General features: G+C 46.8%; 8 protein-coding genes across 14 annotated transcripts in view; 3 read left to right on the forward strand and 5 right to left on the reverse strand.

Annotated features, from left to right (window-relative positions):
- Nucleotides 1-6,290: 6,290 nt before the first annotated feature.
- Nucleotides 6,291-19,323, reverse strand: MMP25 (matrix metallopeptidase 25). 3 transcript variants are annotated; one of them, XM_027859749.1, is made up of 12 exons: nucleotides 19,260-19,323; nucleotides 17,746-17,858; nucleotides 16,635-16,822; nucleotides 15,528-15,660; nucleotides 14,458-14,590; nucleotides 11,330-11,622; nucleotides 9,719-9,895; nucleotides 9,242-9,326; nucleotides 8,984-9,066; nucleotides 8,505-8,657; nucleotides 7,879-8,139; nucleotides 6,291-7,712 (listed from the first exon to the last, which is right to left on the reverse strand). In XM_027859749.1, exons 3-12 carry the CDS (start codon nucleotides 16,752-16,754, stop codon nucleotides 7,441-7,443), a joined length of 1,710 nt encoding a protein of 569 aa, XP_027715550.1. In that variant the 5' UTR covers nucleotides 16,755-16,822; nucleotides 17,746-17,858; nucleotides 19,260-19,323; the 3' UTR covers nucleotides 6,291-7,440. The 3 variants fall into 3 exon arrangements, with proteins under 3 accessions (XP_027715550.1, XP_027715549.1, XP_027715551.1); XM_027859748.1 differs by lacking the exon at nucleotides 19,260-19,323 and having other exon boundaries at nucleotides 17,746-18,006; XM_027859750.1 differs by lacking the exons at nucleotides 17,746-17,858; nucleotides 19,260-19,323 and adding an exon at nucleotides 16,923-17,024.
- A 1,829-nt stretch (nucleotides 19,324-21,152) lies between these two features.
- Nucleotides 21,153-32,783, forward strand: BICDL2 (BICD family like cargo adaptor 2). Of its 2 annotated transcripts, XM_027859618.1 has the most exons (11): nucleotides 21,153-21,259; nucleotides 22,540-22,797; nucleotides 24,505-24,815; nucleotides 26,907-27,122; nucleotides 27,384-27,500; nucleotides 27,587-27,733; nucleotides 30,339-30,524; nucleotides 31,392-31,541; nucleotides 31,689-31,819; nucleotides 32,050-32,170; nucleotides 32,264-32,783. In XM_027859618.1, the coding sequence occupies exons 3-11, from the start codon at nucleotides 24,519-24,521 to the stop codon at nucleotides 32,420-32,422; spliced, it is 1,524 nt and encodes a 507-aa protein (XP_027715419.1). In that variant the 5' UTR covers nucleotides 21,153-21,259; nucleotides 22,540-22,797; nucleotides 24,505-24,518; the 3' UTR covers nucleotides 32,423-32,783. The 2 variants fall into 2 exon arrangements, with proteins under 2 accessions (XP_027715419.1, XP_027715420.1); XM_027859619.1 differs by lacking the exons at nucleotides 21,153-21,259; nucleotides 22,540-22,797 and adding an exon at nucleotides 23,540-23,649.
- Nucleotides 32,784-32,833: 50 nt separating this feature from the next.
- On the reverse strand, nucleotides 32,834-36,468 carry THOC6 (THO complex 6). 3 transcript variants are annotated; one of them, XM_027859621.1, is made up of 13 exons: nucleotides 36,428-36,468; nucleotides 35,615-35,730; nucleotides 35,354-35,418; nucleotides 35,103-35,206; nucleotides 34,948-34,985; nucleotides 34,820-34,895; nucleotides 34,595-34,666; nucleotides 34,194-34,296; nucleotides 33,992-34,041; nucleotides 33,551-33,613; nucleotides 33,327-33,437; nucleotides 33,091-33,225; nucleotides 32,834-32,995 (listed from the first exon to the last, which is right to left on the reverse strand). In XM_027859621.1, exons 2-13 carry the CDS (start codon nucleotides 35,728-35,730, stop codon nucleotides 32,912-32,914), a joined length of 1,017 nt encoding a protein of 338 aa, XP_027715422.1. In that variant the 5' UTR covers nucleotides 36,428-36,468; the 3' UTR covers nucleotides 32,834-32,911. The 3 variants fall into 3 exon arrangements, with proteins under 3 accessions (XP_027715422.1, XP_027715423.1, XP_027715421.1); XM_027859622.1 differs by lacking the exon at nucleotides 36,428-36,468 and adding an exon at nucleotides 36,299-36,317; XM_027859620.1 differs by lacking the exon at nucleotides 36,428-36,468 and having other exon boundaries at nucleotides 34,820-34,868.
- An 89-nt stretch (nucleotides 36,469-36,557) lies between these two features.
- HCFC1R1 (host cell factor C1 regulator 1) lies at nucleotides 36,558-39,884 on the forward strand. The gene is made up of 5 exons (XM_027859623.1): nucleotides 36,558-36,789; nucleotides 37,909-37,965; nucleotides 38,335-38,472; nucleotides 39,250-39,318; nucleotides 39,402-39,884. The coding sequence occupies exons 1-5, from the start codon at nucleotides 36,695-36,697 to the stop codon at nucleotides 39,529-39,531; spliced, it is 489 nt and encodes a 162-aa protein (XP_027715424.1). The 5' UTR covers nucleotides 36,558-36,694; the 3' UTR covers nucleotides 39,532-39,884.
- A 358-nt stretch (nucleotides 39,885-40,242) lies between these two features.
- Nucleotides 40,243-42,630, reverse strand: TNFRSF12A (TNF receptor superfamily member 12A). The gene is made up of 5 exons (XM_027859624.1): nucleotides 42,527-42,630; nucleotides 41,643-41,747; nucleotides 41,276-41,410; nucleotides 41,130-41,187; nucleotides 40,243-40,778 (listed from the first exon to the last, which is right to left on the reverse strand). Exons 1-4 carry the CDS (start codon nucleotides 42,597-42,599, stop codon nucleotides 41,132-41,134), a joined length of 369 nt encoding a protein of 122 aa, XP_027715425.1. The 5' UTR covers nucleotides 42,600-42,630; the 3' UTR covers nucleotides 40,243-40,778; nucleotides 41,130-41,131.
- Nucleotides 42,631-43,149: 519 nt separating this feature from the next.
- Nucleotides 43,150-48,622, forward strand: CLDN6 (claudin 6). Of its 2 annotated transcripts, none has more exons than XM_027859727.1 (2): nucleotides 43,150-43,194; nucleotides 47,281-48,622. In XM_027859727.1, the coding sequence occupies exon 2, from the start codon at nucleotides 47,302-47,304 to the stop codon at nucleotides 47,965-47,967; it is 666 nt and encodes a 221-aa protein (XP_027715528.1). In that variant the 5' UTR covers nucleotides 43,150-43,194; nucleotides 47,281-47,301; the 3' UTR covers nucleotides 47,968-48,622. The 2 variants fall into 2 exon arrangements, with proteins under 2 accessions (XP_027715528.1, XP_027715529.1); XM_027859728.1 differs by lacking the exon at nucleotides 43,150-43,194 and adding an exon at nucleotides 44,907-44,957.
- A 1,121-nt stretch (nucleotides 48,623-49,743) lies between these two features.
- On the reverse strand, nucleotides 49,744-51,841 carry CLDN9 (claudin 9). Its single transcript, XM_027859740.1, has 2 exons — nucleotides 51,763-51,841; nucleotides 49,744-50,983 (listed from the first exon to the last, which is right to left on the reverse strand). Exon 2 carries the CDS (start codon nucleotides 50,658-50,660, stop codon nucleotides 50,007-50,009), a length of 654 nt encoding a protein of 217 aa, XP_027715541.1. The 5' UTR covers nucleotides 50,661-50,983; nucleotides 51,763-51,841; the 3' UTR covers nucleotides 49,744-50,006.
- Nucleotides 51,842-64,988: 13,147 nt separating this feature from the next.
- LOC114041292 (fibroin heavy chain-like) overlaps nucleotides 64,989-66,442 on the reverse strand; it is a 17,145-nt gene continuing 15,691 nt past the window's right edge. The window contains exons 27-28 of the mRNA XM_027859671.1: nucleotides 65,437-65,490; nucleotides 64,989-65,224 (exon numbers count right to left, since the gene is read on the reverse strand). Coding sequence (XP_027715472.1) covers nucleotides 65,199-65,224; nucleotides 65,437-65,490 — 80 coding nt within the window. The 3' untranslated portion in view covers nucleotides 64,989-65,198. The remainder of the gene's footprint in view (nucleotides 65,225-65,436; nucleotides 65,491-66,442) is intronic.

Genomic DNA, 66,442 nt, shown 5'->3' on the forward strand with positions numbered 1-66,442 from the left:
AGAAGTTAAGAACCTAAATGGAATTTTATAAAAGTTAGAGATGATAGGTCTCTGGCCATTACTGAATGGGAACAAAAAGGAGTTTACATACTTTACAGCCCTGTATGACATCTTTACAACAATTGGCAAAGTACTGAGACATAAAATCCTCAATAAAAAATGCATAAAATCCTCAATAAAAAATGCATGTACAATTATCAATTGTGAATGACTTAGTTATTCTCAGCAATACAAAGATCCAAGACAATTCTGAAGGACGTATGATGAAAAATGCTATCCACCTCCAGAGAAAGAACTGATAGAATCTGGATGCAGACTAAAGTATACTGTGTTTTTTTTTTTTAGCTTTTTTCTTTTTCTTTCTTTTTTTCTTATCTTTTCTTTTCTTTTTTTTTTTTGGTCTGTGTTTTCTTTAACAATATAACTAATCTGGAAATATGTTTTGCATGACTGCACATGTGTAAACTTTATCAAATTGATTGTCTTATCAATGAAGGGGGAAGTGAGGGAGGGCAGAATAGAATTTGAAACTCAAATTATAAAAAATGAAAGTTAAATATAATTGGAAAAAACAATATTTTTTAAAATTTTTAATTAAAAAAAGCAGAAATAGTAAACACATCATTGATCACAATGCAATAAACATTATATTCAATAAAGGACCTTTGAAGAAGAGATTTAAAAATAAATTAGACACTAAATTACAACCCTAAAGAATTGGTAGATTAATAAACACATCATAAAAATAATAGAAAATTTCATCAAAGAAATTATGTGGCATTGAGTGTTTTGTCTCATTATTGAAATATCAAATCAAAATTAATGCAATCTAGCTTAAGTAGTCTTTTTTTGTGTTTTCTTGTTTGTTTTTTCTTTTTTTTTTTTTTTGCGAGGCTATTGGGATTAAAGTGACTTGCCTAGGGTCACACAGCTAGTGAGTATCATGTGCCTGAAGCCGGATTTGAACTCAGGTCCTCCTGACTCCAAGGCCGGTACTCTATCCACCGCACCATCTAGCTGCCCCTTATCTGCTTTTGGAATTTTTTTTTCTTTTTTTTTTTTTGGTGAGGCAATTATGGGTTAAGTAACTTGCCCAGGGTCACACAGCTAGTAAGTATCAAGTGTCTAGTCTGAGGCAGGATTTGAACTCTGGTCCTCCTGACTCCAGGGTCTATGCTCTATCCCCTGCACCACCTAGCTGCCCCTTAAGTAGTCTTTAGAGAAAAAATGTATATCTCTAATCATGTTCATTAACAAAAGAAGAAACAAATCAATGAATTGAACACACTACTAAAATAAAAACTAAAACAACAATAAATAAAACTCTAATTAAACAACAAAGTACAAATTCTCAAAATCAAAGATTAACAAAGTTGAAAGAAAAAAATTGAATTGATAAATAACAGTATAACTGTTTTTAAACTAAGAAAATAAAGTTACCTAATCTGATTTAAAAAAAAAATACAGAGGAAAATCAAATTGTTTATATAAAAAATTTAAAAAAGGAAAATTCATGGTAAATGAGGAGGAAATAAAGAAAACCATTAGACACTATTTTGCCCAATTATGTGCCAACAAAACTGATAATTTAGAAGAAAATAAACATTTACAAAAATTTAAAATACCTAAATTAACAGAAGAAATAGATTACTTAAGTAATTCAATATTCAATATTTTTAAATTTTTCAAAATTCAATATTTTAAAAAAATAAAATGAACAAGCCATAAATGAACCCTTAAAAAAGATACTCTAGTACCAGATGGACTCAGAAGTGAATTCTATGAAACATTCAGAGAACAATTAATTCTAATATTAAATGAATTGTTTGGAAAAACATAAAATGAATGGACTTTTCCAATCTCTTTTTTATTTTGTGAATACAACTTTGATACTTAAGCCAGGGAGAGACAAAGAGAAAAAAGAAAACTACCGATCAATATTCCTAATGAACAATAATATAAAAAAAATTAAATAAGATTTAGGCAAATAGGCTACACCTATATATTAAAAAAAGATTATGCACTATGACCAGATTGGATTTATTCCGAGAACGCATTATTGATTCCATATAAGGAAGACTCTGAACATAACAAACCACAAGTAATAAAAAAAATATGATTATATCAATATATGCTGAAAGGCTTTTGACAAAATCTAATACTTGTTTCTGCTAAAAAAAAAAACAGTAGAAAGAATAGGAATAAATGAATCTTTCTTTAATATACTAAATAGTATCTATCTAAAACTAAGAATGAATATTATATAATGGAGCAAAGTTAGAGATTTTTTTCCAACAAGACCGGGGGTAAAACAAGGAAGTCCATCATCACCATTCCCATTTAACACAGTGCTAAAAATACTAGATACAGCAGTAAGTCAAGAAAAATAAATCAAGGGAATGAACACAAGCAAAGAGAAAACAAAACTATCATTTTCATGATATGGTGGTCTATTTAGATAACCCTAAAGAAGCAATTAAAGATTAATTGAAACAATAAAGTCATCGAGTTACAGGATTTAAACAAATCCACTTAAATCATTAGCATTCCAGTATATTACCAACAAAGTACAGCAGGATGAGATAGAAAGAGAAATGACATGCAAAATGTATAAACTATTTAGGAGTCTATCTACCCAGATAAACACAAGAACTAGATGAATAAAACTACAAAACACTTATAGAAATAAAGACACACCTAAATAATTGGAGAAATATTAATTGCTCATGAGCAGGTCATAGCAATATAATAAAATGGCAACATTACCTAAATTAATTTACTTATTTATTGCCAAACCAATAAAACTACCAAAGATTATTTTACAGAGTTAGAAAAAAAATTACAACAAATTTCATTGAGAAAGAAAAGATCAAGAATCTCAAGGGAAATTTAAAAAAATGGGGTAAGAAGGGAACTTAGCAGTAGGGAACCTACAGATCTCAAATTATATTACAATGCAATAATCATCAAAACTATTTGGTACTGGTTAAGAAACAGGGAAGTCAATCAGTGAAACAGATTATGTACAGAAGCAAATGAACAGAACAGCAAAGCATTGGGAAAGCTAGGTGGCACAGTGGCTAGAGCACCAGCTCTGGAGTCAGGAGGATCTGAGTTCAAATCCGGATTCACACATTTGACACTTAATAGCTGTGTGACCCTGAGCAAGTCACAACAATGGGGTTACTATTGCCTAGCAAAAAGAAAAAAAAAACACAAGAAATAGCAGAGCGTTTGATGAACCTAAAGTCCCCAGTTACTGGGGTAAAGATTCACTATTTGACAAAGATATTTGGGAAAACTGGAAAGCAATCTGACAGAAATTAGGTATAGATCAATATCTCATACTTTATACCAGGATAAACTCCAAATGGATATTGTTGCCAGCAACTAAGAATCACACCTGACGGGAGAGCGTGAACTAAAGAAACATGGGCCAGGCGGGTCAGCCAAGACTGAACCGTTTATTCATCTGAGGGTCACAGCATATATAGGAAAAAGTTTAGAGCTACAAAAGATCCCTTGTGTGGGAAAATTATGCATATTCTGTAACTGTTACTGATAACTTTCAAGGTTCAGAGCTCGGTAAAAAAATGCTTTCAGGACATACATCAAAGGAGCACACAATAAAAGTGTCAAGAAAAAAGGATTACATTATTTTAAACAAATGGTTACAAGATAGAGATTAACAGTCAATTAACAGGCCTTGACAATCATTCTCAGGGCTGTCTCAGGTTCTTATCTCAAAGTATGTGACTAGTCCTCCCTAGTTTGTCACATGTTATCCCTCATGCCAGACTGTTCTTGTGTCACAGTCAGGCAGTTCCAGGAGCCCTTAATGAATAGGAGAGTGGTAAGCCAACATGCTGACTAAGTGAGCCCTTGAAAGTAAGAACAGGCAGGAGTTAAATTCCAACTTGAATTCTTTAACCTTTTGCTGGACTGATCAGAGCTGGCCCTCAACAGGATATGTGACAGGTTTTTTGAAAAATGACATCATAAACAATTTGGAGAAGTGAGGAAAAATTACCTTTTGAATCCATGAATAAGTTCATAACCAAACAAAGGAATTGAGATGATCACAGACGATAAAATGGACAGTTTTGATTACATGAATTTTTAAAATTTTTACATAAACCAATGTAGTTAAAATGAGAAGGGAAATGTATAACTGCGGGAAAAAAATCTTTGCAGCAAGTTCAAGTTTTCACATCATATGTATGTGTGTGTATAATAAAAGGAACTGTTTCAAATCTATAAAAACAAGAGCCATTCCCCAACAGATAAATGGTCAAAGATATAAACAGATAGTTTTCAAAGTAAAAAATATATAAGATATTAACAAACTTATTAAAAATGCTCCGAATCACTAATAATTAGATAAATGCAAATTAAAGCAACTCTGTGGTTCTACTTCCCATCTATCAGATTAGCAAAGATGTCAACAAAGGAAAATGACAAAAGTCAGAGGAGCTGTGGGGAAAATAGACACAATAATGCACTCTTGGTGGAGTGCAAATTGGTCTAACCATTGTGGAAAGCATTTTGGAGCTGTACACAAAAGAACTCATTAAACTGGGCATACTGTTTTACTCAGTGATATCACTACTGGACCTATGCCATAAAGAGATCAAAGAAAGAGGGGAAAGGACCCATGTGTACAAAAATATTTATAGCAGCTCTTTTGTTGTAGGAGGAAACAACCAAAAACTAAGAAGGCACCAATCTACTGTGGAACAGTTAAGCAAATTATGGCATATGAATGTAATGGAATATTATAAAGTCATAAGAAATGATGAAATGGATCATTTCAGAAAAGATCTGTAAGAATCACTGTAATTACAGTGATATAAGCAGAACAATTTACATAATAAAACATAAAGAAAAACAAAGATTTGAGAATTCTTATCAGTGCAAATCAAAATTCCAGAAAAATCAAAGATGAAGCATAACTGTGTATCCCCTGATAGAGATAATGGACTCAAAATGCAGAATGAAACATATATTTTTTGGACATGGCAAAGGAGAGAATTTGCTTTGCTTAACTATGCTCACTTGTTAGGAGGGTTTTCTTTTCTTTTTCTTTTGTTCGTGCAGGTTGAGTAGCAAGAGGAAGGAAGGGATAATTGTTAATTGAAAAAATTTTTTAAAAATAAAAATTCATAGAAAACAAAAAGTGTAGAAGTAACCAATGGAACAATTTTGTTACTATCTTCTTATGCTATATATATGTATAAAGTTTATATGTATATAGTTCAATACATATATGCTTTTTTAAACTATTTAAAAAGTTAAATGGGAGCATTTTTTTCTTTTTCTTGCTTTTTTTCAGAACATGACTAATGCGAGAATTTGTTTTGCATGATTTCATATTTATAATGGGTTTTGTATTCCTTGCCTTCTGAATGGATGAGAGAAGGGGTCAAGGAGAGAAAGAATTTGGAACTGAAAATAAAATAAAATTGAATGAAAAAAAGGTAAATGGGAGGAAGAATGTGGAGACCCTTGAATGACATGCTAATGAGTATGAATTTAATCTTGTAGGTCATGGGGAGCTAGATAGTGAAGTTGATTTGATCTGATCAGAGCTGTGCATTAGGAAGAGTACTCAGAGAAGAAGAGATTGGAGATGGAAAAGAATGGAGGCTTGATGTCTGATAAAAAGGCTATTACAAGATGATGAGGGCAGATATGAGGGATATTAGGAAGGCAGGACCACTACCGTTTGTCAAATGACTGGGCATGTGGGAGAGGAGAGAGGGAGGAGTCAAAGACCACATCACACCCTTACTCTATCCTGCCATGACCGCTTACACCAGAGGCTGACACTCTGTGAGCTGAGGAGCACAGAGGGTACAGAGGATGAAGGCTGAAGCCATCCACGGGGACTGATAGGCCCCTGGATTGATGGGTTCCTCCTGAGCTGGGCCCAGGGATGGGCCTTGAACTGCTGAGCCTTCAGATTTCAGAGCAGTAAGGCCTTTGATGTCATCATCAGATCCAGTCCTCTCACTTTCCAGATGATGAAACGTTCCCAGAGAGTGTAAGGAATTTTTCCAAGGTCACACAATAAGTTATGGGCAGAACTATGACCAAACTGCTTGTCTTCTACCTCAGAATTCAGGGCTTTTTTCCATCTTGATAATCTTTATGATCTCAGTTTTGCTTTTCTGCTTAGGCCAGGGATTCTTAACCACTTTCATGGACCCCTTTGGCAGTCTGGTAAACCCTCTTCTTGGAATCATGTTTTTAAGTGTATAAAATACGTAGGATCACAAAGGAAACCAAAGGTTAGTAAAAATAAAGATGTATTTTTTTCCATTCAACTTCATAGAACCCCTAAAATCCATCTGCAGACCCCTTTGGGGGCCCCCTGAGGATCTGTGGGCCCCAGGTTAAGAACCCATGGTTTAGGGAGAGAGGGGGAACCTAGAGAAGGAAAGAAGGAGGCAAAGGAAGCTGGAGGACAATCAGCAATGCTGAGGTGGGGTTCAAAGTCTGAGGGGAGTATTCCTAGCTCCTCCTTGCTCCCTGAGCGCTTCAAGAAACCAGACGGAGACCAGGGCATCTTGATGGATTGACTACTGGGACTTAGAAGATTTTTCAAGCACTGCTGAGGGGCAGGGTGTTTCAGAGGAGCTGAGAGAAAACTCTCCCCTTGGGCTTTAAAGATCTGCATCCCAGCCCAACTCCTTCATGGAGGAGGTCCAGATCAACTGCTCTTGACAGTCCTGCCTTCCTTTCCTTTCAGTCTTGTAGCTGGGGGCTCGGCAAAGCCCAGGCCTCTCTCTGAGTCAAGAATTACAGGGACCAAAGACTGGGAGAGGGGTACAATTACCTGTACAGCCTCTCTCAATATCTCCCTAATCCTTGGGACCCCACCCAGCCACAGGGCCCCCCCTTTTGGCAGCCTGCAGGAGGGAAGATCAGACAGATAGGGAGTCTGCTTGCTCTTCCTGGGAATGGCAGCCTCTAAGACCCTCTGAGATCCCCACAGGCTACGGAGAGAGGACCTTCTGGATTCTCAATCTGATCCCCTATGCCCAGAATCATAGACTGTGCAAGCCAGGGCTAAGGGAAAGCAGGGGCCAGGGAACGGACAACTAAACTCATGAACTAGGCACTAGTGAGTCATGCTTTGGGAAAACCTAGATTCTTATTAATTCTTGAGAGCCAGAGGACACCAGAGCTCATCTATTCATGGGATCCTAGATTTAGAATTAGAAGGGACTTTAGAGGCCATTAAATCCAAGTCCCTCATTTTTTCAAATGGAGAAACTGAGATCCAGAAAGGGGAAGTGACTTGCCTACCTGCCTTGCAGAGCCCACGGTGTACTGGGGAATGGCGGTAAAAGAGAGGGACAGACACAGGACTCATCTCTATGGGAAGAGAGAGGAGGAGGGGAAAGTTGGGGGGGGTACAGCTACTGGCCCAAGTTCTTAGGGCCAGGTGGTTGTGCCCAAGAAGAGGGAGAGAATCACAGAGAAGATGAAGAGGAAACCAGGAAGTCTTGGTCCTGAACTCCCTGCCTGGTTGATCTCACACTGACAGTTGGGGGGAGACTTGGAAGGTCTTGGGGCTGGAGGACCTGGGGCAGAAGGAGGGCAGTCCAACCACTTGGGCCCCATGGGGTGGGGGGAGCCAGGCTCTGCCACCACACTGCCTGGAGCAAATCGCCAATACTCAGTACCCTTGAAGAAGTAGGTGTCACCTGTACAAAGAGAATGAGGGGAAAGCTCAGGGTACTTCTTAGAAGACCCTTCTACTCTCAGTTCACTTCTCCCCAAACCCAGGCATCTTGATGCTCAGTTCCACTTTCTCCACCAAGTCAACCCACATCCTACCCCCAACACACACACACACACACACACACACACCTTTGTTGTCAATAGTCACATCATCAGGTGCTGAAGGTGCTCCCTCCCACAGGATCAGTCTCTTAGGGTAGCCTGGGTCAACACTGTGGACCGTCTCATCAAAACGCCAGTATTGTTCACCTCGAATCAGGTATGTCTTCCCATTCTGGGGCCAAGAGAAAACAGCATCCACAACTTCCCCAGGGGGAAGCCCCAGTTCAGTCAGCAACTTTGGAGAACCAGCCTCCAGCTGCCGGTCCTGAAACACCCAGAACTGGTGTCCTGAGGATCAGGAAGAATAAAGTCAGTCAAATACGAAGCCCCATCAGTGTCGTCCCTTTCCTTCACAGCAGCGAGGTCCTAATCTTGTTCTTGTCCACGCTTCTCTGACTCCCCCTTTGAAGCTCTCCCAGTCCATTTCTCCAACTGTCTCTTCTTCCTCACCCCCCACCCAGTTCTCCGTGTCTCTCTCTTTCCATCTCTGTCTCTCCCTCTCAGCAGGGTTTCTTCCTCTGTTCTCCTTGCCCCCTTGCAATTCTCTTCTTTCCACATCTCTTCCCAGTCTCCCCGTGGCTCTCTTCTCTTCTTCCTACTCATCTCTCTTCCCCCACCCCAAATCTCTTCACTCCATCCTCCATTCCACTCACCACTAAAAAGCAGGATACGTCCGTCTGAGGGCCGAGAATAGGCTGCATCCACGGCCACCACGTGCTCAGGCAGCCCCTCCCAGAATCGGTGCAGGTTCGCAGGTCGAGGGGACACCAACTGGCCTGAGGGCTGAAGGCGCCAGAACCAGGGTCCTGGAGTACAGGAGGGGTCACCAGCCTATGGCCCCTAAAGTCACCCACCCCCAGGTCCCAGGGTAAAGTGGACCAAGCTGTAGGTATTGGAGTACTAGTTTTCTACCCCTCTTTGGCCAAATTCCATCTGGCACACATGATATGACTAGGCTCTTGGCATTGAGCTGGACATCAATATAAGGGATTAAAAGAGTCACAAGTCATTACTATGGGTGGGTCAGAGGCAAAGGAAAATAGAGACTTGAGGTCCCAGTGGATAAGAGAAGGGATATGGTAAAGGGATCAACATTTCAGGGCAAGGCTCACAAGAGTCAAAGGTCACTCACCTTTAAAGAAGAAGACCTCACCACGGATGTTGGCGATAGCATCAAAGTTACCAGAACATCGGTCGGGAACTGGGGCTGAAGGACTGGGAGGAGATGTAGGAGTGGGAAGTCAAAAAGAGATGAGAGTGAGGCAGAGAACTGGAGGGGTCATTAGAGATGGAGGGGAATGGGGGAAGGGGAGAGAGGGGCTAAAGAGAGGAGGATGAAGGGGACTAGGGAGGAACTGGGGATCAATCAGGAGAGGAAGGGGATACTCACCTGTCTGGGGGCTGCCCAGGGGGTTGGGGTGGAGGTGCCAGAGGTTTCCGAGTTGACTCTGGGTGGGGACTATTTGGACCCTTTCCTGGAGGGAGGTAGAGTTAGAAGTGGGGTGAAATAGAGAAGCTGAAAGGCAGCTACGTCTAGGGAAGGTTCTTTTCCCCATTATCAAGATGGAGAATGATAGAAAAGACAAATGCGCTGGGAGTTAGAAGTCCTGGGTTCCAGTCCTGGTTTTGCTGCTTATTAGCTGTGTGACCTTAGGTAAAACATCTCATTTCTAAGCTTCAGTTTTATCATCAGTAAAATGGCGATAATAATACCTGCTCTTCTAGGATTAAATGTTAAGAACCAACAAGGGAGATGAGGGGAGAGGGGGAAGGGAGAGAACAGAGAAGGAATTTTGATTTTTTTTTTGTTCTCATAACCCTTAGTCCAGCTCGGGGAAAAAGAAAAATAGAGGATCCCAGGGCTCACCATAAAGCTGCTGGATCCCTTCTCGGTCATCAGGTGGAAGCCGGTACTTCAAAGGGTCCCCAGCTGGGCCTTGGTAGAAAGGCCGCATGATGGAGTCAGGGGCAGAGGAATGGGCCAGGCCCAAGGCATGGCCAAACTCATGGACAGCCACAGCAAACAGGTCTGTCCCACCGTGGTCTATGGGTTGGGAGGAGATAGAAAGCAAATGGTGAGAAAAGGAACCTTAGTCCAATCTGTCCTCTGCACTGCTGCCAACACTGACCACGTCACTCCCCTACTCTATAAAGTTCAGCGACTCCCTATGGTCACTAGGATAAAATACAAACTCTTCTCTTTGGCTTTTAAAGCCCTTTACAATTTGTCACCAACCTACCTTCCCAACTTTGTTGTACATTATTCCCCTTCCCAGTTTAGCCAAGTTCCTTACCTTCCATCTTCTGTCTCTGTGCCCAGAACTGGCTGTCTACCTCCCATGCCTAGAATGTTTTTCTTGACCTCTTTCCCCACTAAACTGTCTTGTATTTATTCTATATATATTTATATGGTATCTCTTACAAAATGTAATCTACTTGAGACTAGTGATAATAACTTCTTTTGTATTTCACATCCCCATAGCCTAAGTCAGTACCTGGCAATAGTAGGCACTTAATAAATGCTTGATGATCAATTGACTGGTCCATCCCTCTCCCTACCTCATGATGATCCTAAACTACAGTCCTCTAGGCAAAGGCAGACTGATGTGATCACCTGGCTGGCTCTAGAAGGGAGAAGCCCAGGGTCAGCTAGGTGGTGCAGTGGATAGAGCACCGGCCCTGGAGTCAGGAAGACCTGAGTTCAAATCTGGCCGCAGACACTGACACTTACTAGCTGTATGACCTTGGGCAAGTCACTTAACCCTATTGCCTACCCCCCCCCCCAAAAAAAAGAAAGAAAGGAGAAGCCCAGCAAAGAAAAAACATAATTTGCAGAAAAGAGTATCCTTGGCCAAGATGAATCTTTTTGGCTTCTTTTGTTCCAAAACTTAAAATAGTTCTTTGTTTCTGATTTCAAATCTAAACTCCTCAGACTGGCATTTAAGACCCTCCCCAGTATCTGCCCTACTCAACTGCTACAGTGATAGCCAACCTGGCCCCCTTATCTTTCCCTTGCCTAGAACACCTCCCTCCTTCCTTTCATCTTCTCCATATCCTCCTTATCCTTCAAGATCCAACTCAGGTCCTACCTCTTCTGGAAAGCCTTTCTGATCATCCCAGCCTAGGGAGGTGCATCAGAGGAACAATCGTTAGAATTTAACCCAGTCACACACACAGTCTTTTGCTGTTCTCTCATTGTTTCTTGTGCATGCTATATCTCCCCAACCCAGCTGAACTCCTCTGAAACCAGAGGCCTTGTCTTCTGCTTCTTATAAATTAGCCACCTCTCTTTCCTTCTCAGTTTCCACCCTGGGGGCCCATGCAGAATTGTATGAGGAGCAGGAACTCAGCAAACTCTTGTTTAATGTAATAGAGAATGAGGTCCTCAGGGAAGGGAAACGTCTCTCCAGAGGGGATTGATCTCTATGGAACAGGGGTTGTCTGAGGAATAAAGAGGGAGAGTCCAGGGAGATCATACCGCTTTCCCCGAAGGTCCAGACTTCCTCATCATCAAAGTGGGTATCCCCAGAGATTGGGTGGTCCCCAGGGAAGAAGGCATGGGCTAACGTGCCCCCAGGCCCATCAAAGGGGTAGCTGTCCTTGTGATAGGCCCGAGCGAAGTTGATGAGGAGTTCCGGCTCTGTTCCTACCCTGGGCTCAGCCTCCTGGAATGTCATCCCCATCTCAGTTCCCCAGGCAGTCAGGGCATAGTGCATCAGGTCTCGAATAGTCTCTTGGCTGAGGGCAGAGCCCCGTGGGAAGGATTGAACCCTGGTGTCCAGAGAAGAGAGTCCAGTGTTAAGAGGAGGAGTGTATGGCAGCCAATTAAAACAGTGACGTGCAGGTGACTCGGAGGAGCGATAGATAAGTCCAGTCAGTCAGCCCCTCAATAAACATTTATTAAGCACCTACTATGTGCTAGGCACTTTACTAATCACAGGAGAGACATAGAAAGATAAAAGACAGTCCTTGACCTTAAGGATTTCAGAGTCTAATAGAGGAGATAACTTACAAATAAGCTATATATAGGATAAATAGGAAATAATCTACAGTGGGAAGGCACTAGAATTAAGAGGGTTTGGGAAAAGTTTCCTGAAGAAGGTGGGAGTTTAGCTGGGACTTGAAGGAAGCCAGGCAATCTAAGAAGCAGATATGAGGAAAGAGAAAATTCCATGCATGGGGGACAGCCAGTGAAAATGCTCAGAGTTGGGAGATAGAAGGTATTGTTTTAGGAACAAAGATGTTGAATTGAAGAGTATGTGGTTGGATAAAAGGTGTAAGAAGATGGGTGGGAGGAGGAAGGTAATGAAGGTCTTTGAACCAACCAGAGAGGGGGCAGGCACCCACTGAAGTTTATCGCAGAGGAGAGGGCCGCGATCAAACCTAAGCTTTAGCAAGATCACGCTGAGAACAAAACGGATGATGAACTGGAGTAGGGAAAGACTTATACCCTCAACAGTGATAGGGAAGTTTGGAAGGGGAGAGGGTTTGAGGTGAAAGATAATGAGTTGGGGGCAGCTAGGTGGCGCAGTGGATAGGGCACTGGCCCTGAAGTCAGGAGGACCTGAGTTCAAATCCAGCCTCAGACCAAACACTTGACATGTACTAGCTGTGTGACCTTGGGCAAGTCACTTAACCCCAATTGCCTTAAAAAAAAAAGAAAAGAAAATGAGTTCAACTTTGGATATATTGAATTTAAAATGTCTACAGGACTTCCAGTTCAAAATGTCTAATAGGCAGTAACAAACAAGTTAGGGCTAGGTAAATAAATCTGAGAATCATCAGCATAGAGATGATATTTGAATTCATGGGAGCTGATGAGATCACCAAGTGAAATAGCAGAAAGGAAAAAGAGAAGAGGGCCCAGGAAGGAGTCCTCTGAGACACCCAAAGTTAGCAGGCATGACCTGGATGATGCTCCAGCAAAGGAATCTGCGGAATGGTCAGAAAGTTAGGAGGAGAAACAGGAGAGTGTAGTGTCCTGAAAACCTAGAGAGAAGGGAATATCAAAGAGAAGAGGGTGATCAACAGTGTCAAAGGTGTCAAGAGGTCAAGAAGGATGAGAACTGATAAAAGGCCATTAGACTTGGCAATTGAAAGATCATAAGTAACTTTGGAAAGAGTGGTTTCAGTTGAATGATGAGGTTGGAGCCAGACCAAAGAGAGTCAAAAAGAGAGTAAGAAGAGAAGTGGAGATGTTCATTATAGACAACCTTCACAAGGAGTTAAGCCACAGGAGTCAGGAGGGATATGGAACAAGAGTTTGCAGGGACAGATGGATCAAATGAGGGGTTTTTTGAAGATGGTGGAGACATAAGTAGACAAGGAGAAATTGAAGATAAGAGAGAAAGTGAGGGTGATAGATGAGGCAATCATCTTGGAGATGACAGGATAGAAGGGAATCACTTGTGCACAAAGGGGGGTTAGCCTTGGCTAGCAAAAAGGCCAACTCTTCATATGAGACAGGGGTGAAGGAGGAGGAGAAGATAGTGGTAGAAGGCATCTGGGTGCTATGAGATGAGGAGGAAGGAAGGAAAGAGATATCTCTGGCAAATAAGTTCTCAGCTGAATAGGAAGGGGAAGAAGGAGCCATGGGAGTTTTGAAAAGGAATGAAAAAGTTTGGTAAAGATGTGGTAAATGGGATAATGAGTTAATTAGGGAAGCATAAAAGGATTGCCCTGCAGCAGTGATGACCCAGCTGAGGTTATCTAACACAAACAGGTAGTGGATTCAGCAAAGTTTTGTGATTCTTTTAAATGTAATTTAATTAATTTATTTTTTTGGTGAGGCAGCTGGGGTTAAGTGACTTGCCCAGGGTCACACAGCTAGTGAGTGTCAAGTGTCTGGTCTGAGGCCGAATTTGAACTCAGGTCCTCCTGACTTCAGGGCCGGTGCTCTATCTGCTGCGACACCTAGCTGCCCTTGTTTTGTGATTTTCTTGACCTTAGCTCAGCACCACCGTGCTTGTTTGTCGGGGCAAGACCAACAATACAATGAAGGCAAGGGACCGAAGTGGAGATGACAGTGTAGTGTTGAACTAGGTCACCAAGAGGGAAAGATGGGGAAAGGATGAGAGTGTAGCTGGTGCAGGGTGGTGGTGACTGGTGTCTGAGAAAGGACTGAGGGATCAGGGAGTTGAAGGTCATGATACTGACAAACAGGGTTTGGTTTTGGAAGGCACAGGGATAGGCAGAATACCAAAGACTTTGATCAGATAAGGCAGTTCCAGTGTTCATGGACATGGAAGCGATGCATGTGTGACTGATGGCAAAATCAAGGATACGACTATTTTTGTGTGTGACTCAGGGTAGAGAAGTAGTTCATGGGAAATAAATCAGATGAGGCACGGATAGGGAATTTGAGGGAATATCAATATGTATGCTGAAGTGCCCCAGTATGAGGACAGGAACTGGGGAGGACAGGAATTGGGAAGGAAGGAAAGATTTTGAGCCAGGCACTGAACTCATTGAATCTAATAGTAAGGCTTTGGGGAAGAAGAAAGGTAAATTAAATGCCAACTCACAGGCACTATAGAGCCCTTCAGGGGGTACATGATGGCTAAAACAGACTAGTTAGCTGATGAGAAATCAAGGAATAGAACCCACCTCCAGAACAGCTGCTTCTTCTTCCAGAAGCTGCCTGTAAGGGCATACCTCCTCCTTCTTACCAACCCAGCCACTCCCAGAACATCAGGCAGAGAACATCGTGGCTTCTTCATGGTGGCCAACGTGGCCTCATCTGGAAAGGAGATGGGACATGAAAGGTCAAAGGGATGGACAGGTGCTTAGCTCTTCCCCTAGGAGCTTGTAATGAGAGAGCATAGAGAGGGAAAGCAGCCCCTGGAATTGGGACCTCTAATATCAGTACTGACAACTGTCTGGGAGCAAAAGGGTAGACAGTAGGAGGGAGTGGCAGGTGGTATTGGAACAAGACTGGCCAGATCAGTGTTATCCTTCCCTTCCTGCCCCCCAACTCCTAGTCTGTTCTGAAGGCTGCCCTTCCACCCCATTCTGCGGACCTCTCAACCAGGAATAACACCAGTCACCTAGAAAGAGCTCCCTCTGTTTTGGATTCTCCAGTCCTATCCCTGCCCCCTGAGTCCCTGAGGGCCTTGGAACTTTGCAGTAGCCCTGAGATTTGGGGCCCAGAAAGAACAAAGGAACTTGGAGCATGATAGACCTTCTGCTCCTTCTGTTTTCCCTTATAACCAGGCACCAGATTTGAAGATGGCTGGAAGCTACAAGGAAAACCTGAAAAGAGCAGGAGGGCTAGACTCAGAGGGAGGTAAGAGGTGACAGCCTGCTTTGAGATGGGAGAATAGGATCTGTTGAATATAACTTGAACAAGACCTCTAGCTTTAGGGTAGGGATATCCTGGGACATTTACTAGCTGTGTGACCAAAATCAAATCACTTAACCTCTCCTTGCCTGCCTCAGTTTCCTCAAATGTAAAACAGAGATAATAATAGTACCCACCTCACAGAGTTGTTGTGAGGATTAAATAAGACATTATTTAGAAAACATTTAGCCCAGCAGGGCCTGGTACACAGTAGACACTTAATAAATGCGTGTTCCCTTTCCCCTTGGATAGTCTCTATTTCCTTCCCATGGGAGAGTGGGCTGGGGAAGGAGTGGAGCAAGGAGTGTTTGAGGGTAAGGGGATGACCATTCATTACCCATGAGGCCGGTCTCCTTCAACCCAGCAAACCTCTGCATGATTTTGATTGCGTCCCGGAGCTGCTCTGGGCTCTGCAGCTGAGCCTGAGCAGGGTCGGGTGGAGGCAGGTAGCCATAGCGAGTGAGCCAGTCCTGGACCACGAAAAAGAAAGGGTTAATGAGGAAGGGAGGGTCGGGGTGGGGCAAGGAGAGGCGGTGCTTAGAGAACCTTGGGCCTCTTAGAGTCTTGCAATACCAAGCCAGTAATTGGGAGACTCTCGATCTCGGGTCTCGACAATCAGCAAGGATAGAATTGAGGATAACCCCCACATCTCCCTCACCCTCACCTAACTCCAAGCAAGGATGAGAGCCCCCGAGGATCCTGATATGCCATCCTAAGCTTCCTGCTTTCTCAACGCTTGTCTGCTGATTCCAGCCCTCACTTCCCCGACCGTGGTCCCCATATCCTTTCTTACCCCTCTTATCTCCTGGAATACTGTGCCAACCTCAGATACCTCCAGACTCAAGGAATTCCAGTCCACCTCTCTCCACCTGGCTCCCCAAACTTCACTCTTTCCCTTCCGTGACTCCAGAGTCGAGGGCTCCAGCTTCCCTCTTCTTCTTCCTGGATCGAGACGTCCCGGGGCCCCCAACTTCCCTCTCTCCCCTCCAGGTCCTAGCTTTTATCTCTCTGCTCCCCGAGGTCCTAGATTTCAGCTCACTTCTAATATCCCCCTGAACACTGGGCCCCAGGCCTGTCTCTTCCATCCCTGACCCTGGCGTCCAGAATCTCAGCTTCTCTCTCTCCCCTCCTCACTGACCCAGATGTCCCGAGCCCTGGCTCATCTCTGCCCTTCCACACCCCAAGGTCCTAGCTTCCAACTCACTTCTGTACACTTCAGGACCTCGGCCACCCTCCGGGACTCTTTTCCTCTATGATTTGTAGAAAGCACCTGTGCTTTCCTCTGCGCATTCCACACGACCACCACCATCCCGCCGTCTCCCAGCGCCTCACGTCTAAGGACCTCAGTTTCCATTTGCCCTCAGCCCAGACCCCGGTGAACTGGGCTCAGTTTCCCTCTCCCCAGCCCCCGAATCTGGTGCCCTGTCCTCCGGTTGGCACTCACCACGCTCAGTCTGACATCCTGGGCGGAGGGCTCCGGCGCTCGGGCTGGGGCTTGGGATGGGAACCGCAGCAGTAGTAGGAGCAGGAGCAGGGTAAGGACAGGGCGCTCGCGCAGCCACATGACCCTGGCTCAGGCCAGGCTCTTGGAGTTAGAGGAAGGGAAAGAGTGATGGAGGAGAGGAGGGCAGCCTAGAAGCAGAAGAGGGGTTGTCAGAGAGGGAGCCACCCAGCCCAGCCAAGCCCTGCCCTGACCTTCTGGGGAGGCAGCTGAGATTGACTCGAGTACCACCTTGATGATGTCTCTGGGACACCAAAGGATCAAGGCTGAGGGGTCCGAAAAGCCTTCGACACCTAGGGGGTCCACGGACTGGCAATGCACTGGAGGACGGGGCGGGGTGAGGCAAGGAGGGTTACAGCATCGCCCAGGGGTGGAGTGAGGGGGAAATGACCCAATTTCCCTCGCTGGTGGTAAGCGGTGATTTGGGAACTTCAAAGGTGAGGCTGAGGCTGAACCTGGTTGGGGATTGGGGGGAGAGATTAGGAGTGAAGGAGACAATAAATGGGCGACAGCCTGAGTCCTTGGAGGAAGAGGCATAGCTGAAGAGGGTACAGGGCTGGGGGCCAGGGCTGGGAAAGAAAACTGGAGGAATAGGGGCTGCAATACCTGAGAAAGAGCAAATAAGGTGAAGTTGGGAAAGGCACTAGGAATCAGGAGGGCTCGGTCACAGAATCTTGGATTTGGAAGGGATCTTGGGGTGCTGGTAAGCGCTTGGAGAGAAGGGGGAGGAGATGAAGGAATCAGGGGCTGGAAAAGCTAGGCTCCTGGAGGGGGGGAGGGAGGGGCGACCATTAGCCTGGGAGAATGTCAGAAGATGTCAGGTACTGGAAGACAGAGAGCCCAGGGAGGGTGAGGTAGAGACAGAGCCTAGGGAATGGATACTAAGAGAGGAGGTGGTCCTAAGAGGGGAGCAGCATTCCCTAGTACCAGCATTGCCCCTCATACACCCCACCCACCCACTCCCGGAAATGGAGCATCCAGAAAAAAGTGGAAGAGAACCATTCATCTCTTTTCCCCCTTTGGTTTCCCTATCTTAGAGCTCCCATAAAGGTACCTCCTTCAGAGTGTTCATTCTCCAGGACACATCTTGAGCTTCTCTTAGCCCTGCTGCCCCTTCATTTTCTACATCTGCTTCTCTGGCTGTGGTCTGGCAGCATCCATCTGAAACTGTCCATACAGTTCAAATGAGACATGCAGAGTGACAGTGGAGCACTTAAAGAAAGAAAGAGAAAATGTACTTTCCACTCTGATCCAGCTACTGAAATCCTTTCCTTGCTTCCTTCAAGACCTCCCCCAAGTGCTGCCCCCACCAGGAAACCTTCTCTGCCATTCCCTCCAGCCTCTAGCCTCAAACTCATCTGAAAGTACTCACTTCCTTTTCAAATATCTCACAGCTCTTTTAGCTCTTTGCCTGGACCTTGTTACATTCTACCTCATATCATAATTAGTCAGGTCAAGATGCCTCTTGAGTTTGTTGGGTGGAATTGAGGAAGGGGTGAGGGGGAAACAACAGTTAGAGAAACTGAAATTGAATACAGAGACAATGAGAAGGCTTAGAGAGAAGTAGGGCAGAGACAGAGGGACAGGGAGACAAAAAGAAGCTGAATGAAGGGACCACAGAAATAAAGTCACGGTTATGGATATGACAGGCATATATACAAGAGCCAGGGAAGGCCCAGGGCTGGGCTGAGGGGAGAATTCTGTTCTCTCTTACTGAGGCAGATCCCACCCACAGTTTCTCCCCAAGACATACTCAATAAACAAATTAAGAGGAATTCTCTCTACCAAGCCTCTGATAGTATCTCTGCCCCCCTGCTGAGGGGTAATTGTTATTTGAGGCTGCCTCTCCTACTTGAGTGTCCTATGTTGCCCTACTTGCAACCCCTATCCCAAGGTACAGAGAGAGGCCTGTATCAATGGGGGCTGGGACAGGGATGGCATAGTTACACAAGTATATGTTCCAACCCCTCCCCTCAGCCTGGCTGTGAGCTTTCTTAAGAGGCCAAGTCCTACTGAGCTCTGACTGCCTCTCAGCACCCACCACAGGACCTCATGTGCACAAACACACATGCAGTCCCACTTACGGAATTGTGAAAGCTAGATGGCCTCTTAAAAATCATATGATCCATGCCCCACCTCCCCATTTTACAGAAGAAAACAGATACAGAACTCGTGGCAGAGACAGGACTAATAATTCGGGTTTTCAAACTGAGCAGAATTGAATCTGCCCATCTGGATGACTGTCTATTAGTACTATTAGTACCCACCATATGTAAATCATAAGAGTCTTGCAGCTTTTGTCTCATAGATGTCCTATGAGGCAGGTAGGCAGGACAAAGCTTATCCTCATTTTTACAAAGATGGAAACTGAGGCCCAGAAAGGGAAAGTGACTTGCCCAGGGCTGATCACACAAGTCCAGTAGCTGCCTAGCCTGGACTGCAAATATATTTTCTGACCACCAGACAGACACTAGGCTGCTACCCATCCCCCAACCAGTAGGAAGTCTGGCTCTTCTGTTACCAAGAGACTCAGCAGGCTAAGTAAGTGTTTTTCTGAGAGCTAGTTACCTCAGTTAGGACACTGGGTGTGGCTCTGCTCTTCCTTCAGGGGACATCTCTACCCTCAATCTCTTCTCTGCCCTGGGTGCCCTCAATAGCTATACCCCTCCCTAAACCACCAATCTCTCCCTACCCCTGATTGGCCCAGATTTCTTGAGTCCTCTCAGTTTCCCTTCCTCAGCTTTCCTGCCCACTCTCAGTGGGAATCCCCAACCCAGGGCTTAGTTCTGCTTTACAAGAACAGGGAGTAGAGGGGGAAAAGGAGAGGGGAGAGGAGTGGAGAGGAAGAAAGGGGAAGAGAGAAAGAGAAGAGGGGAGAGAGATTTTTATCCTCAACATCACCCCTCTCTCCCAGATAGCCTGTCCACCAACTCCCAATTTCCTCCAGGTATCGCATTCCCTAAGCTCTCCTCAAGAAGTGGGTCCCCAGCTCCTCCTGCCAGTTGACCACTCCAGATCAATATTGACAAGCTGAGTGTTTCTGGGAAAGAGGTGGGGGGAAGGGCCAAACCATGACTATTAATGGGGATGGAGTTGGTCAGGGAAGAAGTTAAAAGGAGTGAAAGAGGGAAGGGCAGAAAGGATGAGACTGACTGACTCCGTTCAGCTACCATCTTTCTCATTCTCTCTTCTCCTTTACTGATAAAATTCCAAGTATGGTCTTCCCTCGGTACCTGCACTTTACCTTAGACCTCAGCTCCTTAATAAATTAAATACTCAGATCCTTTAAAAAAAAAAGGAATTTAAATAGCTTTCCATTCATTGTAATTAGTGCAGACACTAGGATTGAATTTTTTTCCCCACTGAAAATTATTACATACACAGGTCAGGAGTCAGGGACTCACAAACTGACCATATTTGCCATCTTTCAAAGTTCTAGAGCATCTCTTCCTGCTAATCTTCCAAAGTATATTTACTAAGGCAGTTGGATGCATTGGGCAGTGCTGGAAGGGAAATGGGGGACCTGGGTTGGAGTCTAGCTCTGCCACAATATGCCCATGGCCAAATCACTGCCTCTCTAAAAGGTCTCAGTTAACTCCTCTATAATAACCTCTGCCCTATTCCCATGAATTAATTAGGGATAATTAATCCTAGAATGTTAGACCTGGAAGGGGCCTTTAAAATATCAGAGGTGCCTTAGATATAATCTAATCCAACCCATTGTTTTGCCGAGGAGGAAGCAGACTCAGAAAAGAAGTGATCTGTCCAAGGCTGGTTATACTCTGACTTAGTGGCTGTGTTAAAATCAGAACCAGTCTCCTTTTCCCCAACAGAAAGGCTACCTCCCAGACAAAGGGAATTATGTAATTGTGAGGTGCCTTTCCCCCTCACAACTCAGGCAGTATGGGGTCTGGTCAATTTTGCTTGTTTAGCTGATTTCCCAGGCACAAAACACACCTCACATTTAAATTGTTTGATTCTAAAATTTCTTCTCTTGATGGTGAGAAGATTCTAAGATGCCCAAACAAGAGGCTACAAAAAGCAAGACTGAGACAAAGAACAAAACGAGAGAGAGAAAAATAGCGTGGAGAGGAAAAGGAAAGAGAGATGGGAAAAATAGGAAAGAAAAAGAGAGGAGAAAAAGAGACAGGGAGGGAGAGACAGAGACAGACAGAAAGACAGAGAGAGAAAAAGGAGGGAGAGATGAAGAGAGAAGGAAAGAGAGACAGAGTCATTAAGGGCCACAGGGGTTCAGAAGAGAAAGAGGTCAGTGTAAGTGTCAGAAAGGCCTTTCTAGAGAAGATTAGGACTTGAACCAGGCATGAAATGACGGTCAAAATTGGACTGGCTGAGAAGAGGAAACAAGGACTTTCAGGAAGGGAGTGGGGGTGGGGTTAGGTTTAGAGTGGCAGGAAGTGAATGATGGTGCTCAGGTTGGAAAAAAAGAGCTGTCTGCTTTGGCAGAGCTGGGCTCCCAGAGGCAGCCCGAAATGAGGATAGAAAGGGAGATTGGAGCTAGACTCTGAAGAACCCTGAATGTCAGGGTGGAAGAGTTTGGAATTTATTTGGTAAGCAATGGGGAACGATCTTGAAGTATTTGAGCAGGGAAGTGGCCTGTTTAGATCTTTGTATAAGGAAGGTGACTGACACGTAACAGCAGAAAAGAGATTGAAGAGGTCAAAGACTAGAGGCAGAGACACCAGTTAGGAAACTATCACTGTAGTCCAGTAGACTGGTGATGAGGACTTGACCTCAGATAATGGAATAAGCATTATTGTGGCAGAATCATAGATGAACTGGCAGGGACCTCCAGAGATACTCAGTACAACCACCTTGTTTTATAGACAAGGAAATTGAGGAAAAAAAAAAAAGAAATTGAGGCCCAGGTGTGACTTGGCCTAGATCACTGAGGTGGGATTTGAACTCACGTCCTCTCACTCCAGAGTCTGCACTCTTTCAACTGTAACTACCTTTAGTGGTGTTGAGGTGTTTTGTTTTGGTTTGGTTTGGTTTTTTGGAGGGGGGAGAGGAGAAAAGAGGTAGAGTGAAAAACAAAGATGAAATTTCAAGCTTGGATGACTAGGAGGATGGTGATACCATTGGATAGAAATAGGAGAATCAAACTTTGATAGACTTAGCCCTTCTCAGCAATGCAAGGATCTCAGACATCTCCAAAAGTCTCATGATGGAAAATGCTATCCACATCCAGAGAAAGTACTATGGAGTCTGAATACAGCTTGAAGCATACTGTTTGCTTTTTTTTTCTTCTGTTTTGTTTTGTTTCCTCTTTCTTGTGGTTCCTTCTCATGACTAAGGTGAAAATATGTTTAACAGGAATATATATGTATAGCCTATATCAGATTGCACACTATCTTGGGAAGGAAGGTGAGGAGGGGGTGGGAATTTAAAACTCAAAAGCTTATGGAAATGATTGTTGAGAAATCAAAAGAAATTAATAAAAAAAAAAGAAATAGAGTCAGAGGAAAGGACAGGTTTGGGGGTAAGGTTAAGATGATTAGTCCAATTTTGGAGATATTAAATTTGAGGTGCTGATGTGAATTCCAGGTATAGATATCCAGTAAACATATAGGGCTGCATCTAGGGAAAGATAAGGGTTAGAGATTTAAATTTGGGAATTATCTGCAGAGACTGCCCAAACTAGCTAGACTTTTGAAAGCATTTTTATAGTCATTTGGTGTTTAATGATTGACCCCTGTTGGTATTTAACTATTTGAAAGAAGATGGGCACCTTCTCCCCAAGGGCAGGGATGAGCTTCTCTGTCTTCTGGCTTGCTTCAGGGATGAGCACTTGGGGCATTAATGATTAAATGTGAATTGTCTACCAAAGCCTCCCACAGCCTGAGACCATGGCTTTGTCCAGCTGCATTGGTGTCTATGGGACGGACTCTGAGTCTGGAGATGTCTGCGTTGGACTGAACCACAAGAGGGCCACCCAACTCCTCCCAAGGCCACCACCCCTCTCACCTGTGCTCCAGCTTACCTGGCCCCACCCCCCGGAAGAGAAGTTGACGAAGCTCAGGAGAGAGAGATCTGAGAATGGGAAGCTGGGTCCAATAGGGGGCCTCATATCCCCCCAGCAATACAGGTGGGGCTATGGAACTGGGACTATGGAACTGATTTCATGGGTCATGTCTGTAAAGGGAGGCTGAGGCTAGGGACCCAGACACCAGTGTTTATGGAAGAGAATTAGCTCTGGGAGAAAGAGGTTGAAAGGGCCAGGTATCCTGGTTCCAGGGAGGTAGCCTAAGCCTGACAGCCAAGGTTTCAAGGTCTGGGAATGGAGAACAAGGTCAAGGAGAATGGAGCCTTGAATTCAGCGGAAAAGATTGATCCTAAGGGCCTAGACACCCATGTTTTGGGAGGGTAGGGGTGCCTGCTGGAAGGGATGCTTCATGAGAACCTGGTTAGTGGTAGCAGGAGCAGGGTCTGAAACTAGAATACCTGGGTTGGGGAAGCTCTGGGGCAGGGTGAGCACTTTGGAAGCAGGATTTATAGTTCCAGGACCTGTGAGGTAGGAAAGGCAGAAGAAACTGGGCTGACAGGTTCAAGATTAAGGAAGAAGAGAGGTCAAGAGATATCTTGAGAGGGAGGGAGCAGCATAGCTGGTGCTAGCCCTCCCTATCCCCTCTACTCCTTACCAAAGGTAAACAAGGAGCAAGGGCTTAAAGAATAAGGGAAGAAGGTAAAGGGTGGGGGAGGCAGGATCTGGGAACTGGAAGCCAGGAACAGGTTTAAGATATGGTCCCCAGGGGCGGGGCCCAGGAAGTAAACAGAAACCAAGAGCCATAGTCCAACACAACCAGTTAGCCTGCTTAGGACCTGAGTAAAGGGAGGAAACAGGGCTAGGAGTCCAGATGCCTAGATCCTGGGAGACCGAAGAGGGAAGGAAGACAAAGGGCGAAGACAGTTGGATGCTGGAATGGGAAAGCAGCCTAAGGTGGCTAGGATCCCTGGATACTGGGAGAGGGCTAAGGAGCAGAATGCTTGGTTCCTGAGAGGGAAAGGGATTGGGGGGGTGGGGAGTGCACAGCACTTGAGTCTTGGTATGAAGCAGGACTGGAGGGATCAGGATATGTAGGTCCTAAGAGGTAAGAGAGAGCTAGGGGATGTACAGGGCCTCAAACAAAGCAGGGCTGCAGCAATGAGGACATTTAAGTCCAAAGAAGTAAGAAGGGGATGTATGTCTGGGTCCTAAAAACTGGGATTAAAGACCCAATGCTTGGGCTCTAGGAAGTTCTGACAGTGATAGATGTTAATTGGTTCCCTCCGTGCCTCAGTTATCCTTTGGGTCAGTAACGGGAACTAGGCAAACATACATATCATTAACCTTTTATAGCATGAGGATTATTTGACTCCAGGGTTAGAAAGAAAGGAAGGAAGCAAGGGAAGTCAAGTCTGGAATGGAAAGTTTCCACTCTGTTGAGGGTGGTTCTGGGGTTTGGCCTTGGGATAACTTGAGAGTTCAGAAAAAGGAGTGAGGGAAGGGATGCTGAGTCAGGAAGCTGGTGGGTCTGGAACTGTGGAGCCAGAATGCCTAAATGGGAAGAGAGTTAGGGACCAGGCTATCTGTGACCAAGGAGAGGGAAGAGTTGAAAATTGGGAGCTAGGACACTGGTTCTAGAGTTGAGCTAGACATAGCTGGGGTGGGGAAAATAGGGATCAGGATGACCACATCTTAAGTAGGAGAGTAGTCTGGGGACCAGGATACCTAGGTTCTGAGGTAGTCAGCTAGAGGCTGGGAGGGCTCCCATCAGCCTCTTTCTCTAGCTGGCCTCTCTCTTCCTCCCTGTAGATGCTTGGGGAAGCATGAACTCCCCCAGTAGTCCCCAGTTCACTTCAGGGCTGCTCTCAGGAAGCACCTCCCCGAGTGGGGATGATGGTTTCTTCCCCTTTGTGCTGGAGAGGCGAGATTCCTTCCTGGGGGCCCCAGGGCCTGGGGACGAGAAGCCAGAAGATGAGCCTGAGGACCTGGCTGTGCTGCTTCAGCGAAAGGAGAAGGACTTACTACTGGCAGCTGAACTGGGCAAGATGCTTTTAGAACGGAATGAGGAGCTGAGCCGAAGCCTGGAAGTTCTTAAGGCCCAACACGCTGAACGGGAGGAGGTAAGTCTGTCTGATGCCCAAGCCCCAGAAAGACCGCATCTGGGTAGGGAAGGATCCTTAGCTAGGAAGAGGATGACTTAGTCCCTAGGCCTGGCCCTGACACATATGACTCTGGTAAAGTCACTGTCCTTCACTGTCTTACCTTCTAGTAGAATTTTTTTTTTTTGGTGAGGTAATTGGGGTTAAGTGACTTGCCCAGAGTCACACAGCTTGTGAGTGTTATGTGTCTGAGGTTGGATTTGAAGTCAGGTCCTCCTGACTCCAGGGCTGGTGTTCCATCAACTGTGCCACCTAGCTGCCCCTAAAATCTTACCTTCTACAGGAAACTTTTCCCAATTCCCCTTAATTCCTTCTGTTGCACCTGTCCTCTGTTGAGCATTTCCAATTTCTCCTGTATACAGCTTGTTTGCATGTAATTGTATGTTGTTTCTCCTTTTAGACTATAAGCTCCTTGAGGGCAGGAACTGTTTTACCTTTCTTTGTATCTCTAGCACTTAACATAGTGCCTGGCCCATAGGAGTCACTTCATAAACACTTATTCACTGACTTACCCTGTCCCTTAACCCCTCCCAAAACAGAATGGAGTAGTAGAACATTGAACTGTTAGTCAGAAGACCCACATTCTAAGAACCAGGTCTGCCCTTAACTGGCTGTGTGACCTTGAGCAAGCTGTTTTCCTTCTGTGTGCCTAAAGGCCTGCATCTATAAAATGAAGGCTGCATGACAGGACCATATGGTCCTTAAGGCCTCTTCTAACCAGGGGTGTGCTCCTAAGGACTCAGAGGACCTCATTGTTAAATTTTCATTATGAGCATTTATACCTTGGATATTGACAAAAGCTACAAATCAGGGTTTAGTTTATTTTGTTGATTGTCTAGATTTAAGTAATGGAGAAAATGTTAATAATGCAGACTAAGCCGAAAAGTGTGTTGTGCATACATATTAATTTTCCCCAGAGAACTGGTTGTTAAATATTTATCAGTACACTCCTATTTCTAATTCTAAGATTTGGACGACATAAATCCCATAGGAAGGGATCATTTCTCACCCCCTTTACAATTCATACCTGAGCTCTGCCCACACAGAATTTATTTAGTTAGACAAGATTTTGAGCCTAGCCCTGTGCTGGTCTCTAACTTGAGGGGTAAAGGGGAAGGGGTGGTTAGGTCAGTATTTTTCAAGAAACAGGCTAGGTTTCAAGAAACAAGATTGCTTGCCATCTGGGGGGGAGGGGGAAGGAACAGAAAGAATTTAGAACTCAAAACTTTAAAAAAAACCTCAAATGTTACAAAAAATTATTTTAACATGTAATTGAGGGAAAAAATAAAATATATAGTAAGAAAAAAAAAAGAAACAAGATTTACCAGCCTGGTGTGGTGGGAACTGATCAAGTCTGGGAGGGCAAGAGATCTGGTTCTAGCTCTATTTTGCTACTAACTTGCTGTTACTGTGGGTGAATCATTTCCTCTCTAAGCCTCAGTTTCTCCCCTCTGTAAAATGGGGAGTTGGACTTGGTCTTCAAGGTCCTGTCCACTTTTGATGATTTATGATTCATACCCTTGAAAAGATCAGACTATTAGTGCCTGGGAGTTCACAAGCAGATGGGAGCAGACCAAGCAGCCCCAGGCTCCCCCTTCCTCCTCCAAACAGCACAGCACAGGGGCATACAGGTTCCCTTCTTCCTTTCCCAGGTCAGCCCACAGGAGTCTGGGTGGGGCAGACAGCGTCCCCCCACCAGTCAGACAGGTTTGGAGGAGAGACTGAGGCGTGGGGTACAGGGTGGGGCGGGGGCAAAGGAGTAATTAGAGGGAGCCAAAGAAGCTGGGAGAGGGGAACCAAAGACCAAGGGAGACTAGAAGAAAGGCAGACAGGGGTGCAGTGGACAGGGGTATGAGCTCAGGGGGACTGAGACGGCGCAGGAGGCGGCTTCGGACCAAAAGCAAGAGGCCCAAGCAGAAGCAGCAGGTGAACCCCCTGGAGTGTCCTGAAGCTTCCTGCCTTGTTCCCCCTTCCCAGCCCCCTACAAAGTTCCCATCTGTCTCTACCTGTCTCCCCATTTTCATCTTTTCTCCCTCTGCCGTGACGTCTCAGCGGCTGCAGCAGAAGAACCATGAGCTTCGACAGGGGCTGGCTGCCCGTGGAGCCGAGTGGGAGGCTCGGGCCGGGGAGCTGGAGGTCGATGTGGCTGCCCTTCGAGCTGAACTTGGGGAGCGCCGTTCAGAGCAGCAGAACAGTGGGCGCCAACGAGCCCAAGCACTTACAGAACTCAGTGAGCAGAACCTCAGGCTCAGCGAGCAGCTTGCACAGGTCAATCTAAGAGGATGGGGGTAGCTGGTTGGACATTTGGATCCTGGGAGGGGAACAGGACCCAGAACTATAATCCTCAGGGTCATGGGGGGCCAGATTCCTGGGTCATCAGAGAAGAGGCTGGGGACCTAGATGCTTGGGTCCCTGAAGGAGAGGTGAGGCTAGATGACTGGGTCCTGGGAAGAATGCATGAAGAATTGAACAAATTCATCTCCTTCCTCTCCCTGCCTTCTCCCCCAATCCTATCCACACATATATCAGGCCTCCCAGACAGAACAAGAACTGCAAAAAGAACTGAGCACCCTTCGAGGAGAGTACCAGGCTCAGCTGCTGGTGGGAACCGAAACGAGGGCCAGACTAGAAAGTCTTCAGGGAGAGGTACCGGGCCAGGCCTGCCCCTGGAGCTGGGGGAGAGGGAGTCCTGAAGCCCTCCATCTCTACACTGGCTCTCTGACTCTTCCCAGAACCAGATGCTCCAGAGCCGGAGGCAGGACCTGGAAGGGCAGATCAAGAGCCTGCAGGAGGAGGCGGAACAGGGTCAGAGCCGAGTACAAGCCCTGCACGAAGAGCTGCTGCTTCTCAGAAGGGAGAGAAGGGAACACAGCCTAGAGGTGATGGGTCAGAGCTTCCATGGGGAGGGGTGAGGTGGGGGCAGGGCAGGGAAGGGCACTCAGGGCCTGGGACATGAACAAAGTCTGCAGTAATGGAGGGAGTAGGTGAGTGGAATGCCATCCCCACTCTGTGCACTGCCAGCTCCTGATGTTGTTTACCATTGCCAATGAGAAGACAAGGCATAGGGTCACTGAGGGATATTACATAGGAGAAAACTGAGGCCCAGAGATTTCCCAAGGGACACCCAGCCTAAGAACTAGAGCAGGAAACCTAATTTCACAACCCATGCTCCTTCCTTTGTACTTGCCCTCCTCCGAGGGAAGAGGGTCTTGGTGAAAACAGGAATCTGAGACAGAACAGAATCCCAATGCATCTCAGCATCAGCCTCCAACACGAGTCCAGGATCTTGCAACCATTCACTTTCTTTGGGGATTTGCCCACAGTGCTTTTGGTGCCACCTGCTGGACTAACATCACCAATTCTGGGCACAACCAGAAGGAAAAGATGGGAAGGGGCTGGATGTATTTATTTCATCATTCAACGATCTATTATGTATAGTCAACAAGGATTCATTAAAGGCTGCTATGTGCCAGGCATTATGCTAAGTGCTGCAGGGGTTGCAAAGAAAGGCAAAAACATTTTCTGCCCTCAAGGAGCTAATGGTCTAATGGGAGAAACAACATGTAAATAACTACGTACAAACAAGAAACATACAGGATTAGAGATAACCCAGGGAAGGTACTAGTGTTAAGGGGTTTTGGGAAAGGCTTCTTGTAGAATGGGGGGTTTAAACTGAAGGAAGTCAGGAAAGCCGAGAGGCAAAGACTAAAAGAATTCCAGGCAAAGAGAACACCCAGTGAACATGCATAGACTGTCCTGTGAAGAACAGCAAGGAGGCCACCGTCACCAGATCAGAGAGCACACAAAGTGTAATGAGGTAAAAGAATACTGGAAATGTAGGAAAGGGCCAGGTTACAAAGGGTTTGAAAAGCTAAAGAGAGAATTCATATTTGATCCTGCAGGTGATAAGGAGCCACTGGAGTTTATTAGTGATAAGGTGTATCATGACCTGCATGGTCAGACCTAAGCTTTAGAAAGATCACTTTGGGGGGCAGCTAGGTGGCGTAGTGGATACAGCTGCTGGATTCAGGAGGACCTGAGTTCAAATCCGGCCTCAGACACATAACACTTACTAGCTATGTGACCCTGGGCAAGTCACTTAACCCCCACTGCCCAACAAAAAACAAAAAACAAATTAAAAAAAGATCACTTTGATACCAAAGTGGAGAATGAATTGGAGTAGGGAAGAGACTTGAGGAAGACCAATCAGCATGCTGTTGCAATCATCCAAGAATCATAAGTGGGTATATGAGAGATGTTTTGATTTGGCAACAGATTGAATATGGGGTGTGAGAAAGGTGGAAAGACGACACCGACATTGTGAGCTTGCCTGACTGGGAAGATGACGGTGCCCTCGGCAGTAACAGAGATGTTCAGAAGCATGGAGAATCGGGAAGGAGAGAAGATGAGTTCAGTTTTAGATGATTTTGAGTCTAGTATGGCTACGGGATATCCAATAGAGTTGGAGACGCAAGACTGGTGCTCAGGAGACAAGTTAGGGATGGATGGATAGCTAGATCTGAGAATCATCTGAGTAGAGACAATAATTGAATCCATGGAAGCCAAGATCACCAAGCAAAATAGTATAGAAGGAGAAGAAAAGAGGACCTAGGACAGAGCCTTGGGGAATGCCCATAGTTAGTAGGCAACTGTATGAAGATCCAGCAAAAGAGACAAAGAAGGAACAAACAGGTAGGAGGAGGACCAGGAGAATAGTGTCACCTAGAGAGCAGAGAATATCAAAAAGATAGTGGTCAAGAATGTCGAAGGCTGCAGAGGTCAAGGATGTAGATTGAAAAAAGGGCCATGAGATACAGCAACTTTGATCACTTGTAACTTTTTTTTTTTTTTAGTGAGGTCATTGGGGTTAAATGACTTGCCCAGAGTCACACAGCTATGAAGTATTATGTATCTGAGGCCAGATTTGAACTCAGGTCCTCCTGACTCCAGGGCCAGTGCTCTATCCACTGAGCCACCTAGGCTGCCCCTGATCAGTTGAAGATGAGGCTGAAAGCTAGACTGCAGAGTTAAGAGAGTGAAGAAAAGAAAGTAGAGGCACTGAATGTAGATAGCCTTTTAAAAGAGTTTTGCCATAAAACTGAAGAGAAACACTGGACAACAGCTAGTGGGGATGGACGGATCAAATGAGGGTTTTTTGAGGACGAAGGAGACATAGTCTTGTTTGTAGGCAGCAGGGAAGCTGCCAGTAGACAAGAAGAGATTACAAATGACGAAACTGAGGCAAACAGAGGTTAAGTGATTTGCCCAGGGTTACACAGTTACTAAGTGTCTAAGGCAAGAACCACACAGTAAGGTTCTCAGCTGGAGGCAGTTGTCTGAAAAGGTTGGGAAGAGCTATTAGAATGAGTGAGCTAGTGAATCAATTAGGCAAGTATAAAATCTATGCTAAATTTTGGGAAAGATGCTAAGACAATTAAGACTTGGTTGCTGAAGGACTGAATTGTCTCTTTGCTCTGTCCTCAGCTAGAACGGGCCCGCTCGGAAGCCAGGGAAGCACTTGTGTCTCTCAGACGTCTCCAACACCAGGTCTCTGAGCTTGAAGAGGAATCCCGGCTCCAGGATTCAGAAGTCTCTGGGGCTTCCCTGCAATCTGAGATTGCCCACAGCCTAGATGAAGAAGGAGACCCCCAACTTCCAATGGCACCCCAGGTAAGCTCTGATCAGGACTTATCCCTTTTTATTTTTTCTTGGTGAGGCAATTGGGGTAAGTGACTTACCCAGAGTCACAATGTGTCTGAAGCCACATTTGAACTCAGGTCCTCCTGACTCCAGGGCTGGTGCTCTATCCACTGCGCCACCTAGCTGCCCCAGGACTTACCCCTTCTAACAATTCCTCAGACCACGAGGTAGGAACAGTTAATACTCAACAGAAACCAGTACTGCTAAACTGGTTTCTTACTGAATTAGGTATACTGAGTACTCACTTTATCTATGCCTAGCCTTCTGAAATTGCAGACTACATTCATTGTTCAGTCATTTCAGTTGTGTCTGACTCTTCATGACCCCATTTGGGTTTTTCTTGGCAAAGATAGTGGAATGGTTTGCCATTTCCTAATCCAGCTCATTTTATAGGAAACAAGGCAAACAGGATTAAGTGACTTGCCCTGGGTCACACAGCTAGTGAGTGTCTGAGGTCAGATTTCAACTCAGGAAGATGAGTCTGCCTGACTCCAGGCCTGGCACTCTATCCACAGAACCACTTAGCTGCCCTAGGTGCCCACCTAGCTGCCCCTATTCAGTTAATACTTATATTTCTTCTCTAGAATCATTTGTCTCTTTGAGTAGGGGCATGCTACTAGAGGTGGTTCCATCAAGATTTCTGGCCACAATTCAAATCTCACTTTAGTCAAGGGCCCTACCCTGATAAAGAAAATTAATCTTCTCTTCCTTACTGGAGGTTCTGGTAGACTAATGAAAAATCAACTAGCCTGAAAAAAAGAAAAGGTTATGGGCCTAGAAAGGCTGAGCTAGCTGCCTTTCTTAGGCCCAGGGCTATTCTTTTTCCGCGGTGTTTAGGAAATCCACAACCCCAATCTCTTCCACAATTCATCAGAACCCCAGTCTCCTCCAGAAGAGGGCTTGGAGCCCCCTAGGAAGCGGGCTTCCATGAGTCCTAGAGAAATGCTGGAAGAGAAGGAAGTGGAAATGGAACGGCTACAAAACGAGGTAAGCTAAATTAGGCTTAGGGCTCAAAGTGCGGATGGACATAAGGTAAGAGGACCAAATAATCTTTGAAGATCAGAATGAGAACCACCTAGATCTTAGCACAGAATCAGCTATGGGTTATAAAACACTAAATGTCCTCTCCCCCAGTTATCTTTGCAGGTGGAAGAGTTGCAGTCCCTCCGAGAAGAACTGCAGAGACAAAAGGAACTGAGGGAAGACAAAGACCCCGAGTCAGCACTGAATAAGGCATTCTCTGACCGGGATGATGCTGTGAACAAGTAAGTCCATCTGTCCCTATTCTCATGACAGCTTGGTGCGTTAGAAAGGCCCCCAAAGAAGTCAGACACCCTAGGTTCTAGTCCTAGATGTCAATAAACTGGCTGTAGAATTTTGTTCCCCAAACCTTCACTTTGTTCCCACAGCTGCTACACCTTTTCCTGTCTATTGTTTTTATCCAGAACCAAATGGGGAGAGCTCTAAGTGATTCCCCAATCTATTCCCCACCTAGGTCTTTGGCCCTTTCCCTGGAACTGACCCGGGTCTCCTTAGAACGGGACTCTCTTTCTCGGGAACTGCTCCGAACCATCCACCAGAAGGTAGCAATGTCTCAGGAACTGGAGGCCTGGCAGGTAAGAAGGGCAAAGCCCTGCTGAGGGGCAGGGGTGGTGGTAAAGCTGATAGCTCTCCCCCACCTGACCCATTTTCTGCTCTTCTTCATCCAGGATGATATGCAGGTAGTGATTGGACAGCAACTTCGTTCTCAGCGACTAAAGGAGCTTAATTCCCAGCCAGCAGTCCCGCACCAAGAGGCCACAAAATTTTCCTTGGGAAAAGGGACAGGGGCTGGTAGCTTCTTCACCAACCTTTTCAGAAGGACCTGAGGGGGTGCTTGGACTACATATGGGAATGGTGACTTGGAGGTGACTTTTCTGGAAAGGGTTCAGGGTACTAAGGATAAAGGGGTCCAATGATATGGGGATATGGGTTGGCAAAAGGTAGTTAGACTCCAAATCCTGGAGCACAGCAGAAATGAGGGCAGAGAAAGCTTCCAAATCAAGTCAGGGCTTGGGAGGCGAAACCTTCTTCCCTCCAAAAGAGCTCACAGAGGTGTCTATTTTGCATATTCACAGGCTTATCTTTTCTAAACCACAATAAACTTCCTCTAGGCAGGGCTTGGGGGGAATCCATAGAGAGTATTTATGTAACAAGGTCTAACAGAGTAATATATAAATTGATATGAAATCTTGGGCTTTGGTTTCTGAGAAACTGGGTAGATGGAAAGTTCACCAAACTGGACTAAATGGCTTTTTTTTTTTTTAATTAACAAAGTAGAGCCTAACAAGTGGGGAGGGGAAGATTGGAGAGGAGGGTCAGGAGAAAGATAGGGAGAAAGCTCGGTATCCAAGGTTAGTGAAGACATCAACCCTACAGCTATTTCCTGCAGCTGTCAGGACCTGGGGGAGAGGAAAGTAGATAATGAGGACTAGAAACCTGAAGTTCCCCCATGGCCTCCCAGATCCCTCCTCCTTCAAGACCTATGGGATCTTACCTTGCACTCTGGTGCAGCAGGCTGCTGGTTGAGGCTGAGACTAAGCAGGCTGGAAGAGGAGCCAGGGACCTGGGCCTTCAGCTCCCCACTCAGCTGCCACTGGTTCACACACGGTCCCTGACCTGCAGAGAGGATCTGGGGAAAAGAAATGATGGGAAGCCCAAACTTAGCAGACAAAAGCCTGAACGCAAGGCGACCAAGTGCCAGCTGGGAAAGAACAAAGGAAGAAGGCTCACCAGGTCTTGGTAGAAGGTTACATGCTTCTGTGGGGCCCTAAGTGGAAACACTGTTGTGGGTGTGGCAGATCGAAGGTGCCAAAGAGTAAGAGCAGGGCCCCCTCCACACACCTGGAGAGAATGGGACTCATTGTCTATCTCTAATTATCAATCACTTGCTCACCTCCCACCCTGCAGAGAACTTAAAGCATAAACTCTTTTTCCCAGAGCCCCTGGCTGCTCACCATCCAATCTGAGTCAGTTGCTAAACATCCAATCCACTTTCCATTCTGGGGTCGAGCACACTCCTGGGAAGGAAGAAAAGGGAAAGGGAGGTCGAGAGGAAAGAGGAGGGAATAAGCGTTTATTAAGCACCTACTATGTACCAGGCACTGTTCCAGGCAATTTGCAAATATTATCTCATTTGATCCTTGCAACCACCCTGGGAGGTAGATGCTATTACCTCCATTTCATAGTTGAGGACACTGAGGGAAACAAAGGTTAAGTGACTTGCCCAGGGTTATACAGCTAGTTAAGTGTCAGAGGGCAGATCTGAACTCAGATCTTCCTGACTCCAGCATTCCATCTAGTTCATCACCTAGCTAATCTAGCTAACCCACCTGCCTAAGAAAGGGGGGGAGGAGGAGGGAGAGAAGAGGAGGTATTCAGAACAGTGAAAGCCTCACCTCATGCCTGTAAACTTCAATGGTCTGAACCTCTTCACCTGTACGAAGATCTGAGAAGAGACACAGTGAGAACCTCAGGATATGTCTTATTACTTTTTTACACTTCTTGCTTCTCTTCACCCCAGCTCTCTCCTGCTCCATAGCCCTCCCTGCCAAATTTTTCTATCTGTAGTCACAACCCTCCAGACAACTGTTCCCTTACCCCAAAGCCGCACTGTGCCATCCTCACTCCCAGACAGCACTTCAGGACTTCTTTCTCGAAGGGCCAAACAATGAATGTAATCAGTGTGACCTCGAAGTGCACGCTAGAGGAAGATAGTAAAGACTAGTCAGCTAGGACCCCTGAAAGCTATCTCCTTCCACCTCGGAGACCAGGAACCCCTTAGAAGGCAAGGGTATATGTGTCAAAATGTCTGACAAATATGGGGGACAGTGTAGAAGGGAGAAGTGATAAAAAGATAAGACAGAACTGCATTACAACAGCATGGACTTGGTTTCCTAGGAATTTGCCCAGGCAGATATACAGAAATTATCCACCCATTTGCCATGTTTACAACTTTGTTCCTTCTCCATACCTGACCAGGCACCCTAGCTCCAACTTACCGTGAATGTCCCTGTCTCCAGATCCATAGAATGAAGATGGCAGTCACCCCCTGCCAAGAGGAGGGAATTCTCCTGTGGGAGAATGAAAGCAAGGAAGAAGTCAGAGAGTACAGGGAGATGGAAGGGATTGAGATCAAGTCAGGAGCAGGGTTTGGATAGAAGGACACAGGCATCAGAAACCCACAGACTGGGTTAGATTGAAAGCTGGCTAAAGGAGAATCATACCTTAGGGTTAAGCAGCAAAGCATTGATTTCAGGAACTTCCAGGCTGCTCCTGTTTAGAAGGGCAAATGGGGTCAGCCTGAGAGGAGGAAACAATACTAGCAGGGCCCCAACCCAACAAGCCTGCTCACCTGTATGGGGGATGACGGCTCCATACTTCCTTACAGCCCTTTAGGGAAGAGAGAGCACAAAAAGGATCCAGAGACTCCCTTTCTGGCACAAAGCATTTTGCTCCTCAGCCTTCCCAAGAAGTATTCCTTTCAGCATATACAGTCCCCATCCTTACCTTCTTTAGGATCTCTCCCCAAAGCCAGGCTTTCACTTCACCATCCCCTGCACTGAGCAGATGTCTGTCTGTCGAGACCAGGCTGTATACAGGGCCATCATGGGCTAAAGGAAAAATTGTGAATTCAGATGAATGCATACCAAGTATAGGGTTCCCCTGCTTCTGATTCCTGTACTCTGCCCCTCCCCCGACTTCCCTACATTACCCTAACTCCTATTCCCAAATCCAAATTGTCTGATGACCTCACCCACCTACAAAGGTCACCACTGGCTTCTTACTTTCCTCTTTGGCCTCTGAGCTCAAAGCAGCTGATAAACTGAAGGGGGAGAGAAATTATTTAGTGGAGCTGAGAAGTGGGGAAAGAATATCAAGGTTCTGGAATGAAAAGGAACCCCCTGAGTGATGGTCGGTTGGTTAAGTCAGAGACTCGGGAGCTATCAGGATGGGCCACCCCACTTTATTCTGGGAAGGGATTTCAGAGTGAGGGGCCTTGGCTGCCTGCCTTCCTATACCTGAAGATGGCAATCTGCCCGTAGTTGTTCCCTGCTGCTAAGAACTTGCCACAGGGGGAAACACTCTGGGAGAAAATGGTCATGTGCAGCCGCTCCAAGGCCCGCTGGACCTCCATCTGGGGAGGAGCAGACACTGGCGTCACCCACAGCTCCCCCCCCCCCCCCGACATCCCAGAACCGGCACCCGGAGGGCAGGGCCCTTTCTCGACCCTACGCCTGGAGCCAGACCAACTGCTGCCCCCCGGGTGACCCCTGCCCAGTGTCCTCTGGGCCTGCGGCCCCCCTACCCCCATCACCGCCCTCCCCCAGGGGAGCAGTGCGGAACGCAGGAAGCGGCGTTCTGGGGGAGGCAGATTTTTGATTTACACCACAACTCATATCCCTCCGTATCAGGAGGCTTTTCCTGACATCTAATCTCTTTCCCTCTGGCTGCCATTTTTGTTTGGCCTGTTTCCTCGGCTTGGACGCCGGCCCGCACCCCACCATGCCGGCGAGACCCCTCCCACGGGATGACGTATGGCGAGACTGGCGCCCCACCCCTCGGGATGGGACTACAGCTCCCAGAAGGAAGGGCCATGGACGCCGACGAGTGACGTAGACCCAAAGGCGCGCGGCAGAGCCCCGCCCTCACACCTCCCCTCCCCCCACGACGGGCGTGGATGGAGCCCCCAGCTTCCGTGAGACCTCACGAGCGCCCGGCCTGCTGTGGTGAGTGCTCCCAAGGCCCGCAGCAAGCCCCGCAACGCCCCAACCCCAACTCCTCGCGGTGCGCGCGCACGACCAGCCCCTCTCGCCGGCGGGGCTCGGACCCACCGTTCCGACGCACGTCGCTCCCCGCGCCTGCGCGAAGTCTCCGCTCCGCGCGCGCCTGGGTCCGGCGGCACTACGCGCTTGCGTAGTAGCGACCGCCTCCCCACCGGTATCCTGTGGGGCCCGCCTTCCTCTGCTCAGTGTCCCCGCCCCACGGAGCTGCAGACACGGCCGCTAGTGGCCGAGTCGTGGGAGTCTGGAGGCTCCCTATGCCCCCGTTCCGGGGCAGCGAGATCCGAGCCTCTCTTACCCGCAGGTCCCCGGAACTCCATGATCCTCCAGCCGCCCATGGAGCTGGGCCGCCCAACGGGGGCCCAGAAAGACCCCAGGGAAGCACCGGGGCCAGACAGGACCCTGGATGCCTGGTGTGTGGCCCTGGGGGCAGGCGGGACCCCGGATACCCCGGATGCCTGGGTTATGGGGTGCAGAGGCGGGGAGCAGGGGCCTAGAAGCTAGGGTTACGGGGCACAGAGCTGTAAATGGGGGGCCAGGGCTGCCTGCAGTGTGCACAACTCAGCAGGAGATTGGCGACCAGGGTGGGCGCTGCAGTGGTCGAGAATGCTTGACTTCCTGGCCGTACAGCTGGTGATGACCAGGAGCCAAGATGCCAGAGTTATAAACCGGCCAGGATCGCAGGGTACAGGACAGAGAGCTGGGCACTGGAGGCCAGTATACAGGAGATAATGTAATCCTGGTTCTGGGGTGCCCAGGTGAGCACTGAGAGCCCGGCCCCTATTGCTAGAACTGCGTACTACGGGGCACCGAAGTAGAAACTGGGTGTCAGGATTCCGGTATAATATAATTAATCTACAAAACTGAGGATTGGTACCTTGGATGTCTGGCTCAAATAGGGTGCTACTTAGCAGTTTTCAAATGTAATATTATTATCTATGTTTTATTGTATTTTTATTTTGTTAAGTATTTCCCAATTGCATTTTAACCTGGTTCAGGCTGTGCTCAGGTTTGACACCTCCATATTGGAAAACTCAGAACTAGAGTCCTTACTTATATGGTAAAATTTGGGGATGAAAAACCTGTATGCCTAGATTATATATTGGAATAGGGAGTAGGCTACCTGGCTTTTGTGGACATGTGAGCACACACATATATATGATACAGAACTGAGACTGACGGGGTTTAACTCCCAACGTTAGATGGTGCAGAGCTGAGGATGGGTCATCAACATCCCTGTGATACAGAATACAGGATATGCTTGTGTGATTACTATGCCTGGGGTTATAGGGCATAGGGTTGGAGGACAAGAGCCAAGGTATCTGGATTATGTGGTACAGGTCTCGGGAAGAGGGATGTGATACAGAGCTAATGAAGGAGAGGGGGATGGGGTATGACCTGGATTAGAGAGCCAGACCTAAAACCTAGATGTCTGTATTAAAGGGCAAAGGTCTTGGACCCAGGAACCCTAATATTTTGGTTTCAGGGAAGGAGAAAAAAGAGTTTAGGCTTTAACTTTGTCTCTTCCACAGCTCTTTTCCCCAAGGAATTCAGCCCCAGAACACCAGTCAATTGCTGGAGGAGGATCAGTGAGTTTAGGGGAAGGGAAATGGTTCCCCCTACCCTCTCCCCATTCACCAGAACTCCCATCCTTAGGAACCAATACCCTCTCCCCTAGGCCCCAGAGTTCTCTTCCCTAGGTTCTCCAACCCTGGTCCTGGCTCTTAGTACTCTCCTACTCCCCCAACCCCCCACCCCAGGCCTAAGAGACAGTATGGTACCATGAAAGGTGCTAGATTTGGAGTAAAAGAACACTTAGTCATTTAACCTCTTTAGGACTCAAGCATCCTACTTTGCAAAATTAACTAGATGATACCTGCAGGGCCTTCTAGCTCTTAATCTGTGATCCTTCCCAAAAGCCTTCTCTCCCAGTCCATTTCCCTGGCCTCTTTTTCCAGGAACTCTCTTCTGAAGCATTTCCCGTCTGAGGAGAACATGGTTTCCCATTTTTCCCACCTCAGTCTGGAAAATGACCACCCCTACTGTGGCCCATCAGTAGCTTTCTCCATGGGCATTCCAGCCCCACCTGTGACCAGGTAATGACATTATGCAGCTCAAAACATTCAGTGGGGGGGGGGGGCGCTAGGGGGCGCAGTAGATAGAACACAGGCCCTGGAGTCAGGAGGACCCGAGTTCAAATCCAGCCTCAGACATATAAGACTCACTAGCTGTGTGACTCTGGGCAAGTCACTTAACCCAAATTGCCTCACAAAAAAAACCCCAAAAAACAATACAAACATTCAGTGACTTCCCATTACCACCAAATAAAAGTTCACACTTCTTACTTGAGCAAAGCTTTCTAGTGCCTTCTCATCTTTCCAGTCTTATTTCATGTTACTCCTCATTCTTCTCAAGACAAAATTCTGCACTCCCCACATTTGGTTTTTGTCTTTGTTCAGGCTCTACCCATCATTCTAGATCCAGTACAAATATCATTTCTTCTGTGAACCCTGGTCTCCCCAGCCAGAAATGATCTTCTGCCTCCTCACAATTAAACACTTATCAAATTTTCCCCTTAGTTGTGTCTGTCTTATTTACCCTACTAGAATAAGGGAATCATTCAGTTTTGTATCCCCTGTTTCTAGCACAAGGCCATTCACACAGTAGATGCTCAATCTTTGAATTATTAAACCTTCTCTACTAGATTTGGGCTCTTAGTTTCATCACTGAAATTTCTGGGCTTCTACCCCAAATCAAGAGCTGCCTTAGCTCCAGCTACCCCCTAGGAACAATTATACCTCTTCTGTGTCACTGTTACATTTAGCTGCTAACTTTGAACATGGTCTTGTCTTATCTCTTTCCCTTCCCTCCAGGCCTTTGGAAGACTCTCTTCATTCAATTGAGGATCTTGGGGTCCTCTGCCCCAGCCTCCTGCTGGCCCTGTAAGTGTTGGAGAAGGGGAAGAGGGAAAGTACCAAGACTTATAACAGGACTGAGTTCCCCTGACTGCAATTTTTGTTTCTAGGAATCCTCACTCAGAGCTACTCCTCTGGCAATATCCAGGAAATAAAATTCCAGAAACCCTTCGGCTGCTGAGACTGGGGGGCTCCCAGGTATACCAAAACCCCCATAGTGGGGAGGCAATGGAACTCTGAACCTCAAGCAACTGTCCTTGTTCCTCAGGAACTCAAGCCTCTCCTAGCCCCCAACCTCAATTCCGTGAATTGGAAATGGGCAGAACCTGGCCTTCTCTGGAAACCACAAACTCAAACATCAAAGAGGGTCTAGACACCCATATATTGTACACAAAAATAGAGAAGAGCACCCTCAGGTTTGAGATAGGTCTGTTACACACACTTCCATACACACATTCAGGAGACGGTGGAGGAAATAGAACCAGACTGTTCACTGTGAGAAACAGAGGGTAAGGAACATCTTAGGGGCTGGGATGGCTCCGATAACAGGGGGTCATTGTGAAAGCAAAATAAAAACTGGTGGGCAATAAAAAGCAAGTAGTTTTATTGGAAAGGGGGAGCTGTCTGGGGAGTTGGGGCCTGAGGGGACAGATGCCAGGGTTCCTTTCAGTCTTCCCTGGAAAGCGAGTCAGGGCTAGACCCGCCCAGACATTGAGAATGTGTGAGTCAGGGCCCCGCCCCCACCCCCGGCTGACTCACACAAACTCTTCCCTGCTCCAGCAAAAGAAACAGTTGGGGACCAGGCCAAAAAGGGGGGTGGAGATGCCCAGCTCTCAGAGGGAGACTGAGTTTAGACCCATGTACCAAGGTGGGGATGGGAGTCTTGCCTCTCCACTCAAATGAAGTTAAGAATCAAACTTGAAATCAAAATAACTTTTATTTATACATGTTCTATTCCCTCCCTTCCCCCCTCCCTCCTTGCTCCCCCAAATAAATATCTCCCCTACCTTGTGGGCTGGCCAAAGGGGGAAGAACCCAGGGCCAGCTCCCCTAGAGGACCAGCCCCTACTCTAGGGGGATAGAGCACTGTACCCTGCCCTCCAACAAGATACAGTTGCCTTGTCTCAGCACATTTGAGAGGACTGGAAACCAAGGTCCTGAGTGTTAGATCTGTCCTCTTATACTGAAGAGGTGTTTTCTTGGCTCAGTGCCCCTAGTGCTGCCAGAGGAGGGAGGTGGCAGTGTGATTGTTGGGGGAGGGGAAACACCCCCCCATCCCCCAATTGTGCAAATGTTGCATTCTTCAGCCAGTGATCAGTCCTAGGGTAAGACCCCAGGTCTGAGTCCCTACTTCTCTTCTGGGTATATGAAAAGAAATGTAGAGTCTGAGAAGAATGTGTGTGTGAGGGGGAAATCTCATTGGAAAACAGGAACGCCAAGAAGGTGAGATCCCCTCAATACTAGGCAAAGTTGGGAACAGGCCAAATCTGTCAGAAAGAGAGTAAGATTATAAACTCTTTGAGGGCCGGGACATTTCTGTGCAAACATACCTTATCCTTCCCCTTCCACCCCTACCCCCAAGTGAATTAGAAATTGCCCTGTAGGTGCTCAGTAGTGGCCAAGTGAATGAATGAGGATTAAAAAAAAAAAAAAGAGCACAAATCATCGTAGAGAAAGGTCCTGTTCTCATTTTCTCCTCTCCCCCCATCTAAGGCCCAGGAAGTGAAATGGGCTTTATGTGGCAATGTTAGTCTAGAGTACCATGATTAGTCTAGGGTAGAGGTAAGTGTGCTGGACTTTGGGTCAATGCTAAGGCTAGCAGAGATAAAGGGGCTCACCATTACTGGATCAAAGCTATGCCTGGACATCCTTCTCCTCCTGTCTCTTCAATGGGGGCTATAAGCCAAGTAGATGGGAATATTAGGACCCTTTCAGGTAACAACATACATAAAGCTAAAGGGGACAAGGGAGATTATATACTCACTGGTGAACTTCTCTTTCCGTCGGCACTGTCTCCAGACCAGAAGGCCAGAAAGGAGCCCTAAAATGAGCATCAGTCCTAGTGTACCCCCCAAGACTGGCCACAGCAGAGGAAAAGGGGGTGGAGGTGCTGTGATGCCTGGAGGAGAGGAAGAAGAAAGTCACTGAAGATCCCAAACCCACAATTCTGCTACTAGCTTCCAAAATACCCACCTCACCCCCCCCAAAAAAAGCTGCCCTAGCTCCCTAGCCTACTTCCCTCAAAAATCTAGTCTACACATCCTAAATGTTATTACCTTTCTCTCAAACCTTGTCCTGCTCCCCTCCCCCCAAAAAAATCCCTAGTCTCCCTCCAGCCCCTTTTCACTCACAGCCAGGACAAAAGTCACTGTAGGGTCGAGCTGGACAGGAGGAACAGTCCATGCACTTGTCCAGGTCTGGGCTCCAAGAACTGCCCTGAGGACAGGGGGAGGGTGCTGGGAAGAAAAAGAAGGGGAGAAAATTGAGGGAAGTAACCTCCTACGCTGTCTTCCCCAGGATGGTTTGGGGGGGGGGGTAAGGAGAGAGAGGTCAGGGCTATTCCGGGGGTTGAGGTCAGGACTAGAGCTCTAGTTTCTGGTGAGTCAGACAAGCCAGACATCAGAGCCCCCAAGCGCCCCCCCCCCGACATTCCAGACAGGTGACCGCAGGCCTAGGGGGCAGGACTCTCGGGTTCTGAAAGAGCTAGATTTGGAAGGGCTAAGAAAGTAGGATGCCTGGGTTCTTAAAGCTCGGTGGAATGGCTTCTGCGGAGACACCATAGAGGTGGAGAGCACAGGACAGGGAAAGGAGATTGGAGGAGGGGGAGGCGGCGGTGTTAAAGGAGATGTCCAACTCTTCCCCCCACCCTCCTTCCAGCAGCCTGTGACTCAGTCCCGGGAGCTGGGCCGACAACCCCCCCCCTCCACCCCTCCTCCTCACATTACTGGGGCGTGAAGTCATTGTGAGGCGGGGTGTTCACCGGTCCGGGTCTGAGATGCCCACGTGGAGTGCCCCCCTCCATCCCACGATCAGCCAAGTAGGGCAGAGTCCAGGGGTCTCCTTTCGCCTCCAGCACCCCAGCTTCGGAAGTGCGCTGGGAGAGGCGTGCCCCAAAGTCATCCTCTTCCACCCTGACTTTTCCCCTTCACCCACAGCGGACTGCCTGGGGTACTCTTCCACCCATGGACACTTCCCGGACAGGCGTCAGTGTTCCCTGGCCAGGCAACCCCATTACCTGAGGCTGGCTCCCCCCAAGTCAATCTCAGCACAGTCAGCGCCAGTAGTACCAGTAGCGGTCCGAGAGCCATGGTGTACCTCCAGAGGCCGGTCCCGTTCTGAGCCGGGACGCGGATTCAGGGAGGCACGCCCGCCGCCCACCCTATCCGGGGCGGTCCCAGTCCGGACCCCGCCTCCAGTGGTGGCGACCAGTCCCCCAACTGCCCGTCCACGGTGCTCCAGCTCTCGACCCCCGAAATGAACCCAGGTGTCTTGGGTGCTCAGTGTCATTCCGGAGTCTCTTCTCAGACTCTTATCCCTGCAGCTCAGCCTTTCTAGTTGTTTGGTGCCCCTTCCCTCAAAGTTTCGACTCCCCTTCGTCTCCCAGAACCCAGGCATCCTGGTTCATCCAATTACCGGCTGCATCTTTTTCCAGCCTTCTGTTCATAGCCTGAAGCTAAGCGGTTCCTCATTCAGAGAAGGGAAAAGTTCTAGTTTGCCATCTCCAGGATCTCTCAGGAAGCCCAGATGCTTGAGTACTGGGCAGGGGTCTCTGCCCCTCCCTGGGGAAGGCGGGTCGCCAGTGACGTCACGGGGGCATTGGCGGCCTCTTTAAGACCCCCGCCTCCGCCCCCTTTCCCCATACTCTATCCTGATCTCTGGCTGCACCCGTTTCTTCCTAGGCAGGTGAGTTTGGGACGCTGGCCCTCTTCCCACCAGAAAGGAGGTTGCACCTCCCGCCAAGGCTAAGAGCTGGACACCGAGGGTTCAGCATTAGAGCAGCCACTTTATTTGGGTCCAATGGAGTAGCCTGCAGGTCTAGAGTCCAAGACTTGGTCCTAGGTTGGAAGAATCAGATGTTTGGAGTTGGGTCCTAGTGAAGTCAATACAGTCTTTAGGGCAGGAGGACATTAGTCCTCCGTCCATTGAAGTAGAGCTGGACAGTTCGGATTCCCGGGTCCCGAAGGGACAGAAGCAAGACCGGACTTTCCCGGTACCTTGTGGTTCCTAGAATGGGAGTGGAGGTGTTTATCTTTTCTCTAAATTTCCAGAAAAATCAACCTTCCTCTTCTCTCTCTCTCTCTCTCTCTCGCTCTCGCTCTCGCTCTCGCTCTCGACAAAAGGCCTAAACCCCTCTCCCCCCCCCCCCCCCCCCCCAACCCACACCCTCTACACTTTGGAGAGGGCCACTCTTCCCGCTGGAGAAGATCCTTGTCCTCTAGCCTGGGGCCCGCCCCTTCCGACCCCTGTAGAGTGGGAGGATCCATGAGCTCCCCTTCCCACACCTGACCGCGTAAAACCACCTGATGACTGCACCCCGGGTTAATCCCTTCTGTTGGGGGATGGGAAGAATTTCCTAGAAATGAGGCTCAGGTCTCCAGGGGCTACCCCAAGACCAGGGCCAAACTAGGAATAAGTATAGAGGGGGACCTTAGTGTCCTGGAATTAATATTTGTTGAAAAACTGGTGATGACCTAGTACAATTGCCTCATTTTACAGATGAAGAAACTGAGGCCCTCTGGGAGCTTTTTAGTTCTATCAGAGAGACTATACACATATACAGTAGATACCAGGTAACTTTAGAGAGGCACTAGCAGCTGGGAGAATCACCAAAAATACTTTTAATATTTGAGTTGAGCTTTGAAAGAACCTAGGAACTCCACAGGAGAAACACAGCCCTAGCTGTGGGGCTGAATCATTTCATTTTCAATTAGTGTATAGTGGAAAGAGCCCTGGTCCTGGAATCAAGAGAACCTAGATTCAAATTCTAGCTCTGATGGGTTTCCTTCTTTATAAAATTGAGGAAGATTTGCTACCCACCTTGGATTAATTAAGTCGATATATAAATGTGAGTTATATACAAAGGGCTGTAACTCCAGGTTGGGGAAGTTGGGAGGAAAAAGAGAAGAGTTTCAATTCCACAATATTCAATAAATGTTACAATTCCTACCACGTGTAAGGACTACAGTAGATGCTGGGGATACATGAAAAGGGGAATAATCTGTAATTTCATCTAAGCTTTGAATTGTTTCTGTTCTTTTCTCATAATTTGAATCCCTGCTCTTAAGGTCTGAATATTCTCTATAGGGAATTCAACTATTTCCTAAGTAAAGCCTAGATAATTTGAGGAGGAGAACTAATAATTAAGAAGGATCAGAAAAAGGTTTCCTCTAAGAGTCCCCCCACCACAGCAGTCTCCTATTCTTGAAAGAAACTTAAGGATTCTGAGAGTTGGAAGAAAGTGCATTCCAGGCATGGGAGCACGCCAGTCAGTGCCAAAGTGTCTAGTGGGGAAATAGACTTAATGCCAGACTTTTTTGTCTGGCAATGTTAGAAGCAATGCGGAGCCACTGAAGATTTTTTAAGAAGGAAATATTATCAGATATTTGGCAAGAAGGGTTGGAGAAGGAAGAGACCAGATAAAAAGACCCAAATCATTGTGGTACAAGGTAACACGAAGTGCTAAAGTTTCAGGAGTAAAGGGAAGGCTCACTTTTGGGAATCAAAGAGGGCTTCATGGTGGGGGAGTTAGTACCTGAAGTTGCCTGAAAGGGACTTAATATCCTGAAATTTCAAGCTGGAAGGGATCTTAGAGTTCAGCTAGCCCACTGCCCACTTATTTTGCAAGAAACTGAAGAGGTCAGAGAGAGAAAATGTCTAAGGAACTTGTTGATCATTTGACCCCAAATCCATGTTTTTTTTCCTACTGCCATATTACAATGCCTCTGCAGGTAGAATTGGGGGAGGGGAGTGACACATTCCTGCCCCTGGGAACCTTGTGGAAGTAGAGCAGATTTAAAATTCCCTGGAGGGCAGAAACCAAGTATTTAATCTCTGTGTGTCCCTTGCCTAGTACCGGAGATTTGGCACATAGTAGGGACTTGGATGAAGGAATAGGACTGGTCGGGGAGGGGCTGGAGTTGATGTGGTGGCCCTTGAATATGGGAATCTAAGACTAAGGCATTTGAGCTTTATCCTGGAGGCTGTAGGGAGCCTTTGAAGTTATTGAGAAGTGATTTGATCCGAAACTTGTATAGGATTGGGGTGGGGGAGGAGGCACTTGTGTGTGAAAGGGGAAACTTGATGGGGGGAGGGGGGCTTTGAGGGAGGTCTTTCTTAGTAGATAAAGTCAATTAAGCTGCCGACCTGGGAGTGTCCAAGTCCTGCCCTGGGGTGAGTGAAGTGGGAGAGTCTGAGTATGTTGTTTTGGTACCAGTTCTAAACCTAGCTCAAAGTAAAAAGTCAGTGCTGTCTGTATAAGAGGGACTGAAAATGCTGAGGATCAATGGTGAATGAACTGGGAAGGAAGAGAAATGCCCCGTACAGCCAAGCTTCAAAACTAAAATGATGAATATTTACAAGGATAATGTTTAAGTCCTGCACTTAAAAAACAACAACTATACAGTATGGGGGAAACTGGACCAGATTGTAGTTCATGTGGAAAATTACCTGAGCTTGGAGCTCAATATGTATCATAATCTGTGGCTCTGGTAGGTCGAATTAAGACAGATGGGTAAAAATTAGAATGAGGCAAATAAATCTCAAACACTTAGATCCAGGAAGAGTCTCGGGAACAGTAGCAGAGTGAATCAATCAGCCTTGTGATTTAGCAATACTGGAGATACCCACAAAGAAGCTGGCTGACTGTCAGGACAATTGTGAAGGGGATTCCAGCATGGGGTGGGAGGTTGAACAAGATGACCTCTGAGGTCCTTTCCAACTGTGAGAATCTATTTTGGGAAGGGCTATAGAGGACAATAGGTGGAATTTGAGTTTTCCTTCTCCACTGGCCATCCCTATCTAGCCTAGATCTGTTTAGGCACACAAAAATCTTGGTGCAACACTTATTGTTGGATGTGGAAGGCAGATTATGAGTCTCTTTTGAGGGAAGGGAATAGTAGTAACCAAATCTGAGAGTAAGGGAGGTACAACTGAAGTAAAATTTGAGCATAGAACTTCAAAATAAGAAGAGATCTTGGGCATTTAATCCCCTCATTCTTCAGAGGAGGAAACTGAGGCCCAGAGAGAAGTGACTAGCCCAAGGGTAGGAACTAGAACTCAGATTTCACTGGCTCTTTCCACGACTAGGGAAATGTAATGAGCACAGTCTTGGGACTCTACAATGGAAATGAGGATTAGATATATTCATTGTTGGGAGTCAAAAATTTGAGGTGAGAGGCTTGAGGCTGAAGTGAGGGATTTATCAAAGAGGAAAATTCATTGATGTGCTAAGGCTAAATTGTTAGAAAAATTCAGGGATGGACCTGCCTTGGTTATCCTTCAGTCTTCATGCTTAATTTCCAAGGTTCTAAGCTTCAGACTTTGAAAGCTGCAACTAATTCTCTGTTATCCTTGCCTTAAGTTTCTAGTTTATTGATTTCCCAGTTTCCAAATGTCTGGAAGAGGTACCCTTTGGGGATCTTCCAACCCACTTAAGGAGGAATCAGAGGTTTAAAGAGGTTATTTGCCTAAGGTCACACAGCTAGTTAATTCATGGTAGGTTGAGGACTAAAATCCAAGCATCCTAACATCCAATCCTATGCTCTTTCTACCATATTCTTACAGCTTTCTGCTATTACACGTACAATAGGAGGCCATATCCAATAGATGGGATTACCTATTAAAGACTCCTTGTTTAATGAAGGAGTTTGAAGCCACTGACTAGGTGAGGTAGGTTAGCCTAAATAGTGAGCTGTTTAGGACTGGTTCAGAATTAGGACAAAGAGGATAAAGCTACCAATCCAAAATATGTTTCTCTCTTCCCTCTTGCAGGTCTTCTCTAAGCCTCCATTCATGGCTTCTGCTGGCCTGCAGCTCCTGGGCATCATCCTTTCCTTACTGGGCTGGATATCGGGCATAGTGTCCTGTGCCATGCCCATGTGGAAAGTCACAGCCTTCATTGGCAATAACATCGTAGTGGCCCAGGTGGTATGGGAAGGCCTCTGGATGAATTGTGTGGTCCAGAGCACTGGCCAGATGCAGTGCAAGGTGCATGATTCCATGTTGGCCCTGTCTCATGACGTCCAAGCATCTAGAGCCCTCATGGTTGTAGCTCTGCTTCTGGCCCTGGTGGGCCTGCTGATCTACCTTGCTGGGGCTAAGTGTACCACATGTGTCGAAGACGAGGAACCAAAAGCTCGGCTTGTACTGACTTCAGGGGTCATTTTCCTCATCACTGCAGTCCTGGTCCTGATCCCTGTGTGCTGGACTGCCCATGTGATCATCAGGAATTTCTACAACCCCCTGGTGGCTGACGCTCAGAAACGGGAGTTGGGGCACAGCCTGTATGTGGGCTGGGCAGCTGCAAGCCTTTTTATACTAGGTGGGTCGCTACTGTGCTGCACTTGCCCCTCAGGCAACTCAAGAGGCACAAGCCATTATGTGGCCCGGTACTCTGCTTCTGCTCCTCCAGCGGGCTCCAGAGGTCCTTCTGAATACCCAACCAAGAATTATGTGTGAATCGGGAAAGGGGCGAAAAGCACCAAATGACTCCCTAAGATAAGGGAAGTCCTCCTTCCCCATTTTCCCTGTCAAGATGAAGTTACAGGTGATCCCTGTCGGTCTTGAGAGTTTTGTTTTCTTTCTTTTTTTTAAACCCCTTGGATGACCAAGCCAAGAACATGACTCCACATCCCTTCCTGGTCTTTACTGCTGCTACTGATGCAAAGTCTTCCAAACATCCTTGGATAAGGAGCTACAGAGATGCTGCCTAAGAGCTCCAGCATCTTTTCCTGGATACCATAAAGATCTATGCTATTTCTCTGGAAATGCTAGAACCCTCTTTGGTTGTGGGACTGAACTCTAAACCTATCAAGTGCAAAGTTCTCCAGTGTGCTCTGTCCTTGCCATTCCCAACTCCCAGGAAAACAGGACCACCAAGATTCCACTAGCCTTTCTTGGTCTCCATGGGAACTGTGATAACAATTATGATTCTCCTGGACTCCCAGAAGGCAGGAAGTGATCTCCGTGCTGGCTCTGGTATCCAGCTTTCAACATATTCCTCCTAATCCAGAATCTAGCAAATATTTCCCCCACCTTCTCATCATGCTGCTGCCTTCCCCCCCAGTCTTTTTGTGGAGTTTCCATGGTTTGAGATTTTTGAGAATAAAATGTTCCTTGCTAAATGGTGGTGGTCTCTATTTGTGGGAGACTGCTTGAATTTGGGGTGGCTAAAAGGAGCATGGAGGCCTGAGATGGTGGGAGGAGAGGATTGAAAAAAACTCCACAGGTATGCAGGTAAAGGCCAGTCTCCTGACATTAGAAATAAAAGATTACCCTTGGGTAGTATTCTGGGGCTGGGGTACCAGGTCTCCCTGTGCAAACAGTATGTTTTGTCCCCTACCCTCCCACCAAAACCCAACATATAAACCAGATGGAGGCCAGTTACAAAGCACTTCCTTTATTCCTGTTTGTAGGTAGAGTTGGAAGCTGATGCTACTGGGTCCAGACAACTAAGTGACCAGCTAGCTGGGCTCCTAGTCATGGAGGGGAGACTGAAGTCTTTGGGCAAGGTACAGCCTTTGCCTAAAAGCTGGTGGTGGATCTGGGAGTACAGCCTGGGCAGAAGTGGGAACCAGGGCTAGATGTACTTGAGATATCTAAGACTTTGTTCTAAGGAGAGGCCAGGTGTTTTTTTGCATTTTCCATGGGGACTGTGGCTAGAAGTGCTGGATCCACTGTCAGAACCTGACTCAGGAGATGGGAATAGGAATATACTATTGATTGACCTAGAGAAGGCAGAAGACTCGGAAATCCCAGCTCTTCCCCTGGGGCCTAGGGCACATCAGGTAAGTCACTTAACCTCTCTGCGGTTGTTTTCTCTATGAAACAAGGAAAGTAATACTTGCCCTCACAGTCTCATGAGGTTTGGTGAGATCATGTAAGAGCACTCTGCTCTGAAATCACAAAGCTCTGGTAAAGGTCTAAAGGATCACAAAGGGGAGATTGAAACCAAGTTTGGTGTCAATTTATGGGGTTTGGACTTTAGAATGTCTTGTGGGGTTTGGAGGAGGCAGGGGCTTAGGGACATTTTGATGGCTGTTTTAATTTGTATTCTGGAAGGGAAAACAGTTTTGGAGGTGAAGGGTAGATCTGAGCTTGATGGACTGATGAAACAAAGAGGTTCTTGTTAGGGCCCATTCCCAGTTAGATCTCACTTAAACTTTTGAGATAGGGTTGGGTTTTGTTTTTTTTTTTTTTTTTTTTTATGCAGATGAGAAATCAGTAGGATACAATGAAGCAGGGGTTTCTATCCAGGTTAGGACGTAGTTACAAATAGGGTATATAAAGACATAAGATTTCCTTTAGGGTTAATAAAACATGGGGAAAAGTTTGAAACAGTCGACTGGCTTAGGGTTTAGAAGCTAAAGTTGGGGTAAGCCAAGTCCAGTACTGGAGCCAGGATTACTTCTGGCCAATGAACGGGATCGGATGCCCTTGAGCGACTTTCAGAGTCCTAGTTAGGTCTGGAGTTGGGACTGCTGGTTCTTCAGCCTGTCTCACACATAATCCCGTTTATCCAGACCGGAGGCCCCTGATCGGGAGGCAGCAGAGTATCCCAGCTGGGGTCCCCTAGGCCGGTCAAGCTGAGGTGGGGGACAGGTGCAGCACAACAGTCCTCCCCCTAGCATCAATAGGGCAGCAGCTGCCCAGCCCAGGTAAAGTGAAGCCCCCAACTCCCTCTTCAGAGCTTCAGCCACCAGGGGGTTGTAGAAATCCTGGATGATGGCATGGGCTGTCCAGCACACAGGGATCAGGACCAAGATCCCCGAGATGAGGAAGATGATCCCCGAGGTCAGCACAATCCTTGCCTTGGCCACCTCGTCTTCCACACATGTGGTACACTGGGCTCCAGTGATAGCTACCAGCAGACCCAGCAAAGCAAGCATCAGAGCAATGACAGAGAGGGCCCGAGCTGCCTGTAGGTCCTGGGGCAGGGCCAGCAGGGAGTCATACACCTTGCATTGCATCTGGCCGGTGCTCTGGACCACACAGGACATCCACAGGCCTTCCCACACCACCTGGGCCACCACGATGCTGTTGCCAATGAAGGCTGTGACTTTCCACAGGGGCAGGGCACAGGATACTAGAGTCCCCAGCCAGCCTAACACCACTAGAGTCAGGCCCAGGAGTTCCAGCCCAGCTGAAGCCATCTTCCCTCAGGTCTTCTCAATCTTTATGGCCCTTGGTTGAACTTGGGAGAAAGGGATCAGAGAGCTTCCAGTGCAATCTAGGCTCTTAGTACCCAATGGGAGAGGAATAGAGGACTCACTTACATCAATGATCCCCTTGTCCGAGCCTGGGCTACTTCCTTCCCCAATGACGGATCTTGGTTGGATCCCTCCTCAGTTTTTGTTGCTCTTTCTCTTCTAGAGTATAAGAAGCATCTCCATTTGGACTGGATCCTTCCCAGTTGATCCTTCCCTGTGTCTGGCCAACCACCTTTTCCCCTACCTGAAAGGTCCTGGTCACCCCCCTAAAAAGATCCAAAATAATAAGATCTTTATAGTTGCCACTGCTCCCGTTGGTTTTCCAGGAAGCTGTCCAACGTCCGATGTTTGTTTCTTAGCTTGCTCTCAGCTCCCCTGCTTAGTCTATGTTTCTGTTCTGGATGAATCTGGGGAGGTTTCTGACACTTGTTCCCTGTAGTGTGTTTGGGAGTAGGGTTGGGGATCAGATAGCTCTCCCCTTGGGTCTCCTCCCAAGCCAAGGTGCTCCTCCTTTAGGTGACTTTCTCCCCAGGATTTCACTTCAAGTGTCTGGAGCTGGAAGGGCAAGGGCAGGGGTTGTTATAGGACTGGAGCTAGGGGAGGAGTGATAGTGGGAGTCTGGGAGCTGGTGATTGGGGGAACCACAGCAACAAGGAGGAGGCTATGGGAGGCGGGGTGAAGCTGGGGGTGCCCAGAGGGCTCTTGTGTGGGTTCTAGGACCATTTGTGGAAGAGATGGGGGGAGACTGGAGGGGTGGGGTGCAGGGACAGTATAGGAAAGAAAAGGGGAAGTAATAAGCAGAGAACAACCAAAGCTATGTAGAAAAAGATAGATGGAAGAACAAATGGGCAGGGATGATAATATTGGCCTGGGGTCCCTTGAGTTGGAGCAGTGGGGAACATATTGCAATAGGCCAAACAACTTGAATCCCAAATCGAAACTCTGACCCCTAAATTTCCCTTAATTTCAGTCTCTTGACAACTTGTCAAGGGACTCCTGAAACTTGCACCCCCCATCCGTCTTCTCTCTGCTGACCCCTTCCTACCTTTTGTAATTGTCCCTCCATCTCACAGCAGCTCTGCTCCCCTACTTCCAGTATCTGTCTCTTCTGTCCGACACTTCCCCCCCCCTCCTAGTTTCTGTTTCCCTTCACCCCCAGGACCTAGGGAATCTGATCTGTCTCAGTCTCAGCTCAAGGGCTCTTGCATCTCCCGGGGGAGGGGCCCTGCCTGATCTGTTCCCCAGGCAACAGGTGTGTGGCTCCAGGCTCAGGTGGCATTACCAGGGTAACGGCCTAGAAAGCCTGCCCCCCCCACCTGCAGCTCAGGTGTGCCTTCCCCTCCCCCCGCTAGTTGGACTGAGGAGCTGAATTGTGGGAAGCTACTCATCCAGGGTCTCCGGCACCCCAACCCCCTCCCTCCCCAGGGAGACAAAGAGTCTGTTGTAGAGATAGGGAAAGGAAGGGACTAGGACAAAGGAGCCTGTGAAGAAGCCCATGAGGGGGTGGGGCAGTTCTGTGGTGGGGAGAGGGATGTTATGGGGGAAGGTCTCCCATCTCTGTGTGACCCAACCCACCAAGGGGTCCCAAGAAGCAGCTCTGCCTTTTGACTGTGTCTTGGTCCCCTAAGGGAAGTAAGCTCCTCTTGTTTTCCCCAGGTGGCCTCAAGTAAACTTGTTTTGTTACAAAGACCATTGGAAGTGTCAGACTTAGAGAAAGGAGCCCAATAAGACAGGGAAACTGAGGTGTGAGGAGGATGGAGGAATGTCTCAGAGACTCAGTGGCAGTTCTAGGACAGCCCATAAAGGCCTAAGGGAAGCTTGTTCCTGTTAACTCCATCCTCAACCAAATCTTTAGAGAGACATCAAGATCTGAGTTCAAATCCTGTCTCTAATACTTAGTGGTTCTATGAAAACAGATAAGTCACTTAATCTCTGAGCCTTAGTTAATTTGTCTATAAAGTGATGATGATGATTTTACCTGTAATAATACCTTATAGAGTTTTGTTAAGGTCAAAAGAGATAACACAATGGAATATTATATATGTGCCTGGGTTTCATGTTTAAGTGGAACACTGACGATTGATCAATAAACATTTGTTAAATGCCAAAAGACAGAGATACACAAACTTTAAAGTGCTATGTATGTAGGTAATTCTTTTTTCCTTGGCCCTAATTTAGCCCTTCACTCTTTGTCCCAGGGTCCTCACTCCCTGTGTCACCTTCCTCCTCCATCTTTCAAATCCCTCCTTGATACCTGGTATCTCATGGTCCCCTTTCCTCCAAGACTTCTGGAGAGCACCTCTATCTCCATAGAGAGATCCATAATCCTCATGGGATTTGGAAATGGAAGGGAAGCCCCTCATTTAATAGATGAGGAGAAAGATTTTTATTCTGCTATAGGTTTGCTGAGATGATCTCTGAGGGCCCTTCCTTTTCTGAGAATGTCTGATGCCCAGAGAGTCATTGACCTGCCCTAAGATAACACAGGTAGTGAGTAGCAGAGATGGAATTTCTAGACAGGTTCTCTGGCTCAAAGCCTCACCTTTCTCTATTATGCCGGGATGCCTCCTCCCAAGAGCCAGCCATCTGTGACCTGGTTGAAACGACCTTCTGATAAAAGTGACAAAAGGGTTGGAAGAAAGGTCTAGAAAAAAAAAATAGCTCACCGGGAGTGGTGAAGCTGAAGAAGACAAAAGAGGGAAGACTCAGGGGTCAAGACAGTTTGCCAGAGAAAGCACTTCACTAAGAGTCAGGAGACCTGCGTTCTAGTCCCAACTTTGCCATAAACTAGCCGTGTGATGGTTGAGAAGTTGTGGAATTTCTTTTAAATTTCCTCATCTATGAAATAGGAATTAGAATATAGTGCTCAGAAAGAATTTGAAATATAGACTCCTGTAACTAGAAGGAACTCTAAGGACATAGCCTCCTAAATCTGGAGTTCTAAGGGGCCCTGAGATCCTCTAGTTTAACCTCATTTTATAGATAAGGAAACAGGCCAGGGAAATAAAGTGACTTGCCTGGAGTCTGTGAGTTCAGAACTCTTTCCATTACACCACATTGCCTCTGTCATAGATAGATGTCAGAGCTGGAAAAGGGCACATACATAAAACAAAGGATGTCAGATCATCTCTATAATTCCTTTTATGCCTGATAGGATAAAATGTGACCTATAACACCATTCTGAGGCTGTATTATAGATACAAATCTACTGCTCTGTCTTCACTGATAGGCCAACGGGATAGAGGGTTCAATTCCAACAAAAATGTATCAAAGTAGACTTGAGGCATCACAGGATGTCACACAGTATGACAGGTAATAAGAGGAGGCTGTGAATTCTTTGAGATAGATACTACCTCTGGGATGAACAGGGCCCCCATCTAACTGTGCTGAGTGAGGAGCTTGGAGACCAGATAGTGATGATTACCTTTGGAGAGGTGGACAATGGAATTTTCAATTTTCTCCAAGGAGAATCAGGAATCTTGTCCCACTGGTTTGTGCAACTCCAGGTAAAGGGTTTCGTTGCCTGGTTGCTCCAGCAGACAGCCTAGTGACCCTTGTAAATACCCCACTCCCCTTCCCCCACCTTACTCAAGTCCTGAAACCTTCAGCTAGGAAGCTGCATGCAAGTAATTGGACTCAACCAACTTTTTTCTCTCTCTTGTTGGGTGTTTGCAGGAGTGAGTAATTGCCATGGCAACTGGTCAGGGTGAATCTTCTATTTCTTCCTTTCCTAAATTGTCCCATCTGCTCAACTGTAATATCAAAATGTTTTACCAGCTAACTTTCAGGGAAGAAAACTATCTGTCTGGAGAGAGAGAATTGGGATGGGATTGAGTTACTTTCTGAGTTGGGAACTCAGTGCCTCCCTGGCCCTCTGATAAGTAACCTTGACATGACACCTATAGGATTTTTTCTTCTCCCTAGGCTGGTCCGTATGGATTGAGGAAACTAAGCCCCAGGAGGGTTAAGTGATTTGTCCAAGGTCATGGAATTAGCAAACAGCCTAACAGAATTTGAACCCAGCTCCTCTACCTCCTAAAATAGCTCATTTCTCTAAATTCTATGATCTGAAAAAAATGGTCCCTGATATCAAAGAACGTAACAGGGCAAAGGGTTTGGACATAGATGAACATATTACAAATTAAAACGTGATATTCCACTAAAGCTTATTCACTGACAGTCCTATTGTAGAAGTGAAGCTGAAATTTTTCAAAGACTGTATCAACAGAGCAGAAACTGGTGTGTCCTGCCAAGGTAGGAAGGCTTTCAGGTAGCATCCACGCTAAAAAAAAAAATCACTCATCTTTTAAAGTACTAAAGTATAGACCGCAATCAATATACTACACTATGAGGACCGGAGATCCTTTATTTTCCTTCAAGATGGTCTTTTGTTGAAAGTGAAGCTAGCCTCCAATTGTATTTCAGTTTCCTTCTTCTCTCTTTGGTAAGACGCCCACCTCCCTCCAGCCCAAATCCCCCAGACAGAAAAGGAGGTGACCAGAGGTGAATAACAGCTGACATTTATAGAACACTTTATGGTTACGGAGCACTCTGAACATATTACCTCATTGGATTCCCACTACAACCCAATGAGTTGGGGAATACAAGTGTTACTCCCCTCCCACTTTCAAGCAGGTGAGGAAACTGAAGCCTGGAGGTCACCCAGCTAAGATGGGGGAAGGAATAAGGGTTTGTACAGTGCCTATTAAGTGCCAAGCATTGTGCTAAGCTCTTCAAACAAATATATCTTATTTGATCTCCATAACAACCCAGCGAGGAAGATGCTGTCATTATTCCCATTTTACAGGCAAACATATCTGAAGTGATTTGCCCAGGGTCACAGAGCTAGTAATTCTAAGTGTCTGAGGTTGGATTTGAATTCTGATCTTCCTGACTATGACTTCGAGTTCTATTCACTGTGACTCAGAAAACTGGACCCGAGATCCCCAGACTCCAGACCCAGCGCTCTTCTCACAAAACCTTAAGGCTAGTGGAGAGAGCGGTGCTAAGAAGATGGAAATCTGGAGATTAGACCATTTGGATCGGTGGGGTAGAAAATAAGATCTGTAGTCCATATTTAGTGGTAGGTGCGATGGGAAAGGAATGGAATGGTGCTATAAGGCAATCCAGAGCAGACTGGCCTAGGCTTTTTCTACTCCACCCCATTTCCCATACTAAACTTTAGATGGAAAGGGCTTGGGGGTGGGGTGGGGACAGTATTTCAGCATTTCCTTCCTATAAAGGCAAACAACCCGGGAGTGGTTCTGGGTGTGAAAGGGTTAAACCAGAAACTGGAGTCCAGGGACAGAGGAATGGGACTGAGACAAAGGAGAAAAGCTTGGGGATGGAATGCAATTGATATGGTGGGGGTGGGAGCCACCCTCAGACCAGTTACCATTTCAATGGCTCATTAACACTTATGCAAAGGACTGTGGAGGTCCCCAACCCCCTATCCGGTCTCTGACTCACCAAAGAGAAGAACTGGGGGAGGGGACCCTTTTGTTTAGTAAGTTTTCCTAGGGGAGGAAACTGAGGCACCTGTGGGGTTGCTGGGCCTTGCTCTGCCTTCAGGTAACAAGTTCCCTACATTGACCTTCTATGATGTTTTGAGGTATAGCTTCCTTCATTCCAGTAGGTCTACCCCTATCAAGGATATTACAAGAAGTCTGAGTCAGGTTAAAAAGATAAGAACTCTGATTGGGGCTGGGTTCTTGCTTTTGCTGAGGGAGAAGGCAGATGGGAAAGAGCCATAGGAAATTGTTGCCAAATGGATTCCCAGGCCCAAAAGTGGAAATGAAACCTCTAGGTTTCAATCTCAGTCATTACTTTCACATCAGACTTGTAGAAAAGAGCCAACAGGACCTTTGGCTGGGGGGGGGGGCGGAATGAGACTCCTTCATAATTAGGACACCCGACATGCCTTTCCCACTTGCGACAGAAACCTGCCCTCCTTCAGAATGTCCTCAGTGCTTCCAATCAATCTTTAAGTGATTCTTTCTGACTCAAAGTATTGCATACACCCATTTCCAAAATGCCTCATCTCCTGTTGTGGTGGCTCTCCCAGCTACCCTAACTTACTGAAGCCTAGAACAAACAATGTTATTAAGCACAGCTGGGACTAGGGAAAGACAAGATGGACCTGGGGGCTACTTGCTATGTAGGGGGCGGGAACAAAGACATTTTATTATGACGTGGGTTTTTCAGTGACAGAAAATGCTGCTTGCCATGAACTGAGTCTTTTTTGTGATTTACCAACTCGCATTAACAAATTAAATTCAAACTTGTACTAAGTGCTTATTCTGTGCTGTTCCTGATTAGGCAGTATAACACTCTTTAGACCTTACCTAGGGCACAAACATGCCTGGTTCCCAAGTCTGCCCTTAGTATTATTTTTACTTCTAAACAATCAAAAAGGCTGCCTGTGGACAAAAACAACAAATACTTTATTCAGTTGTAAATTTCCAACATTAAAACCAGAAATTTTATAATTTGGGTTGCTTCTAGGTAGAAAAGGAAATAGATATGACCAAAGGTGGGGGACACATTTGCTGAGCCTGTCTTGATTATAAACTCTTCACAGGCAAAACTGTGCCATGTCATACTAGGGACCTTAATACTGTGAACTTTAATAAATACTGTTTAACCTTTAACTCGAAACCTGGATGGAACACTGACCTTCTTAGGAAAGACACCAGTATTATCAGTAGCAGCCCAATCAATTTTTGAAGGGCTTAAGGAGACTGTGATCTATCATCAAGCGATGAATTAACTAAGACCCCATACTTCGCTTCTTCCATTCAGCTGATTTCATTAACTTTGCCTTGCCTAAGGGGGCTCAGAAAAATGAGTAGGCTGATTCCGTCAAATTCTTCACTGAGCAGGCTTTTCTTTTCCTAAAGAGTGTCAGTTGGTTTGACCTTTGACCTCAGTCCTCCCCTTCCCAGTCCCACCTCCTCACCTGGGTTAACTAGTAAACTCCCCCTGTGGATTATGCAAACTCGACCAACTCTCCCCTTTTGTTCCAAGAGCCAGCAACTATTAGGCTGGTTTTTACATTGGTCTGAATTTCTGTATTGTGCCACTCTGAGCAGGAAATCAGACTCAGCTCCTGCCGGTGGGGTAGACACAGAGAGAAGGAGGGTCTGTGCAGCTGCTGCTCAGAATTTCTGCTCAAGGTCGGGTATAAAGCTTCACTAAGGCCAGGGGTCTGGGGGAAAGAAGCCATGGGCAGCATCTGCTTAGGAAGGAGAGGATTTGGAATGGAACTAGTAACTCAGGACCACCAGGCAGAGGGTCAGCTGCCATCCCCAGTTAGGGATGGAAACCTGGGATTCTGAACTTCTTTCGACTAGATCTTCTGGGCTCAGTCACACCAAAGGCAGGATCTTTTTCTTCCAGAGAAGCCAAACTCCTGACTTTTCACCTGGTCTGGATTCATCTGAGGAATAAGAAGAACCTGTTTATAATACTTTGGAAAGGAGCTGGAAGGGAGAAGAGAAGACTTCTAGATTCACCTTTGGGGACACTAGGTCCCTATAGTAGTCAGTCACCACACAACAGGAAGACAAGATCACTGCTCTTATATACGTTACTCCTGTATATATAAACCTGTATCAGGCATCCTTTAACACTGTAACGTTGTTGGGTTCATCATGGGTCTTCCAAACCTTTTTCACCCAAGATCTAACTTCAAGAATATGTCACACAGATTATGAGACTTTAAAAAATATTAGTGACATTAAAATGTCATTTGTAAGTAATTTTATAGCTTTCCTACTGCTTCCTCAAAGTATAAGCTACAAGCCCTAAGATGTGGGCCCTATCTATTAACTAGTCTGCCTCCAAGTAGTGACAATAACATTTATTGCATGATTTCGTAACCCACAAAATGGTTTGTGATAATAAAAAAAGGAACAAAGTATTACAGTATCACCCAGCCTTTATTTAAAGATATCCTCTAATATTAATAACAGCTGGCATCTATATGGCATTTTAAAGTTTGTAAAGTACTTTATGAATGTTATCTCCTTTGATCCTCACATCCACCCTGGGACATACTATTATTATCTTCCCCATTTTACAGATAAGGAAACCTAGGCTGAAGGGGATGAAGTGATTTGCTCAGGATTACTCGGTTGAGTAAATGTCTTAAGGCCACATTTGAAGTAGGTCTTCCAGACTCCAGGTTCAGCCACTTCCACACCTAGCTGCCTCTCATCAGGGTGGGTGGGGCAACCGATTCCACTTTTAGATAGCTCTATTTGCTAGAAACCCACCCCTCAAATCAAGCCTATATCTGCCTCTCAATGATTTATACCCACTGCTTATTAGGGTTCTAGGGCCATTGCTCTAAGATAGGGCCAGGCCAAAAGAATCTAATTCTTCCTGCCAGGGAAAAAAAAAACAAACCCTTTAAATTCTTGAGGAGAGTGATTCTGCTAAGTCAGTTCCTTGAAATGTCCTTCATGATGTTGAACTCCTTCACCTCAATGTACCCTCCAGGTCATCAATGCCCTTCCTAAAATGTCGCACTCAAAAGGACCCAACTCTCCCAAACATGGTCTGATCAGAGAGGATAACGGTGGGACCAGCACCTCCTTAGTCCTGGACAAGACACCCCTTCATACAACGCAAGATCATAGTCGTTCTCCATTCCATAGCACAATATTGATTTCTTGAGGTAGCAGGCCACCAAAAACCTTACATCTTTCTCAAAGTAACTATTTCTTTTTAATTTTATTATCTTAGACTTGGCCCAACGCTATTGCTCGTTGGTAACTTTTTAAATAGGGATTCAGACAATGTGTTAGCTTTGGGTCATCTACAAATTTGCTAAGCATGCCATCTATGCTTGTAACATGTTTATCAATAACTTCAACAGCAAAGGGCCAGGCAGTTCCCTGGGCCATGCCTGCAGTTAGAACTGTCCCTGCAAACTGACTCTTCTGCAAGCAGTTTTACAACCGTTCTGAATCCACCAAACAGCTGTGTAGCTCAGTGGTGTCAAATTCAAATAGAAATGGATCCCTGGGGTCACATACTGAATTATCCACTGTGCCACCTAGCTGCCCCTAGTGTTTTTTACCAGGAACAGAGGGCAAATTCACCAGTATAGTTTTCAGCTTCCCTTCAACACCTCTTTTTTTTTTTAAAATCAGTATGTTCGTACTTCTTTTATTCTGTGAACTGAGAACTTGCTAGATTAGAAAAGACTTCAATCTAATACTCCTCCCAACACAGACATTTTACATAGAATCAAAGAATCTGAGCTGGAAGTTATCTCAGAGATCACCTGGTTCAATGAATCTTTCCTGCCATATTTCATATTATTCCCTCTTCCTAACATAGTTTCCTTGATGTCAGGGACTGTTTTGTCTTAACATACCCAGAGCCTAATATAGAGATGGGGAACCTGCAGCCTCAAGGCCACATGTGGCCCCCTGGGTCCTCAGGTGAAGCCCTTTGACCGAATCCAAACTTTACTGAACAAATCCCCTTAATAAAAGGATTTTTTCTGTAAAACTTGGACTCAGTCAAAAGACTGTACTCGAGGACCTAGAAGGCCACATGTGGCCTCCAGGCCACAAGTTCCCTACCCCTGGCCTACCACATAGTAAGGGCTTGGTAAACAATGGGTGAAATGAATCAAACCCTGACTTGGATCCCCTCTAGGAGGCCCCCTCAAAATGGTCATCCAGCCTCTGCTTTAAGGCCAACTTACTGCCCATTTCAGTTTTAGACAGTCCTAATCTGTTTCTGGGGCACTAGCACTAGCCCAAGTTCTGCACTCAGGAGCTAAACAAAACAATTCTATTCCCTCTTCCACACGAAAACCCTTCAGATACTTGAAGACAGTGATCATCACCCCTACTATAAGTGTCTTCTCTTTAAGGTAGGCATTTTGTTTCTTTAACCAATCCTTATATGGAATAGTTTTGAGTCTCACCATCCTGGATGTCCTCTTCTGGACACACTCCAACTTGTCACCATTCCTTTTAAAAGGTGTTACCCTAAACTGAACACAATACTCTAGGTGTAGGCTAATTAGGGCAGACTGCATTGAGACAACAACTCATAAGTAGCAGTTTAAGGGTTACAATGCACTTTCCTTAGAGGATAAAGGAGAAAACTGAAGCTTTGAGAAGGTAAGGGGTCTAAAGGCCCTTTATTCAAGGGTACATAGAGCTAACAAAGTATCAAAACCACGATTTAAACTCAGGTCTCCTGAGTCCTAGGGAGCAAATGTTTCCTTTGGGGAACCTGTCTTTCAATTCTATCTCAGTGACTTATTTCATCTTCTGGACACCATGATTCTATAATGCTGCATTATTTCCTCTAGGTGTGGTCTGCTAAAATTCTCACATCTTTCTCACATAAATTGTCTAATCACCTCTCTTCCATCCTGTCCTGGTATATAGTTGAATTTCTTTTTTGAACATACCATAACACTTCACATTTATTTAAAATTTCACTTTATTTTATTAGATTTGGCCCACCTGTTTAACATGCTGGGTATTTTGGGATTCTAATTCTATGAGGGATGTGTTAAATATCCAAGCTTCTTGCCTTTGGGTTGTTGATAAAAATGTTAAAAAGAACAGGGTCTAGAAGAGAACTACGGGGTACTCCACTTTGATACCTCTCTCCAGGTTGATCACAGATGTCACAGAATGGATTTAGAGATGGAAGGACCTCAGAGGCCATCTAGATAAATACCTTCATTTTACAGCGATATTTCAATCACCTCTCTCAGGGTATAATTATTCACCTAACTGTACTATCCTCCACTCCCTCCTGTTCCCAAATATATTATAACTACCAAAAACCTTGCTGAAATATGAGTATGCTGTTTTCTATTGTATCCCCCTATCAACTAGTCTGGAAACTCTATCAAAAAGGGGAATGCTTATCTAACAAGATTATATTAATGAACCAGTGCTAGATCACCACTTTCCTAAATGCCCAGAAAAGCATCCCTTCAATGCGGTATTTTGCCAACCAATTAAGAGGTTATGAAAAGTGAATGTTACACGAGAAAGGGTCCTAAAGCTCATGGAATCCCTCCATTTTACTTACAAAGTAGAAAGGGGAAGCACACAGAGAGTAAGTGACTTGCTGTGAAGGTCATTCACAGCAATAGAGTGGCAGGGCCAGAACTAGAACCCAGGACTGCTCATTTACAGTTGAGTGTCATTTCGAATTCCAGGATACCACAACTTTTCTCAGCCAGAAGACAAGCCTTTGTAAGAGGCAAAGAGGAGAGACAAAGACCAGAAGGTAAACTCACCCACCTGCTGTGTCTCTTCCCCAGAAGTGTGGGGGGGGGGGGTCTATCCCTTTGGGAGACACAGAGGTCATAGGCAGAGGCCAGCGAGAGTTGGCTGGAGACGAAGAAGCAAGCCACCTGTCTGCAACACAGGACTGAGGGGCTGATCTTTTGAAGCCATCAATGGGCTACTTAGCGAGCACCACTCGCCCAGGGTATCTGCAGAACAAGGCCGATGGCACCCTGGGCTCAATTGGATGGGGAGGGCAGGAGCTCCAGGTGCTCAGGGACTATTTTTCTGCAGAGCAACCCGATCGGGCCAGGAGCTGGGTGGAGACAGGAAGAAGTGGGGCGTCGGCAGGGACGGGCTGGGGGCGCTAGGGAAGGCTGGCAGCGGATGGTGGTCCGCGGGGTGGGCGGCCAGGGGGAAGGACTCCTGGGGCAGGCGCGGGAGCGCCGGGCAGGTGGAGGGCGGCGGGGCGAGGAGGCGCAGAAAAGTGGGGCGGGTGGGCAGCGGGGGCAGCAGCTGCGCGGGGGGCTCGGCCAGGGGTCCCGGCCGTGGGGGGCGCACCGCCAGCCGGGGCCCCTCGGAGGCCAGCGGCAGCGGCGGCAGCGGCAGGTGGGAGGGGGAGGCTAGGGGACCGCGGGGCAGGCGAGGTAGGTCGGACAGCGCGGGGGGCGGGGGCAGGGGAAGCACGGACGCCTCCGCGGGCAGCGGGGGCAGCGCCACGTAAGCGCCAGGAGGGCCGCGGGGCGACAGCGGCGACGGCCGCACCGGCAGCTCAGGCAGCAGCGGCCGCTCAGCCAGCGACGAGGCCGGCGGCGGTCCGGGGGACAAGCCCGGGGGTAGGCCCGGCAGCGGGAGGTGTGGGAGCGGCAGCGGCGGCGGCTGGGGCTGCTCGGAAAGGGGCAGGGAGAGCCGGGGCTGGGACAGCCGCGGGTGGGGGTGGGGGTGGGAGCGGGAGCGGGAGCGGGAGCGGGGAAGCAGCGCCGCCAGGATCTCCGTGCCCGAGGCCGGGCGAGGAGGGGCGCCGGGGCTTAGGGAGGCCGAGCGCGCGCGCCCTCGCACACGGCCACGCACGCGCCCGCTGCCTCCTCCCTCCCGAGTCTCGGCCAATCGGAAGCAAGCCTCCCCAAGCCCACGTGTCCAGGGGCCAATGACGGACAGGCTGCTAAGGACGCCCAGCCGCTACGCGATCGAAGTCATGGCAACTACCCAAGCCGGCCCAAACCGTCGCAGCCACTAAAAAGTAGGGCGTGCATATAGCTCCTCCTACTTTCCATCCTGCCCCGCGTCCTTGACAATTTCTCGAGTCCTCTGTTTTAAAACTTGAAGGGGCCTTAGACCTGGACCAGAGGTTAAGTGAATGGTAGGTTTTCTTCCTAGCTGCCCACCCGATCCTTCTTGGTCTTCCGTCCTGCCCATTAGTGGAAGAATCCACCTCCTGCACGTACACCACCACCGCCACCATGGCCACCGTCTTTCCCAGGCCATCATCATTTCTCACCTGGACTAGGGAAGTCCTATAAATGCCTTCGTAAATGTCTATTGATTGGTTGCCCAGGGTTACACAGGAAGCAATCATAGACAGATTTGAACCCAAGTCCTGTGATTTAAAGCCAACATTCTTTCTCCTTTATTATAATCACCTGTTATTCAGCTCAATAAACTGAAGGCCTCATGTTGCTGGGCACTGAAAAGAAGGGGTGGATACAAAGATGAAATAAAGCACAGTCACAGGTACATAGAACTTATTTATTTATTATTATTTTTAGGCAATTGGGGTTAAGTGATTTGCCCAGAATCACATAGCTAGTAAGTGTCAAGTGTTTGGTCTGAGGTCGGATTTGAACTCAGATCCTCCAGAATCCAGAGCCGGTGCTCTATCCACTGCGACACCCCAGGTACATAGAGTTTAACTCGAAATAAAGCACAGTCATAAGTTCATAGAATTTAGCTAGGTGGCTCAGTGAATAGAGTCAAGAAGACCTGAGTTCAAATATTGCCTCAGAGACTTACTAGCCCTGTGATGCTGGGCAAGTCACTTAACTTCTGTTTGCCTTAATCCATTGGAGAAGGAAATGGCAAACCACTCCAGTATCTTTGCCAAGAAAACCCTATGGACAGTATTGGCGTGCTGTGGTCCACAGGGTCACAAAGAGTTGATCAGTATTCAACAACAACAACCAGGCAACTTAGAGTTCATGGTAGACCAACTTCCTCATTGTACAAATGAGAAAACTGTCCTAAAGAGGAATAAATGTATCTTCCCAGGAGAATGGGAACTCCTTGAGTTCTGTTTGGGTAACTGTTTTTCATTTTGTCTTTGACTGCTCTGGGCCTAGCACAGGCCAAGCACCTAACTAGGTGTCTGAAGTGGAATGAAGTGACTTCCCTACTCTAAAGGAGTTTGCCCTCTGATAATGGGGATAAAACTGATTATGGGGTTAAGTTCCTCAGAGCTATGGAACAAACAAAAGTATAAGGTTAAACGAGACCCAGCAACAAAGGGCAATGGAGTATTATAAGAGGACAGATCACTCAAATTGGGGGTATCAAGGAAGTGACCTTGAGCCTTAATTACATCAAAAAGGGCTCCAGATTTGGAGTTGGAAGACCAAATTCTGCCTCTTCCATTTACTGCCTGTGTGACCTTTGGGAAGTTACCAAACCTCTCTGAGTTTCTGTTTCTTCATCTATAAAGTGAGGGGATGAGAGATGACCCCTAAGGCTGCTTCCAGAGGTATACCCCAAGAACTGTTTGGGTTCTAAAGAAGGATAAACTAATTTTCATTGTTGGGATCTGAAGCCCAGAGAGGGGGGAATGACTTGGTCAAGTCAACATAACTCATTTATTGGAAAGCCAGGAGTAGAATTCAGTTCTTTGGTCTTTCTGCTTCCTAGTAGAGCTGTCCTAACTACCTGCTGCCATTCAGTCCCCAGATCAACACATTGGACGCCAGTCAAACTTGTGAATTTAATCCTTTTATTAACAGGCCCATGATCTCCTCCTCCTCCTCTCTGCCATGAGGGGCCCCTTATAAGACTGGGGTAAAGGACCAAAGAAGGACCCTGATGGGGCAGAGGGGAGACTCCCCTCCCGAGGAGCCTGGTTTTTTCCAAAAAGCCTGACAGCAGTAAGGTGGCCAGGTCTTAGGCTTCGAGCTCCCCTGAAGATCTTCACGTTGGGGAAGTCGGAGGGATCCCTTTAGGCTCAACATTTCCCTGGAGGACAGTGACCTGAAAAGGTAGAGAAGTGTTAGGGCAGCATTGGGCCTTAACCTAGCAATTCATAACCCCACAGGATGAATGGTAGAATTCCAGGTAGGGTATGTGAGCTCTTTGGGATGGAGGGCATTTTCCACAGCTCCTTTATATAATCATTGGCCTGGCCCTGGTCAGTGGTGCTAAAGGTTAGGGAAGGGAATCATTTATTCCTGAAGAAGTCTTACCTCCATAGCCATTTCCCAGGAAGCTGTTGAAGCTGTGTTTCACATCTGGCCCACCTAAATTGGAGACAGATAACCTCTAGTCAGTAGAGAATCCTCACAGATTTCTTCCTTTTATCCAGATGCCATTTCTTCTTATTTTCTAAATTCTCAACCCAATTTTAAGATCCCAGAATAGGATATGGGTCCTGAGAACTCTCCTCACCAAGGGGTCAGCAGGCAGTCACTGAATGAGCAGTGTCAGCTGTCCCTTGGCCTTTCTGGATAGCATGGGGAAGAGCACCCAAAGAGTGTCTTACTCTTTCTGGACCTCTTCCACACATCACAATACAGTTTTCATCAACAGCTTAGTAGAATACCAAACTCTTAGGAAACCTTAGAGTCCAACCCCTTCTTGGTACCGAGGAGGAAACTGAGACTCACAGAGGGAAAGGAACTTGTACAGGGTTACAAATCCTGATAATTAGTGGAAGAGCTAGGTATCTTCTTTTCTGATGCCCAGTTTAGTGTTCTCTCTAATACAAGGTCCCCTCACTTATGATAAGTGCCAGAGACTGACCATAGAGACCTGAAAGGCAGGAAGAGACAGAAAGAGGGAGGAAGATGGTGAGGGGTATGTCCTATATGAGGAAGAAGGGTGCCTTTTCCCTAGTGTATTCAGCCTGGAATTCAGCTGCACTATGGTGGGGATGGAGAGAGAAGCTAGTGTGTTTCCTGCTTTCAGGAACTTGCTGCCTAGTTGGGAAGATGAGATGGACACACGAGACAACATATACAAGTGTTAAGTAATGTGGGACAGATACTAAGTGCCCTAGGAGGCAGCTATGTGGTATAGTGGATAGACTACTGAACTTGAAATTGGGAAGTCTCCCTCAGCTACTTACTATGTAACCCTGGTTAAATCATGTAATCTCTCAGCTTCAGTGTCTTCATCTAGAAAATGAAGATAACAGTAATACCTACCTCACGGGGTTGTTGTGAGGATCAAATGATATATATAAAGTGCTTA

This window comes from Vombatus ursinus, unplaced genomic scaffold, assembly GCF_900497805.2.
Source record: "Vombatus ursinus unplaced genomic scaffold, bare-nosed wombat genome assembly UNPS02014171.1, whole genome shotgun sequence".
Lineage (NCBI taxonomy): Eukaryota > Metazoa > Chordata > Mammalia > Diprotodontia > Vombatidae > Vombatus > Vombatus ursinus.

Bases quoted from the DNA above. Each gene is read 5' to 3' on its own strand.
- MMP25 (XM_027859749.1), bottom strand. From the start codon at position 16,754: ATGTGGCTGCGCGAGCGCCCTGTCCTTACCCTGCTCCTGCTCCTACTA. The intron at 15,661-16,634 runs GTGAGTGCCAAC...TTCGTGGTCCAG, and splicing joins AGGATGTCAGACTGAGCGTG to GACTGGCTCACTCGCTATGG. The intron at 8,140-8,504 runs GTGAGTGGAATG...CCTGATCCTCAG, and splicing joins ACGTATCCTGCTTTTTAGTG to GACACCAGTTCTGGGTGTTT.
- BICDL2 (XM_027859618.1), top strand. From the start codon at position 24,519: ATGAACTCCCCCAGTAGTCCCCAGTTCACTTCAGGGCTGCTCTCAGGA. The intron at 27,501-27,586 runs GTACCGGGCCAG...GACTCTTCCCAG, and splicing joins TAGAAAGTCTTCAGGGAGAG to AACCAGATGCTCCAGAGCCG. The intron at 32,171-32,263 runs GTAAGAAGGGCA...TTCTTCATCCAG, and splicing joins AGGAACTGGAGGCCTGGCAG to GATGATATGCAGGTAGTGAT.
- THOC6 (XM_027859621.1), bottom strand. From the start codon at position 35,730: ATGGAGGTCCAGCGGGCCTTGGAGCGGCTGCACATGACCATTTTCTCC. The intron at 34,042-34,193 runs GTAAGGGAACAG...GTCTCTTCTCAG, and splicing joins TGGCACAGTGCGGCTTTGGG to ATCTTCGTACAGGTGAAGAG. The intron at 33,438-33,550 runs GTGAGCAGCCAG...CATTCTCTCCAG, and splicing joins CAACTGACTCAGATTGGATG to GTGTGTGGAGGGGGCCCTGC.
- HCFC1R1 (XM_027859623.1), top strand. From the start codon at position 36,695: ATGATCCTCCAGCCGCCCATGGAGCTGGGCCGCCCAACGGGGGCCCAG. The intron at 36,790-37,908 runs GTGTGTGGCCCT...TCTCTTCCACAG, and splicing joins GACAGGACCCTGGATGCCTG to CTCTTTTCCCCAAGGAATTC. The intron at 39,319-39,401 runs GTAAGTGTTGGA...TTTTGTTTCTAG, and splicing joins CCCAGCCTCCTGCTGGCCCT to GAATCCTCACTCAGAGCTAC.
- TNFRSF12A (XM_027859624.1), bottom strand. From the start codon at position 42,599: ATGGCTCTCGGACCGCTACTGGTACTACTGGCGCTGACTGTGCTGAGA. The intron at 41,748-42,526 runs GTAATGGGGTTG...TTTTCTTCCCAG, and splicing joins TTGGGGGGAGCCAGCCTCAG to CACCCTCCCCCTGTCCTCAG. The intron at 41,188-41,275 runs GTGAGTATATAA...CTTGGCTTATAG, and splicing joins ACGGAAAGAGAAGTTCACCA to CCCCCATTGAAGAGACAGGA.
- CLDN6 (XM_027859727.1), top strand. From the start codon at position 47,302: ATGGCTTCTGCTGGCCTGCAGCTCCTGGGCATCATCCTTTCCTTACTG.
- CLDN9 (XM_027859740.1), bottom strand. From the start codon at position 50,660: ATGGCTTCAGCTGGGCTGGAACTCCTGGGCCTGACTCTAGTGGTGTTA.